Raw genomic sequence first — 72,089 nt, forward strand, 5'->3', positions numbered from 1 at the left:
TGATGATGAACAATAAAAGTATGATCCTAAAGAATCTAGCTTGGCATCTGAAAAGAAAGAGAAGGACAAAAAAAATATGGACAAGAAAAGGGTTTTTTGAAAATCTAAACTACCAAGAGATCTTGGTTTTCAGTTAAGATTTTTGTATAAACATGCCAACATAGTTGGTTTTCATATTTATACCTTTATATATATATGTGTGTGTATATATATATATATATATATATATATATATATATATATATATATATATATATATATAACCAAAAATTACAATGAAGTTGGAGAGTGAGGAGCGAAATCCCCTTCCTTGACCAACTTGAATTCAGAATTATGTTGGAAATATTTGAAAAATTCTTCTCTTCTTAGTAGTTTATGATACAACCTTAATATATGACCATTAACAAGGAAAGTAATTTGTTCATCATCAATAGTTTTGATTTTGACTGCTCCATTATAAAAAATAGTGTCAATCTCATAAGGACCAAGCCAATGAGTTTGAAATTTTACTTGAAAATATTTGAACTTGGAATAAAAAGGAAGAGCCCTATCACCTTGCTTGAACTTTTTAGCTTTTATGAATTTGTCATGCCACTTAGATCTTTTTTTTTGAACTATGTTGGTTCTTTGAATAGAAACCTGTCGGATCTCATCTAGCTCGTTCAAATGTGCCAATATTTCTTTCTGAGCTTTTGATAGATCAGGGCCCAATTTGGTTGTTGTTATCAAGGTCTCCACTTGGAATTAAATTAGAAGGAGTACTTGTTTTCTACGAGGTCCCAATCCTTGAACTTCATGGTAGGTATTCGTCCTAAAGGCGGACCTTCAAACCTTATCCCGTCGGGGAGGAGCGGGGTCTGGAGCGCATTCTTCGTGGCCTCCGGGTCTTTCGGTATCTTGGCTTTCCCTTTCCACAGGGGGGCATATGTAGGTAACTTTATTGCAAAAGGCATTAGTAAGACATTCTCCGCCACATCGTCTTGCGCCTCAATTTGAGCTATTAGAGCTTGCAAGTCTTCCTCCTCTTCGTCTAATTCGATGGTGATAGCTTTTCCCTTTTTTGCCATTGACAATTTGCCAAACTGTGGGTTTCTTGGGGATACCCGAACTAGGCCCGTAGTCTACTTATCTATCTTCGGCCTTGGTGTTCGTGGTGATTTTGGAACTTCTGGTGCAACTGCTACCTCTCCGAGCTCCTCATGGACCATATGGGGCTCCGTGGTATCTTTGGCGAATCACACTCTTGTTCTGGCAGCAGTCATTGTGCTTATAGTCAAGGGTGGTAAGAGTACGTGGCACTCATTGCTCTGTAACTGCTCAATTCTCACACAACCAAGTGTTGCCTCGTGGCTAGCCCTGAGGATTTTATAACATATTTTGAATTTTAATTCGACCATTCCCCCCACTTCTGAGTCATTAATGCCTTTTTGGCAGCAGATTGTCCCAAATCTAGCTCTTAATTCTTGTCTTAATTGCCCGCCACCCGCTCCTCTTTGCCTTAAATTGGACATATTATCATGAACAGTGACACCAACGGTCACTTCCCAGTCTAACAACGTGGCAGCGCAACCCCCTATGCACAGGAGTGACCCCTGTGACATACTGATCCTGCGCGAAACCTCCTTATCACGCAGCTCCCATATAGATTCTTTTATATTCCTACGCTCTCTTTCAACTGCTTGGAGCGCTGAGACTGTGCTTCCTACAGATAGTCAAGTGGTTGCGCCACCTATGTCAGGCTTCAATTCAACTTCCAACCCGGTCCGTGGGTACCCCTCAATTACCATTACAGAAATCATCGCCGCGCGTTCCTCCTTATGCGGTGTGCTTCCCTGGTTACTCTGTTTGGTAAGGTGTGGTCGCAGCCATGGTAGCAGAGCCACAATTTCTCAGCGACTATCTTCTAATGCAGTGGTATGGTTGCCCATATCTTGTCATGTCATTCTATCAACGTGATGTGCTTGCGCGATTTCAGTTTCTAGTTTTTTGATTTCCACGTCCATTAAGATTATTTTCTGCCTCAGTCATACCCGATCTTCTTTGAGTTCGCAAAGCTTAAGGTTCCCTCACCGAATGGATTTCTGTAACTGCATAATTCCTTCGTCCGGGTCCTCATACTGTCCCACTTGTGAGATCTATTACGTGAGAATTCCTTTCTTCCAAAACTATGGTCTCGACTCTGCTCTTTAGCTTCGGAATCCTTTCCATGATCAGGTTTTTGCACATGGCCCTATAGGCCCATCGGACCGCTGGTACGTGCACGTCCCAATCAGTTTGTCTCACCTGGTGAACTGTTTTTAGGATTCCACATACCTTCTTGAATGGTTCTAGGTGGAACTTTTGTGATGTGTGTCGCCTTTCCTACTGCTACGTCATATTGTGATTTTCGATCCTTAGTTTGGGGTATGCTTGTGTGGACCGCATAGCACACGTCTGTACCCATCGACACAGGTGGGTGTGCAAGCTGCTCCATCCTAGGTGCCCGACTATTATTCGAGATTGGGGGCTTCCAAACTGTAGGCGCATCATCCTTCTACATCCGTGCCAATCCTCAAAGTTTTCTTGATGTGTACCCCATCATCGTGTGGGTGTGGCACGCAGTGCCCATTTCAACGCATCAAACCACTGTTGTTCCAGTACTGCACTTTCAAATTTGCTCAATAATTCATCCACCACTGTCAATCCATCATATGTCAGCAGCTCTCATGCCTTTGTTTTCAATCAACACAGTGATCTAATCATAATGTTGCAATTCAGCGTCGTTACTTCGTGCAACCGATTCTGCCATCACTTTACTTCTTCGTCTGAATCCGAAGTGTAGGAGCTTTTGTGCTCCCATGAGATCCTCCCATCTGCAGTCAGATTCATGCAATCTTGGTCTTGCGTAGTTATCTTCTAAATACAATCCAAATCATCGTCGCACATTGGTTCAGTGTAGTGTGCTCCTTCAGTTGGGTCCAATGGGACTACTACGCGTAATGACTTTTTCTTGAAGATCATCTTGCGCTTCTTCAGGTTGATGACTCCATTCATATCGGTGGCCCAGTCTATTCCTAACAATGTGGGATAGGGATTGTTGTCGTCGACAATCTCTATTACTTTGAAATCCGTCTGTGTGCTCGCACCTTCAATATCAACTGTTACCCCTTGCAACCTTCCCATGGGAAAAATCTTCTGTTGGTTCGCCATTTGTAATTGAATAGGGGACCACTGTAATGTGGGCCTGCCCATATGTTCCCATGTTTTCTTTGGTAATACATTCGCGTCTGAACCCAGATCTAGGATTACCTAATCCATTTCATATTCCCCAATCTGTGTAGTCAACCTCATTTCTCTTCCAGTGCACAATGCATGCTTCCCCAATTTCCAAATGATGCACGGTTCCCCTGACCCCGCACACCTGGTGATCAGTTCCTGTAGTCCTTTAATCGCCTTGTTGTCGCACAGCAGTTTCATGCATGTCTCCAGAAAGGTAGTAAGCATTGAAGGATCCATTCCTAGATCTGGTTGATCCTTACTACCTGAAGTGGAGGCCTCTGCGAATCTCTTCTTAGATTCCTTGAATGTCTCCTTTGTGTGTTCTAAGTCAAACATGGGTTCTTTCGCATGAGCCTTGCAAGCCCACGTATCTCCCTCGGGCTGCTTCCCCTTATCCTCCCCTGTGGTCGCACCGCTTTTGAGCATCATGTTCACATTCGGGTCCTCTTCACGCGGTTTAGACCTCATCATTTGTATATTTTGAGTTAGGGGAGGCTGGAATACCCCTTTTTTGCACAGCTTTGTGATCAACGTAGGATAGTCTATTGTTTCATGATCAAACTGAGCACAATACTTATAGGATATCCTCGTCAGGTTGGTACAGTCACGGGCATGATGCCTTGGTCCTCCACAATTGTAAAAAATTAACTGTCTCTGGCCCCTTCCTGGTCCATTCCTCCTCGTCCTCGACCTCGCCCCTGAAATCCAGTGTGCGCCATCCTTGCACCTAGGTTGAGGACTCGCATTTTAGTCTACATTCTATAGGCTGGGCTCTGATCCATCATTAGCTCGTCACTGTGGCAAGTGTGCTCATCGTGGCCTACCGATCTGCGAAATTACAAAACAATTGCTGGAGTGTGTGTGTATATTTTGCAGCAAATGATAATTGTCCATTGTGTGTTTCCCTCCTATCTGACAGATTGTGCACCATAAAGCGGGTGCCACACTCGGCCCTGCCTGCTCCTCTAGTCTCAACGGCATTGGCCCTCCTCCTCCCAAGTAGTTTGGAAACACTGGACAGTGATCCTTGTCATGACCCTGGCCTTTGCATTTTTTGCACCATACTTCCTCACGCCCCTCTTGGCATAGTTTCGTATCCTGCTTCAAGCTTTTCATTTCCAAACATAGATTCTATAGTTGCACATGGATTTGCTAAACTCCAAACCCAGGGTCTTGTATCGGGGTCTCATGTAATCTCATCACCATCTCCAATTCTTTGGCCTGGGTAGAAAGTTTCTACTATGACAGCGTTGTCCTCAAATGTGGTGTCAAAGATGCTACAAACCATGTGTTATGCTGTGCATCTGTTAGCATCATATTTCCCTCGCGGATCGTACTCTTCAGCGTTTGGTCCATGTCCCAGGGATTCTCACGTGGCAGCATCGTGATCTCTTTAAACCTGATGATTGACTATGTCTCTGATTTTGGCCTACTAAATTCTCTATTCAACGCATTCTAGATCTCTGCTATCCCTATGTTTGGGTGGTTGTTAGAGTGATTGATGTACCACGTTAATGCGCGATCCTACAATGCACTCACCAATGTAGCCTTCTTAATATTGCCATCTGTGACACCTTGTGCTTCCCATATTGCTCTTACCACGAACCAGAATTAGTCTGGATCCTCATTCCCTACTCCTCTGAATATTGGTAGTTTGATCGCGCTCACCATACCGAACTATGGAGGTGGTGGAGGTGGAGTGGGCGGAGATGGAGGTGAGGGAGGTGAAGTGGGTGGCGAGGTGGGTGGAGGTAACTGTGGAGTCCACTGCCTTATCAAATTGACTGCGCTTCTCAGAGAAACTTTCGCGATCTTGTCCTCGCTCTCCCGCGAGGGTGAAATTAAGGGACTGTTTTCTAATTCTTCACTACTTTTGCTTCTGTAGATCTTTCCGCTCCGCGTAGTCCCAAACATTAATTTATTTGCATAACCCGCTTTTCACATAACAACATCTTAATCTAGGTGTTCAAAGATTTAATATACTTACCTTGATTCCCTTGAGAAAATGCCACTCTGTCTAACTGTAACTGATGGTCATGTCCACCGCGAACTCAGTAATAAATCCTCCTATTATTCGGTCAAGCCAGTGGTCCACAGCTCGCGCTATCTTATCCTTTGAGGCTTCTAGTCTATGCACTAGCTCCAGAGTCCACACTATTAGTTGGTCGAGCCTACACCTTCCCTGGCTGTCGGCTAACCTCGCGATCCACTCATACAGCTTAGACGGAAAGGATGCAAAGAAAATCTCGTGGATTTCTATATACACATAGCGCTCCAGCCACCTTTCCTCAGATACTTGTGCGGTTCTGTTTCCCTGTGTCGCGAACTTGTGAATTTTCTTATCCAACCACTCTTCAATTTATTTCTTTGTTTGGTTCCAGTGGCACGAGAGCCAACATGCCTTATGCAGATCCCAGTCCCAGCAACAGAACCATTTGTTGGCTTAATGGGGATTGATCCACATTCAGAAGTGATTTAGCCAAGAAAATCCCAGTACTACTGGCCCTTTCGGCAATAGTCCGCGGAGCACAGACTGAGGTCTCACCCGAAGTAGTACGGGAGGGTACTAGAACCAGGTTTCCACACCCTAGGGATGTCTTGATGAAGTTTCTGGATGTTCGAGGTTTGAACCTGCATGCTTGCACTACTCCGCGCAGCTGTCTATCCTTCGCGACCTGTGCCACTACCTCCGCGCACCTTTGTAAGGGCACGAAGAAAGTACTACCCTTATCTTTATTCTTATTGTGTTGTTCTATTAGTTCTTAACTTAACTTGTGAGGGCCCAATATTATTATTACTTCATTCAACATTTAGGTAAATGCACATAATCATAAACAGTATAAATGCATAAAGATAAATAGAAACATAGATGCACACTATTCCGAATCAAACTTATCGTTAGTAGTATTTCTTTTCATGTACAATCCCACTTACAGACCCAACTCCACCCTTGCGCACTCAGCTGTAGGGGTTTGCGCACTCAGCTGCAGACTCTACTAGGCCTCTACACACTTAGCTGCAGAGCCTCTTCCTACTACTATGACCCAATACACTTCAACTTTTCCCCTATGCTCTAACCATGCCTTCGCATTTATCTATTACTTGCTTTTCTCCAAAACTATCTTTACACTTAGAGCCTCGCTCTAGTTATACAATCCCATGGTCCGTAGACCATGGGTAGGCTGACACATTTTTACATTAAATTACAATTATTAGGGTGGACAACCCTATGACTTATCCTTAACTTTCACACTCCGCGCCCGCACTTCGTGGAGTCTTACACTACAATTGACCAAAACTCGGGCTTTAAGCCCTAGAACTTATTGCGAGGGATCCCATGCCCAATATTTACTCTACAAAATGGACGTATTATGTGTTCATTTTGCAGCTGATTAGAGAGGATCACACCTGCAAGGTTGTAGGGCACTTTGATTGTAGGGAAGATAGTGGCCAGCTTGTAGAGGTATGTGTATTTGCCAAATATTTAAGAACGGGTAGCTAGGTTCATAAGAGGATGCATGCTTTGTTGTACCAACAAGCCTAGTAATAGGAAACAAGGTCTATATCATCCCTTACCTATACCTAATCATCCTTGGAAAATAATTTCCATGGACTTTTTGAGAGGTTTACCAACAACCAGGAAGGGACATGACTATCTGTTCCTGGTAGATGGTAGGTTCAATAAGGTGCCTTCTTTGATGCCATATAAAAGGACCATCAGTGGGAAGGAATAAATGAACTTGTTCTTTGCACAAGTTTGGGTGCACTTTAGGATACTGAAGATAATCTATCAGAAACGGACACAATATTTCTTAGTGCATTTTGGACTACATTGTGGGACAAGGTGGACAAGAAGTTGAACAGGTCTACAACATTTTATCCACAAATATAGACTTAAGTGGTCAACATGGCTTTGGTGTAGCTTTTGAGGGGTTACGATTAGAAGAATCTGAAGACCTGGGATGAAAATATGGTATATATACAATGCTCTTATAACAAATCAATACACACTTCTATTGGTAAGTCCCCATTTCAAACCTATTTTAGATATTTTCCACCTTCACCTTTGGATATGGCATATGGGCAGCAAGGAGGAGTGAGGGAGGATATTATAGGGTCCCTAAGGGAAAAAAAATGTGGATAAGAGATACATATATAGTATAGGATAAGTTACAAAATTCACAGGAAAAATACAAGTCGAGGCATGGTCAACATAGAATAGAGAAGTTGTTTAAGGTGGGAGACAAAGTATGGCTACAATTGAACATGGAGAGGCTACATTGTATTGGTAAGAAAATAAAGGCTTTGTGGTATGTTCCCTTTGATATACTAGGTGGGATATAAGGCCTATAGGATTAGTTTACCACCATACACTTGCATTTACTCAGTTGTGAATGTACAGAATAAGAAATTCTTTGAGCCTTCCATGTTGGATTAGGAAGAGGAATATGCCCTACCTTCTATAGAGGATTTGATACTAGATTCTCAAGCATAGTTGATAGAGGATACAAATTGGTAAAATAGGTCTAGAAATACAAGATAAGGGAAGTGTGACCTTTGGCAGATTGGGTTGAAAGGAAAACTTCTAGGCAAGGCTAAATGGTACACCCAAGAGAAGGTGGAGGAAAAAATTCCTCACCTCATTCATTAGAATCGTTTGGTACCAAAATTCTCACAAAATGGTGAGGTGTGATCCAAATAGGATTATTATATTTTTTTCATCCATCTCGATGCTTTTAGAGTGGAAAAAATGGATGAATAAGCTCACATGATCACTTTTGTTGGCAAGAGCTAGTTTGGCAGATTAGGGTCTGAAACCTTTCGGGATAGTTTTGAGGCATCAAATGATGTTTTTTGGGGGTAAAAATTTTCTGCATTAGTTTTGAACATTTTTTCCTTGTTTTGCACACAAAGACCTTTCTGATGGCACAAGAATTTCCTCAACTAGAGTTCATACACAAATTATGCCACTTGGAGTTGACCTTCCTGTTTTGACCATCATAATTCAATAGTATGCCACATTAGCCCCCACTACTCATGGAAAAGGGGTTAGCCACATAACCATGACAAATAATACTTTAGAAGAGTCCATACTGTAACTCTAGAAATGAGTTGAAGGAGTAAAAACTAACCATTTGTAGGCTATCAGGTTGTATTATAATCAAACCGCTAGGAGACAAGGGGCACCATTCTATTTTAGTGCATTTGCTCCACAGATGAACAAAGTAACTGAGAGGGATAGGGAGAGAGCACACATATAGGATTTGTGCATTGTATTAGCCCATAGGCCATAGGCCCTATTTTGTACTTGCAATGATTTTCAATTAAGAGAAAGAGAGCAAAGTGACCTCACCTTCTAGATGGGTTCTCTCCCCAAAGCTTTTCCCAGGATATATCTTGTGTTAAATTTTGTTTGCAAGTTTTTATTTCATTGTTCTCTATTTTTTGCATCACTATAATTTTCACGTAGACGCAATAAACAAATTTTATAAATCCATAAATATAAAGAGAAATAAACCTTCATAGTGTAGATTTTGGATTTTTAAGTATAATTTTATCAGATTTGTTGTGATGAGTTGTCTAGTGTAACATCCACAGTATTTTAAGGATCACGATCATCCATAGTCAACCATATGTTGACCATAGTCAAATGTGGTCCAACAAGCTCAACCATGGTCAAATATGCTTAAACATGGTTAACAAGTTCAACCATGGGAAACCTTGTTTAACCATGGTCAAACAAGTTCAACCATGGTCAACACAAGAAACCATAGAAAACCATGGACATCATGATCAACCATGTTTGAACATGGTCAAACATTTTCATCTATGTAGAATCATAGTCAACATGAATTGCCATGGTCACCTATGATCAACCAAGGTCAAACATGGTCAACCCAAGGTCAACGATGGTCAACCCAAGGTCAACCATGGTATGCATGGTTAAACATTGTTAAGAATGGTGAACAATGGGCAACCATAATTAATCATAATCAATTATACTTAAATAATTATAACCATAACTCGACCATATTTAACCATAGTCAACCAAAGTGAACCACGGGAAAAATGGTCCAACCATGGTCAACATTGCCAACCATAGTTTGCCATGGTCATCATGGCTAAGTATACTTAACCATGGACAACCATGGTCAAAACATGGTCAACTATTTTCATCCATGTTCAACATGGTGAAGCATAGTCAACTATAATCCATGATAGACAACATAATGAACGATGCTCAACCATAGTCAACATAATGAGCCATGCTAAACCATGGTCAACATGGACTAACATAGTCTCTAATGATAAATGAAGGTCAAACATAGTGAAGCTAAGTTCAACCATGGTTTGTATGGTCGAACATTATCAAGCATGGTCAATAATGGATAACTAAGATCAACCACAATCAACCATAATTAATCATGGTCAACTATAATTAAATAATTACAACCATAACCTGACCATATTTAACCATAGTGAACCTGGTCGAACCATGGGAAAGTGGTCAAACCATGGTCAACCTCATCAATATGGACAACCATGGTCAACATGGTCAACCATGGACAATCACAATTAACCATAGGCAACATTGTGAACAATGATCAACCATTTTCATTTTATAACCTATCATAAACAACTTTAATTTAACTTGAACAACCATGGACACCCATAGTCAACTATTTGTTAACCATAATCCACTTTTCTCAACCATAATTTTACCATATTTAATCATAGTCAACCATAGTCTGCTAATCCTCCCCATGTATGTCAATCGTTAACTAGCACAACCAAATTAATTAAGTGGTTGAAATATGTTGATTAATGTCATTTTCTTTTCCATCTTTTAAAACTAATGGTGTTGGCATATGAAAGGTGGAAAACAATGTCGATCAATGTATTTATACCACTTTCTTAATGTGGTTGTGCAAATTCTTCTTAATTCTATTTTAGCTAAGTTGTTAAAACTATAATATCATTAACATAATTCCTCTAGATGTAATCATTTAAATTTTTGTTCAATGGTGAAAAAATCCCCTCTTTTCACAATTAAATCCATCTCCTTTGGGTGTTTTAGATGAAATTTTTAAAATTACTATTTTAAATAATATATCAATGTAATTTCATTTTAAATTTAAATTTATTTGATATCAAGATGAATTAAATATCTTAAAGTGTAACAAAAAAAATACTTATCTAAGAATTACTTCCCTATCAATGTATAAACTATAAAGTAAAAAATAAATAAAAATTATTGCATTGAGAGGTATTCTTGAGCCCAGTATGGTAGAGATGTTGTAATGTCTTGTAATATTTAACATTTTGACTCGATCAAATTATATAACAATAAAAATAAATCAAATCAAATAAAAAACATAAATTAATACTTATAATTATAATGAATAATCAAAGCAACCTATATCCATCTTAACTACTATCTAACAAACATCGAGAAGGATCAAATCTCTTGTGACGCAAACCTCCTTTAGAGTGAAAAGAGATTTGGTGCCTCTCGACATTTGGTAGAATGAATAAATGAATGATATATTAATGTCTACGAGACTAAAATATTTTATGGTGATAGAGTCCTAGGTTATAGTAATCAAAGTTAGGTTTAGTCTTTTCATCATTTTGGTCAATTTGTAAAAGTGTTGCTATGGTCTCATAGAGATCAAGTCCTTATTTTTTGTGAAGAGTGTGAGATGGAGTCTTTAGTGTCAATTTATGACAAGATATATTAAATTTTTTGAGTGGTGAAAGAAAATTCAAAGAAAGAGAAGAAAAATACAAAGTTGGATGAGGGACAACAAACTTTCAATAGGCTAAGGCGGCATTGTAGGAAATGCAGAAGAAAAGAAGAGGAATGCTAGGCCTATTAGCTTAGGTAGATAAAGTTTAATTTTTGAAAGGTAATCAAGATAATTTTTCTTTCTTCCATTTTTGTCCAAGTCCACTTGTTTATATAAGTGATATCCTCTGATTTTTTGGAACCTTTTGCAAAGAAGATAAGTTACACAATAACGCAACAAATTTGTTGTGCTAATGTCAACGGCATTGAGATTTGGTAGAAGATCAGAGTTTGGGCACTCCTTCTTATGTATGTAGGTTCAAAGAAGATACTTGATATTGTCAATATAATCCATCAACCATATTTCCTGGTCAAAGACTTCAACACCTGGTCAAACCCATGCAAGTGAAGTTTCGTTGCTCTCAGTCGCTGCGTTTTTTTCTGTAGGTGATGATTTTCAAGAATGGAGGTTTGTAGTTTGAGCATATGTCTTCTAACAAGTGTATGATGTTTTAGGGGTTGTCTTCCACCTGTATGACACATTCAAAAATCCAAGAGATGATCAAAAGTATGAGAATGGTGAATTTGCCACCTTTTTGCTGCGCTTTTTCTAAAGGAGGAAGTAACTTAACAAATTTATTGTGTTTCTACATAGTCAACAGTTTAACCTTTCAATCTAACTCCATACCTCTTGAAGTCAATTTATATGGTTATGACAAGTGTCCTTATTTGTCTTGGAGATTTGAGCCTCATCCTTATGAAGGCATTTAGTGTATTTTGTTAATGATTCCTTTAGTCAAACGATTTCCTAATTTGTAGAAGGTGGTTCTATATTCGCTGCTATAAGCAGTAAACTAAGTCTTTTTGGGGAATTTTGTTCCCAAAGGGAGGAGCTAATATTTTGATGTATATATGATATAATTTTGATTGAGAAAGGGGTGATTTGGAGTGTGATAGAGAGAATACAGTGTGCATTGTGCAGTTCTAATTAAAAAAAAATCAATGAATGATGAAGGCCGAAGTCTACTTGTTCACGGATTCCTGTGTCAATCATTTATGATGCTTTTTATCTCTCGTTTTTGTTTTTTATCTTTTTTTATGGTCGTGCTTAAATTTTATGTCTTTAGCATTTAGTTAAACAAATTTATTTCAAAATTCACTTTCAAGTGCTCTATTATGAGTAACTCAACATTTTAGCTTTTTTTTTCCTCCACCATAATATCTAATTCATCCTAAGCTATATGCTTTAAATATTATCAATTTCATTATACCTCTACTCACCTCTCTACAGTGAAATTATCGAAAGACACCATAAAGGATTGCTTACATTGGCCCTGTCTAAGGATTCTTCATTTTTCCATCATAGCACTGAAAATATTTAGCTTAATTTGACTCCATTCCCAATGGATTTTCCCTCTTCCCTACCATCAAACTATTAAAATTATTCTATCTTGACCTATAGACCTAGCCTAAGATCCATAAGGTTTCATAAGGGAGAGTCCTCTCTGGGTTTAGAAGGGCTAGCTTCCACCCCTAAAGATTGGTTTGTGGTTACTTTTGGGTTCCTCTCCTCAACTTGGAGGGATTATGAAGTGCTAACATAGTGTCATTTTTGTTGTGGAGTGAAAGGTCCCATTTTCCTCGGGAAATAACCATCAAGTTTCAGATCTGATTATTGATAGTGAACAGTGATTAAACACAAGAAGGTTGTGCATTATTCACTGTGAAACTCTATTGTCAACGAGATCCAGAATTCAACATCAACATTCCACTCATGACTCTACTGGCTCAATATGAGTTCTAAATCTGCAAGGTATGTTCCTTTAAATTGTATGCATATTCCAAGTTTTCTAAATCACATGCCTCATGTATATTGGAAAACTTATTTTCCAAGATTCAGAGATGATAAAGCAGATGACGCCACTCTTCATTTGGTTAACTTTCACATATGTATGTAGATTTAAGGTTTAATTTCATGAGGACTATTTGATGAAGATGTTTATGGAAACTTTAGAAGAAGATGCATGATATTGGTATGAAGGATTACCAACTACTAGTATATATTCCTTATAGAATTTTCACACAATATTCTTTGAACATTTTAAGGGATCCTATCCATCCTTGTTGTTGGTTCAAGATTGTTGTCATCATTTTGAAAGTTTTATTAAACATCTAGAAAGTGTTTATGATGACAAAGAGTTCATGGACAAAGATATACTAGAGGCTTTAAATGATAACCCTTTTCAGCATCATGAACAGAAATTAGAGGTCAATTGTCACACTCATGATGATTTTCAACAGAGTATAATTTCTCCCTTAACTAAAACTGATCAGCATCTTAATGTATACATTCATGTTCCTTCTCCTGATATTGAAGAAGAGATGCAACAAGTTTGTTAGCATTTATGTGATCAAGATAGAGATCAAGACACTCAATCAAATTGTTCTTCATACCATCTATTTTTCGAATCTTTGCTTCAAGAAGAAATTTGCCAAAATCAAATCTCTAAAGTTGCATGTATAAGTGAATCAATGTGTAACATAAAGTTTTTGGAAGACAACAGGCCCATACGTGAAAATTATGAACTAGAATTGTTGAAAAATAGTCACACACCTTTTGAAATTATAAATTCATAAACTCTTGAAAATCAAGATGACATGCTTTTTGTGCCATATAAAGGATCAATTTTTGACATTCTTGTTATAGATGAGATAGTTGTTGCATCTAAACATTTTCAAAAATATTCAAAGTCCTTTTTTTTGTATGATGAGAATAATTCTATCAAACAAATTGTTGATATTTCATTTGAGAATGATCTTAAATCTAACTACATAGAACATGGACAATTAGAAATTATGGATGGAGCTTCCATTTTTCCTTGCATTCATCAGCAAGAAGGACATATTCATGATTTTTGGGATTCTATTGCATTTTTGTTGCCAAAATCATAGAATGAGAAATGTGTAGTATTCTTGGAATTAGTCAATGGATTTGGCCTCTCAAAAAGGAGAAATTTTGAATTTGGGTTCAGATTTCATGTTGTTTGGTCACGTCTTAGATTTTTCTTTTTTGTTTGAGCAAAATGAAAGCATAAAGAAACCAAGTAAATATTGGCTTGATTGGCTACATTGGAAGGAGTTATTCACATAATTTTGCAGCTATCCTCAGTATATTATAAGAGAGTATGGTGTGCAATAAGCTTGTTGGGAAAACATCCTTTAAGTTTGGGTTTGCAACATTGTTTTAGTAGTTTGGTTTCAGTTTTTGAATTGAAATAATAATAATAATTATCAATAGTTCTTAGTTTGGAATTCAGTATGGCACTTCATCAATTTTGAACATCAGTTTGCAGTAGAGCACACTTTTTATTTTCAGTGGGTTTGGTCATAGGTAAGTTTGCAAGTTACAAGTGGTAGCAACATACTGGATCGGGCTACTAATCTACATTGTTCTTTGGTACCTCAGAGGGAGGATGCCATCCCCATTGGAGCCAATGTTAGAGTCCTATGATATAGTAATCAAAGTCAGGTTTAGTATTTTCATCATTTTGGTCAATTTGTAAAAGTGTTGCTATGATCTCATAGAGATCAAGCACTTAGTTTTTGTGAAGAGTGTGAGATCGATTCTTTAGTGTCAATTTAGGACTAGATATATTTAATTTTTTGTGCGGTGAAAGAAAATTCAAAGAAAGAGAATAAAAATATGGATTTGGATGAGGGACAACAAACTTTTAATAGGCTAAGGGGGCATTGCAGGAAATGCATAAGAAAAGAAGAGTAATGTTGGACCTGTTAGCTCAGGCAACTAAGGTTTGATTTTTGACAGGTAATCAAGATAATTTTTATCCAAGTGCACTAGTTTATATCAGTCATATCCTGTTATTACTTGGAACCTTTTGAAAAGAAGATAAGTTACATAGTAACACAACAAATTTGTTGCGCTACTGTCAAAGGCATTGAGATTTGGTAGAAGACCAGAGTTTGGGCTCTCCTTCTTATGTATGGAAGTTCAAAGAAGATATTTGAGATTGTCAACATCATCCGCCAACCATCTAGCTCTGTCAGAGACTTGAACCCCTAGTCAAACCCATACAAGTGAAGTTTCACTATGCTCAATCACTGCGTTCTTTTTTTTTTTTTTTTTTTTTTTTTTTTGTAGGTGATAATTTTCAAGAATGGAGGCTTCTAGTTTGAACATATGTCTTCTAATAGGTGTTTGATATATTAAGGGTTGCATTCCACATGTCTAACACATTCAAAAATCTAGGAGATGATCAGAAGTATGAGAATGGTGACTTCACTGCATTTTTGTTGCACTTCTTCTAAAGGAGGAAGTAACGCAACATATTTGTTTCATTTCTAGACAAGCAACAATTTAACCTTTCAATCCTACTCCAGACCTCTTGAATTCAGTTTATATGGTTATGAAAAGTGTCCTTAATTTTCTTGGAGATTTGAGCCTCATCCTTATGAAGGCATTGAATATATTTTGTTAAAGATTCCTCTAGTCAAACGATTTGCTAATTTGTAGAAGGTGGTTTTGTATTTGCTGCTACAACCAATAAACTGTCTTTTTGGGGAATCTGGTCCCTAAAGGGAGGAAATAATATTTTGATGTATATATGATGTAGTTTTGAGTGAGAAAGGGGCGAGAAGGCGTGTTATAGAGAGAAGGCATTGTGCATTGTGCAGTTCTATTTAAAAAAAAATCAATGAATGATGAAGGTCAAAGTCTACTTGTTTAAGGATTCCTGCATCAATCATTTATAGTGGTGTTTATCTCCCATTTTTTTTTTTTATCTTCTGTTATGTTCGTGATTAAATGTTATGTTTTTAGTGTTTAGTTAAACAAATTTATTTCAAAATTCACTTTCAAGTGCTTTGTTATGAGTAAATAAACATTTTAGTGTTTTTTCCTCCACCATAATATCTAAAATTCATCCTTAGCTAGATGATTTAGATATTATCAATTTCATTATACCTCTACTTGCCTCTCTACAACGAAATTTGACAAAGACACCATAAAGTATTGCCTACCTTGCAGCTATTTAAGGATTCTTCATTTCCCCATCATAGCACTGAAAATATTTAGCTTAATTTGACTCCATATCCAATGGATTGTCCCTCTCCCTTGCCATCAAACTATTAAAATTATTCTTACTTGACCTATAGACCTAGCCTAAGATTTAGAAGATTTCACAAGAGAGAGCCCTCTCTGAGTTTGGAACGACTAGCTTCTAGCCCTAAAGATTGGTTTGTGGTTACCTTTGGGTTCCTCTCCTCAACCTGGAGGAATTGCAAAGTGCTAACCTATGAGATCCCCATTGCCCAACCTTCCAATTTTTTGTCTTTTGCAATTCAGTTCTTTTCTTATTCAAATTGATGATGAGCTGGCCCAGCCTTATAATAGTCCCCTAGCTGAAAATACAATGACAAGGGAGCGATGCTAACATATTGCCATAAATGTCCTTGATGTCTTTGAAAGCATCACATTCCAAAATGAAATGTTTTTTTGGTTCCACTACCCCATAAGTGCAAAAGTTACACACCCGTTCTTACCAAGATCCTTTAGGTCCTTTCCACTGTCCTATTTCACAACGAAGTTGATGCGAGTTAGTTCTTAATTGAGGAATAAGAATCTTTTCTCTCCACGAAATGCTAGCTCCAATGTACTATTTTTGTTGAAGATCACAAGTAGGGACACAGTATTCCTTCTTTCTGCCCAACCCTTTCCCCCATATACGCTTATGAAACCTCTCCATAACAAAATGCTTTAACTACTTGCTATTTGAGGGACATGCCTTGAGGTAGATATTCCATTTTTGCATCCATTTGTTGTTTTGTCTCATCCATGTTTTTTTCCTTTCACTCTTGCCTTCATTGAAGATCTAAAGTTAAAATGAATATAGACTAGTTAAACTAACACATATAACTACAATAAAAATATATCTTAATGAAATAAAATATAAAATTATAAAATAATACTCTAAATCTTTTATATTTTATTTTTATACCTAAATCACAATATATATGATTTTTTATTTTGGTAAAAAATAACCTTAACTTGTAATTAATTTTGAAAATTTTAAATAAATTTTAAAGTTTATTAAAGTTTTGAAAAAAATAAATATTAAAGTGAATATTTTGAAAATTAAAAAATATTTTTTAATTTTTTAAAATACACATTTATTTTTTTTAATTGGTTGATGACTATTTTTTTATGTAGTTTTAAATTGAATATAAAATATAAAAATTATATTAAAAAATACAAAAAAAACATCTAAAAAAATATTAATCATAACTTTGCACAAAAAATATCATGTGATAGCTCCTGCCAATTTTTATGAAAAAATATTAATGAGATTAGAAATCTCTGAAATTATGACTTATATAATCAACAACTTCTATTTTCAATTACTTTTTACTTTATACATAAAAAACGAGTACTAAATAACAACCTTACATATTAAGCATTTTTTAAAAGACAATTGTTTTCAAAATTCAACAACACAATTTTGTAATTTTTACTACATAAACTAATTTAAAAACAATTAATTTATTCTTTCTTTCCATTCTCAGAAATTGAAAACACTTTAATGATACCATTGCAAAAAAAATTAAAATTAAAAATACATAAAATATATAAACTATAAATATATAAGAATCACATTAATAATAATAATAAACAAAATTACTCATATATTAATAGTAAACGCATTGAAAAACGCTACCTATTTTCCGTACTAAACGCCACAAACTCACATTCGCCAAAAGTCCGGGAAAGCACTAGACGGCATCTCTTTATAAAATTAAATGCCGTGATAGGGATACGTATATTCCCCCCAAAACCGGCGAGAAGTACCAAACGGAACAGCACGTGGGAATATAGACTTACGTATTTAAGTTCCCTTCGTGTAGTGTATTTTTTAATATTTTATTACTAGGATAGGAAGGTAGAAAAATATTTTTATATCACTACAGTTTTGTTGAGTTAACACGTAAAGGTTGGTAATGTGGTAAAGATTTTGAAAATAAAAAGAGATGTGAGTAAGAGTTGGGTAATCCAAGAGAACGTGTTTTTCATCTTCAACCTTTTTAGTATCACAAATGTGACAAACTCTTTCTTCTCAAGATGTTTTGGACCAATCTCTGGTTTCACTTTGGAGCTCATGAGAATTAGTTCTTATCTTAACAATGTTCATTTTCTTCTTAGCACTAGTAGAGATACAAAGATACTTTTGGTTATCAAGATTAGGGTTGATCACCTCCTTATAATACCTTCACTTTCTTTTCACTTCTAACTCCTTATCATCCCACAACTTATCCTTAAATTTGGAAGTAATAATATTTTTAATATTATCCTTATTCTCCAAGATGATCACCTCCTTTGCCCCAAATGGTCTAGCCAAGACTGGGCATCCTTATGCCAACCTCACTTGAGTTGAAGGTGGGAGCTTTGGTTAGAGTTAGAAGCAGTTATGGCGAATCTATTGGCTTCCATATTGTATAGATTATTCTTATACATGAGATACCTAATCATAGTCATGCGTTCAATGGGGGAAAGGCTAGCTTCAATCAAGAGGATAGGGTTGGGAGTATTTCCTTTAAATTTGAGGTTGTAGGATATAAATTGTTTTTGTATCAACCCAATCTTCCTCCACGATTCTCTAGATATATTACAGCCCCAAAGCTCACATCCATATAATATAACAGGGATGACGAGAGTCTTGAAGAGAAAAATTTTTTTACTCAATACCTGAAGATTTGTCAACTTACAATAGTTTTCAAGGACATAATAAGCTTTCAAGTCTCTAATTATATTTTTTCAATGTGATTATATAAATTAGTGTATAGTAATAAATAATAAGTTATAATTATTAAAATATTGAAAATATATATGGGGCTTAGAATATATGTGTGTGTTTTTTTGGGTGCAAATCAAACCACACCAAAAAAGACTATAAAAATATAAATGACTCAAATTTACATATTACTATTTGTATAAAAAGAGAAACAAATTTGGTAAGAGCTCAAGTAATGTGAAAAGTAATCATTGTGTGAGAACTTCATAAACATTATAATAATAATAAAAATGGACAGTTTAACATATGCTCAAATTTGTGTATATAAGATTTATCTAGGTTTACGTGATTATATTTTAATTTAATTGAGGCATGTTTTAATGATTTTATAGTTACCATTATTACATAGGTATACAAGGAAATGAGGGATCAAATTATCTTAGGAGTTGATTACAAAAAAGAGATGTAAGGGAATATTCATCACAATTTACCGACCACAAGTTTATCTAGGTAATGGACTACAAAGTGAGAATCAATTACACACAAGGATTAGTGAGTGGTTTTGTATTAGGACGGGAGGAGATTATGAGATAAGAGGAGTCTATGAAGAAGGGTTTTAGTCTATTCCACACACACCATTTGATCATCATTTTGATGAAATATATTCACACTAAAATTTGGTGGCATGATATTCAAATACTCACTGTAACAACAAGAAAGTTTAAATGCATGAAGCACAAATGGATTTTTTAAGTGGGATGAAACTACTCATCAATAGGAGAAATCTAGATTGCAAAAAACATCATAGTGTCCATGCTAGCTCCACTTGGCTTAGGACAATTATAACCTCATCAGCTTGTATCACTTATTTTTGAGGGTTATTTTTCCTTTCAAATGAATGGAAATAAATAAAAAATCAATGAACAAACAATGAATGGTTCTTTTGTTAATTAATTCTTAATGAACAAAAAAAGAATGATTCTTTTGTTAATTAGTTCTTTGCAATTTTTATTAGTAAATTATTGAATAGTTTATATCAAGAGAATGGTAGTATCAACTACTGGATTAAGTACCAAAAATTGCAAGGAAGAACACGACAAAAAGAGATTTGGAAGACCAACACCAAAAATTGTTTAGTCATAGAATAGACCAAAATCTATGAAACATTCACCTTTATAATTATTGAGTTTTTACATAATAATAGCAATTCTAGATTAAGAGAATTCTTAGGCTTAAATCACATGATAGTATATTTGTTGACGCGTTTCGAACCAACAAGTCTGGTTCATGGTCAGGACAAGTTGAAGAGCCAGACCATGGCTATATATTAAATAGGGTGAGTAGATCATTCAATGGCTAGGTTTGAATAAAAAACGGCTCCCTCACCTCCTAGTTGTTTCGTCCCCCTCTCTCTTTTAGTAGCTTGTTCTAGATTTTTTCCCCTTGTTTTCCTTTAACCTTCTTTCTTTAAGCCTTCTTCCTTGGTTTATTTTAATCCTTCTCATTCCTTCAGGGTTAAATTATATAGTATAAGATATTTAAATAGCTAATTTATGTTCTAGTAAATCTATGTTTTTTTTTTTGTAAGTAAGCATTTGTATTAAAAGGAAAATATGGTACAAAACTTCTGCAACTGCAGATAACGGGCCGCTAAACAGCAGGCCAAGCTTCAGGAGACTAAAAAGAATAGACGGCCCACCACGCAGGGCGGCATAGAACCAAAAGACTGAAAGGGCAGCCGGAAAGGATAAAATATCCACCTCGGCTCCCAAGAGAAGAAAAGGCAAGAGCAGAGCTGAACTAACAGAAACCAGAAGAAGAAGGAAACATGGTCAAAACCAAAGGATTTACACAACAAGGGTGGAATCATTTGGTCGACCTTTGTTCCCTTTCTTTTTACCTACTTTGACCCAACCACTTGGACTCTATTGGTCTGGCATGATCTGTAGACTGCGTTGGGCTGAGGGCGAAAGCTCCTTGTCTGAATCCGAAGGAGAAGACTCATGAGTTCGTTTCTGAGATATAGGAGGGACTGTGGCTTCCTCATGACAAACCGAGGTTGAAACCTGTGCTGGCATTTCGTCCCTGACTTCCTCATCTTCCTCCTCGTCCTCTTCATCTGAGCTGGAAAAGACATCCATTGGGGGAGGATCATGAGGTTTCCAGCTTTTGGATTTTGGCTTAGAATTGGCCTTCTTTTTTTGGGTAGGCATTGAAGGACACGAACTTTGAAGGTGCCCTGTGAGATGACAATTTCGGCATCGAAAGGCTGTATTCTCGAAATCCAGGGATTGAGTCCAGTGGAAGTCTCCTATTTTTAGAATGATTTGATCAGGTAGTCCTTTGCTTATGTCTATTTCTGCGCAGATTCTGGCGTAGGTGTAAATTCCTTTTTGCCCTCTTGAGGCGTCTGTGTTGAGGAAACGTCCTAAGGAATTACCGATTCCTTCAAAAACAGCAAAGTGCCATAAATGCGCTGGAAGGTTAGGAAGTCTGACCCAGATTGGAAGTTTGGTGATGACTGCTGTGGATGGATCGAACTCTTGGAACCATGGAGTGAGGAACAAACCCGCAGAATTCCAAAACCATGGGCCTTCAGTTAGGACTCTTTGGTAGTCCTCACTGTCAACAAACAAGGTAATGAAGAAGCCTTTTGAACAGAGAATAACCTTGCAATTGTTGGTCCAATTTGAGTGAATCCATTGATACAGATCTGCTGTGCGAGGCCAAAGACCATTGAACCTGCAAATGATGCCTAACTCTGCAAACACCTGGTGATTCCTTTCCAACGTAGGATGACTTATTTCAATGGATGGGGATTCCTCCAGCTTGTCTACTAAGAATGGTTTAGGAGCTTGAGCTGGTGAAACTTTTTCCTTGGGCTTCTGAGCATGGACGGCATCCTTATAAGAAAATGCTGCAGCAGAGGAGGACTGTCCAACAGCTCCCCCTCTCAATCGAAGGGAAAATGTGATGGAAGCATTTCTCTGAATGTTATAACAGGAAAGGGGACATGAGTCCTCCAATTGTTTGCCTTCGAAAAGGAGACGCTGAGAGGCTAAGGGAATCCCCTCCTTATCTTCCATTATCTGCTTAAGGTCCTGCACTAGATCTGAAGGTCTCACCCACTGCAACAAAGTTTTGCCGGAGAGGAGCACAATCAGAATCTGAAAAGGTGCTGAGTCATCTGTTTTCTGCTTGCTGCTATGATCCTGATTCCAGACAAAACTGGTGCATGCATAGCCATCTGAGGGCGCAAACTGTGCTGGTTCTGTTAATTCATGTTCAAAAGAGCAAGCATAACTCCTCTCTATATTCTTCTTGCTTAGGGATGCAACACCCCTGAAACTCATGGCTTTTACATCTGCAAGACCATGCTCAGGCCCATCTCCTGCTGAAACTTGTGAATCATGCCGGATTCCTAAGACCCTTCCAGCACATTCAATCTGAGCTGAGATTGAGAACAGGGCCCTTTTTGGGACCAAATCTCGGTTGGGCTTTTCGTCAAACACTTGCCCCGCACACTTCTTGGATCTAAAATGAAATATCTTATTTTGCTGGTTCTAGAACTTCACGCTTCTAAATTTCCCCACTCTCCAAATTCTCTCCCTTTGGACCCTATTGGCCGCTGCATTGGGGGCACCGACATCCGATTCTAAACATTTCCACATATCCAACCCTGCACTGCTGCACGAGTTGGGCTTTCCCGTGGAGCCACCTGCTCCTCCTACCTCCTTTCCCCACGCTGATGGAGCCATCTTTGGCTTCCCGCTAATTTCAGATTCGGCAATCTCCATTAACTCCTTCGAACCCGCGAGAGCCTTCGGGCCATGAGCCTCGGCGTACCCAGTGGAGAAGACCTGAGACCACCAGGCTGCTCCGTGGCCACTGCACCGCAGGCTGTTCAAACAAACAAAAGATCTTCGTTGGCGGGGAAGGGGGCCTTCTGGCCAAGAAAAGACGGATTCCTGGATCATTTCCATGTCTCCTCTGCAACTGGATATTTCCGCGCTTCGCAATTCCTTTCTCATTAGTAAATCTATGTTAATTAGTTACCCATCCCTTAATTTAATTCTATTATTATAAAACTATAATAAATTCCTTACTATTACTAATTCCCTAAACCAAGTAACTGGGTTCCTATTAGATTACTAAGTAATTGATACCCTATCCACTGATAGGGAGATACCATTATCATATTGAATTTTACTTTTAATACCAATAGTAATAATATTAATATAATAATAATTGTGATAGTAATACTAATCTGAATGATCTATTATAAGAACATATTAACAATATCCTTAAATTTAGTTTAATTAGTTACACAATTCATTAACAATAAGGTTAACACAGTAAATTCATTAGAATAATAGTATATTAATTATTATTAGTTATTATTAAATCCTTTCAATTATTGTCCCTAGATATATTATTTCGAGCATTTTCTCTGATTCTATTATTATCTTTTCACATAAATTACATATGATAAGTATTATAATAATATTTTAGCATAATAATATTATATAATTAAATAATTTGAATGTCAAATCTAGCTCTTTATCTAAAACTGACTTAATATAGCCATTTTTTAGTTAAACCTAGTTGTTGGATGATTTTCTCGCCCTATTTAACATACAGCCATGGTCTAGCCCTTCCACACTTGTTGCTTCGAAATGCGTCGACAAATATACTATCATGTGATTTAAGCCAAAGAATTCTCTTAATCTTCACATGGATCACAGAAGCCTCAATTCAACAATAGAAATTCTAATTAAACCTTTTGTAAATTTTTCATTAAAATTAATATAAATTCAAACAAGTCCTTTTCAATTGAATTTTTACCGAATCAAATTTATCTTAAATAATTTTCTAAATCTAATTATAGATTTTTATTTCAATACCATTCTTTACTTTTAAATATATAATCAAGTTATTTGTACATAAAAATAAAATATAAGAAATATGAACTAATTCATTATCATATGAGTTGCGTTAATAAATCAAATCAACCATATATTAATTTAATTAATATAAATTATTAAAGCAAAATAATAAAATTAATTAGAGAAACTCAATTTCACATAAAATTGAATAATATTATTAATTAAATAATTAAAATACTTACTTAATCTTTACACAAAATTGAATAATATTATCCATAAAAAAAAGTTGTAGCATCAATATTATGCTTGGTTTTGGAGTTATTCTTACATTATAATAAAATAATTGAGCAAAATATAGAGTATGTAATGCCCTGTCCTTAATTAAACTTGACTTAAGACTTCCGACTTCTAATTACTTATTATCAAATTAAGTCAGCTGCGTTTAACTCTGAGTTGATGGCAGTCATCAAAGGATATGATTCACGTGTATGGAATATGTCTTGACTAATTGCGGTTAATATTGTTTTGGGATTTCCTTGTCTTGTTATTCTCTTCTTTTGGTTTATCGGACTTAAAGAAATGAATTATTTAGTTTGATTTAAGATTTTATTCCTATGCTCAAAAAGCTTGGAGAGAAGCTTCCCGAGCTCACTGTAGTTTTGACAACGTAAAAGGCTAGGAAAGTTAGTATTGCAACAAAGATTCTGAAACTAAATAGGTTTAAATATTACATAAAACTAGCAATTGTCCCAAAAGGTACAAAGAGAGGCCGATAGGATTATTAAATTGGAATTGTTGAATTTTTCTAGAAGAGTTAATTGATTTGTGGAAAACCTTGTCTTCTTGGACTGGATCATTGTGCAATTACTTTTCTTTAGATGTTTTGTTTATATCTATGTTACAAGGAACACATTGAATGTCTTATTTCATTTTAGAGTAAGTTAATTACCCAAAATCAAGAAGTTAAGTTGATTACCCAAAATGAAGAAACCTCTATAGATGGCCAAGCATATACAAAGAATATATCTCATTCATATGCAATACCAAATCCATCTTTTCTTTTCTCTGAGTAAAATTTCAAAAGCATGAACACATGCCATTTCATATGCACAATAAACCCAACTTCTGAAATTTCAATGCTTGGATGCATCCCACTCATATGCTACAGTGAACCCATATTTTTTTAAAATTTCAATCCATAAACACATCCATTCATGAGCCATAACAGAACCACAAAAAACAAAACCCAGCCCTACAATGCCAAAGCATTATCCCCATTCAAAAGCAAAGAAGTAGCAAATATAAACGCCAGTGTTCCACCTTGTTGACTGCGCAAACCAATCATTGCCATCTGAAAAATCAAGAAAATAAAGACGATGACCAGTTAAGGAGATGATAGTGACCCTTTTTTTGGCCTTCTTTGGCCGCCTTTCGCCTGGAAGGCTTCATGCTCGCACACATAAAGAAGAATGTTGACTTCAAAAGCTACAACGTTGCCCTGCGGCAGAACAAAGTTGGACAACCCAGTTCCGGAAATAGGATCTGCCTAAGATTTCCCCAATGGCAATTTGATTAGAGTTTTTGCATAAGAGGGCCAGGTACTTTATGCGTCATGGCATTTCTCTGGAATTTCCAATACACTGCTCCTCCATTTCACAGGACACACCAGCTTGCATTGTTGTCCATTCAGGCTGGTGAAATTGTGGATATACCACAGCAGTATCAGAAGTAAATGCCATATCTGATGGTTGAAGCATCTAGAAAAACAACCAACAAAAGCTCACAGATCAAGCTCTATCCCAGTTATTCTCTTAATGACAAGTATAGAGATCCAAATTGTACAACAGGTTTATAACAACATGTTAATTGAACTTACATCTTTGGTGAGAAATCCTTCCATGTTAAAGTCCAATCTGGGATTAACAGCTTCAAGCTTCATAGATAGAAACTGTGGGAAATGATTGCAACTGAGTTATGATCATAATACAACAAATAATCTATAAGATTAATCTTTTGTGGAACGTTTAAAGATCTTACCTCAACTTGGCGCTGAAGTGATTTTACATTGTTAATTATCTCAAAAGCATCACTGCTTTACCAGTTATCTACATACAAATAGCTCGTTCTTTAGTTCAACATGTCAAACACAAAACCAATGGAATTCTGCCAAGCAGAAGACATGACCTGAAAGATAAAAAAAAGCTCCGGCTTAGAGTCTACACTACCTTATTACATCCAGGAACAAGATCTTGCAAAAGCTTCATAGTTTGCTGATCTTTTCTCTTCGCGCCTATCATTCAGAGGACAAACTTATAGCCCCTCTAATTTTCAGGTTTTCATCAACATATTGTGTGACTCTGATAAAGTTTACAGAGGCATACTCATCCCCCAAAAACTGACATGCTTAATGTTTTTTGCATCAGCCAATAACTAATGTTCTTTTCCCTTTCTCTGTAAGAACATGACTCTTAAGCAGTAAAATTAGAACAATTTTGTTTTACCATTTTGTAATCATCTATCCTTGTTTGATATTTGAAAGGATTTCGATCCCTTTAACTATAGTTAGGAGCTGAGTTTTGAAGCAGCCATTCAACCCTGGACTCAGCTAATTCTGTGCTCAAGGACTTGAATTGTATCTATGTTTTGAAAAAATATAAATACAATTCTTCCTCATGATGAAATATGAAGGGAATTTACCCTCTCTGCAAGACTATGGCTATCAGTAGCTTGGCCTCTCCTTGTTCTCACATGGATGTAGTCTTTGGGTGGCTCTGAAGGCTTGGCACTTTGTGCAGATTGTTTTGAATTCACTTCAGGCTTCCCACTGTGGATTCCTTGTTCTGCATCAGACTTTGAATCATCCTTTTCCTTTTTAGCATCTGCACTTTTGGGACGTTTTCTTTTGCTGAAAAATCAAGAAAATAAAGACGATGACCAGTTAAGAAGATGATAGTGACCCTTTTTATGGCCTTCTTTGGCCGCCTTTTGCCTGGAAGGCTTCATGCTCGCACACATAAAGAAGAATGTTGACTTCAAAAGCTACAACGTTGTCTTGCGGCAGAACAAAATTGGACAACCCAATTCCGGAAATAGGATCTGCCTAAGATTTCCCCAATGGCAATCTGATCAGAGTTTTTGCATAAGAGGGCCAGGTACTTTATGCGTCATGGCATTTCTCCGAAATTTCCCATACACTGCTCCTCCATTTCATAGGACACACCAGCTTGCATTGCTGTCCATTCAGGCTCGTGAAATTGTGGATATACCATAGCAGTATCAGAAGTAAATGCCATATCTGATGGTTGAAGCATCTAGAAAAACAACCAACAAAAGCTCACAGATCAAGATCTATCCCAGTTATTCTCTTAATGAAAAATATAGAGATCCAAATTGTACAACAGGTTTATAACAACATGTTAATTGAACTTACATCTTTGGTGAGAAATCCTTCCATGTTAAAGTCCAATCTGGGATTAACAGCTTCAAGCTTCATAGATAGAAACTGTGGGAAATGATTGCAACTGAGTTATGATCATAATACAGCAAATAATCTATAAGATTAATCTTTTGTGGAATGTTTAAAGATCTTACCTCAACTTGGCGCTGAAGTGATTGTACATTGTTAATTATCTCAAAAGCATCACTGCTTTACCAGTTATCTACATACAAAATAGCCCGTTCTTTAGTTCAACATGTCAAACAAAAAACCAATGGAATTCTGCCAAGCAGAAGACATGACCTGAAAGATAAAAGAAGCTCTGGCTTAGAGTCTACACTACCTTATTACATCCAGGAACAAGATCTTGTAAAAGCTTCATAGTTCGCTGATCTTTTCTCTTCGCAACGGTCATTCAGAGGACAAACTTATAGCCCCTCTAATTTTCAGGTTTTCATAAACATATTGTGTGACTCTGACAAAGTTTACAGAGGCATACTCATCCCCCAAAAACTGACATGCTTAATCTTTTTTGCATCAACCTATAACTAATGTTCTTTTGCCTTTCTCTGTAAGAACATGACTCTTAAGCAGTAAAATTAGAACAATGTTGTTTTACCATTTTGTAATCATCTATCCTTGTATGATATTTGAAAGGATTTCGATCCCTTTAACTATAGTTAGGAGTTGAGTTTTGAAACAGCCATTCAACCTTGGACTCAGCTAATTCTGTGCTCAAGGACTTGAATTGTATCTATGTTTTGAAAAAATATAAATACAATTCTTCCTCATGATGAAATATGAAGGGAATTTACCCTCTCTGCAAGACTATGGCTATCAGTAGCTTGGCCTCTCCTTGCTCTCACATGGATGTAGTCTTTGGGTGGCTCTCAAGGCTTGGCACTTTGTGCAGATTGTTTTGAATTAACTTCAGGCTTCCCACTGTGGATTCCTTGTTCTGCATCAGACTTTGAATCATCCTTTTCCTTTTTAGCATCTGCACTTTTGGGACGTTTTCTTTTGGATACATTCTGTAGGAGGAAAACAACAGATCTGTTAAGAGTGTTCTGCCATGAAAGCAGGCTAAAATACCTACAAAACTGCATGTCATACAAACCCATTTCACTTAATTTGACTCGAAAAAAATGAGTTAATAAGGAAGTTGGGTTACTTTGACAGAAATTATCACCTTTACTGTTATGTTATTTACGAATGTACTTATACGCGCAGGTGCAAAAACAGAGTGATTAGTCCCACTTGAATATAATATTTAGGGTTACAGATATAGAATTAGGGAAGCTAAATGAAATTGGGCTCAAGATAAATAAAATGTCATCAAATACTAGGATTCGCAGGGAAAGGCTAATTGGCTTTAGCATTCGGCGAATTCTCTGTATTTCATCTTACAAACAAAAGGTCTTGTAAACCAATTTGGTATGTGGTTTAGCCGTGATTTTAGAAACAGATTATTATTATTAATTATTACAAACTTCTAACTAAAAAGCCAAAAAAAATTGGGTTCAAGATGAGAACATGACATCAGATACCAATGCATGCAGAGGCATGCTAATTAGATTTAATCTCCACCTCGCACCCTCCTCCTGTCAGCAGAAGCTATCTAATTGGCTTTACCATGCAACCAACACCACCACTCCCCTGCTCTCTACTTTCTTGGATCCTTTTCAGGAACTTGGTTCAGAGAGTGCCAGAGTCATTGGAACTACTTTGAGCAGAACAGTAAATTGACAGACAATGATAATTGAAAATTTCATAAGCAGCTCGGAAGGACCTCCCAAGCCATGGTAGGCAATCTCAAAATCAAAATCAGAAGTTATATTCTACAACAGAGGCAGGTCAAACGAGACAATTCAAAAGACGAATTTCTTGGGTCTTCTCGGAGGGGAAAAAACATATAAAGAAGCTGATAAATTCCAAGTCCTAGACATGAGCCTTAAAGGAAAAATAGAACACACCTCAGTATTCTTTTCACCAGGAGAAGCAATTATCAATGCTTCAGACCTTGCTTTATCAGTTGGTTGGATTCTCCTTTTCCTTTCGCATGTACTCTGGTCAGAACTCGAGGACTCTTCACCGGAGGAATTGCATTTTTTTTCAATTTGAGGGTGTTGCACCCTGGCTGAACTGAAGAAGTTACGCTGAGAATGCTTAGATACCAACTTCACATCTCGCAGATGGATTCCTCTGCTGATACTGTCTAGTCCATGGACTGAAAATGGCAAGAGATCATCAAAGCTGTAAGAGGAGTTTGGTGACCTTAATGAGCCCTCTGCTACTGGTGGCAGAGATGGATGGCGATTCATGTCCAGAGCACAGCTTGCAATGCTAGAATGCCAACTAGTGGACGATGTTTGGTAATTCTGGTAATTCAGAGACGCCAAGGAAGAAGAATAGCAACAACAACTCGCAAACTAAAGAAATTATTAACTCGGAGGCCAAGAGTGACATAAAAGAAAGGGGAAAAGCAGTAAAAATATTCAAGAGTGACATCAAAAATAAAAAAAAGCAGTAAAAATATCTTGCCATGCCACGGAAGTGAAAAGAAAGCAACTCAACTAATATTTGGAAAAAACAGTCACACTTCAAATCAATGGTTGAAAGTGTCTCACCTTATCCAATGGAGCAGGGTAGAAGTGTTGACGATTGTTGATGCATAGGAAGGCCTATCGGCCTAATTATTTTTGAAATTCGATTTTTAATTGAGAAATTATGACATCCTTCTCAATTTAATTTTTAATTAAAAAATTATTAGATATATTTATATTAGTTTGTTTATACGGATAAATATTGAATTATTTTTACAAAATATTGATATTAAAAAATAAGTAAAATAAAAAATCATATATATATATATATATATATAGTTATTTTAAATAAACCGTGTTAGATGGTTTGAAATGTCAACCAATGTAATTAATACGAAAAAATTTATAAAAATCAAAATGAGTATAATTAGAATAATATAATGTGGTAAATATATAAATCTCTTCCATATTTCGTTGGAATTTAATTGAGGTGTTCAAATATTGTTAAAGCATTCTTGTAAAGATTACTATATCATAGTGAAACTTTTGGTAGGAGCGGTATATCATACGTAGTGATTTTTTCCCTTTTATCATCTATGATTTATTTTATGAATAACTTCTTTATTTCTACTCTAATTGTAGAATCAACTTCTATTTTTTATTTTATGAATGACTTCTTTATTTCTACTCTAATTGTAGAATCAACTTTTATTTTTTAATAATTTTTTTTAATAATATGGATTTTAGGATTATTTTAATTTTTAATTTATTAAATATTTCAAAATTATATTTATTGAATGGTAATTTTTTTATTTAAATTATTTAAATTTAAATATAAAAAATAAAATATTTAGTTTATAATATTTAACATTGCAAAAATAAATATTTTAGTATGGATAACTATCTCATATATTTTATGTTATTATTTTTAGATATTGTTGCTATATTAGTGAATGACTTTTAAATAAGAATTGTGATTTTTTATTCTTAAGCTTTGCAAAAAAATCATTCAAAATTAAAATCTTTTAAAATATTTGATACTTAGGTAAATAATATATTTTCTATTAGTTACTTGTCATCATAATTTAAGCCTTTGCATAAGGAACAAACAAGAATAAGAGGTAAATAAGGATGTTGTCAGGTCTCAATCCTGATACCTATGTAGAAAAGTAATAGCGTGAATCATTAACACAAGCATAATCATCATAAAGGGGAAAAAACCAGAAGTTCAGTGTCCATGGATAGTCGACACAGTACTAGACTTGTGAAATCTGTAGATGGATGTCAAAGTAGGGAAGCGAAGGTGAAGGAATAGCCACAAGAGGACTGAGTCAGCATGGCTTATGATGTCAGATTACGGAAGCCAACATGAAGGACGATGATGGTACTCATACTGTTCGTTTAATGGGGGGGCACTAACATTGGTGAAACCTTGCAATTGGCTTACAATGTGAGATTGTGGAATCCAACATGAAGGACGATGATGGTACTCATATTGTTCATTTAATGGGGGGCACTAACATTGGTGAATCCTTGCAATTGGCTTACGATGTGAGAGTGGGGAAGCGAACGTGAAGGACATTATGCATTTTTAGTGATTAAACATTTTATAAGTATGTTGTTTAATAAATTATATATGCACCTAGGTAGTGAATATTTAATAAACATGGTTCGTTAACGGAACGAATTAAATGCATATGTATATATTTAGTCATTTAGATAATATTATGAAAAATCACATTATTTTTAAATATTTACATGCAAGAGTTATTATGCGAGTGACATACATGACCGTAGGTTATATAGAGATGATAAGGAGAATTTTAAGTTTATATATTTATATCTTAGTTTGAGAGGCATTAAGACATTATGAGTAGAACTGGATAAAGATGAACAATTAATTAAATCTTTTAAATTTCAAATGGATGAATAAAAAATTTAGTGAAAAATTTGATATAGTGTTAATCATTCTAAACATTCAATTTAAATAAGCATTTTTTAGATGTTCATGCAAATAGTTTGTATTGTTTAACTTTGTTTTTGTTCAATTTTATGTAATAAAAGTTATAAATTATTGTTATTAGTTAATCGAAAGTAGCATTTGAAGTGGTTTTCACAAAGAGTGTCTTAACAGTATACCCATTCATCATCACTTCATATATATATATATATATATAGATATATATAATAAACAAACATAAAAAATTTAATTAGTTTAAGTTTTTTATTTTTATTTTTTAGAGGATTAAGTAGTGGGAATACTTACAAAGTTTCCATGGAGTGTTTTAACCTTACACCTATTATTATAGCCCCATGAACTTATTAATTAAAATAATTAATAAGCTTCACCTAAGGAAAAGGTATCATAGAGCAATCTGAATTAAGGACTTATTATCCAAATCTACAATATCTAAGTCAAAGTCATGGATCAAAGGTATTTAGACTTTGCAATTGGGATTGGAAACTATTAAATTGATAGTCTTATTGATTATAATATTTTTTTTGATATGTGTAATAATTTTTTATAATTTTCTACTTTTTCCTCTTTTCATATTAGAAATTTATAAATTCAATATATATCTCAGCATATGTATAAGTATAAAGATACACAGAAATAGAGATATAGTTCTTGAAGATAGAGCATGCCTCAAAGACGTAGTGGTGTGCTTGTTGAAAGATAAACAATAACAATGGGCTCAAGGAGATTTTTTACTTCAAACATGATAAGCTCTTGAAACTCTTAAAATAACATTGTGCAAGTGAACAAAACATGGTACAACTACAAACTTCAAGTGATATATTAATTCAAACAAATTCTATGACCATTACTAGAAAACACTACCACCATGCTACAAATTCATTGGCACAAAATATTTTGAATTTTCATTAATTAAGATGGTCAATTAACATTGTTCTTGACTTTTGTAGCAAGTTTAGAAGTGACTTCTTCTTGAGACAATGATAGGTAATAAATACAAAGGCTATAAATGTTGAGACACTCTTGCTGCTAAGATAATGTATCATTTTAAGATCACTTAATAAATTTGGCTGTTAAAATCCAACTCTAACACCTTGCTTGACACATAAAGGATTCTACACATGTCAAAACTATTTGAATGACATGGACCCATCCCATTCATTGTTTGTAGTAAAACATCCTTACCAACCAAGTGACATTGAATTGCGTATTACATAAATAGAATGTGGAAGCAATAATTACTCATATAACAACATTAGTTAGATATGAAATCCCTTTGATTTTTTGTTTCACCTCTCCTAAATTAACATTTAGAGACCTTTTAATTTTTCATTTCATCTCTCGTTAATCTCCATTTAGAAACTTATAAAAATTATATAATTTAGAATAAGTGACAACTGCATCCTCTATATAAAAAATACTTAATATTCGATATTTTTAAATTCATGAAATCCTCTAAATCTTGAAAAAAAACTCAAAAACCATGATACAAATGAAAAACACCCAAAAAAACATCCCATAATATAGTGTGTTTGGATGTAATCCAAACAAAAACTTGTAATAACTTTTGTTGGTGTTCATAGCTTTATTTATTTTTATTTTTTTGGTAAGAAACAGGTAAGGGTTTTGCATTAAAAATGACTAGAATATGAGTTAGAACCCTTACAATAAAATTCTAATATTTGACCATAGAGATGTACATTTTCCCATGCGAACAATATACCAAATCTAGAGCTGCAATTCACAATTATACAAAAGAAGCTTATACTGAGAGAATGACAAAAATACTCGAGAATAAAACAATATTTACAAGATAGCTTGAAACATTTTGGAGACTAGCAAGCCAACTTAAATCCCATCCTTCAACTATGGCCATTGTGAGGGCGGTGAGACCCCGCAGATGACGAGTCTCCTTTTTCTTTAGGATAAAGTTGGAGCCAATTCTACCTGTGTCGAGCTAAGCATTACCAGAGATGATATTTTCCAAAGCTAAAACTCGCGCATTAAGAGTGAAAAGATCCTCACGCAAACCATTAATGGATTGTTCCATATTACTTAGATGGAGGGGCAACTTAGCTTCTAATGAAGCTAGAAATACTGATGAAAATTTTTCGCCATCTCATCCTACCTCTGCCTAGCTTCCAACAAGGTTTTGGATGACTTCAGTATCCTGTCAAGCAATAAACCATCATTTTCCTTGTTTGGGAAAAACAGGGGTTCCTCCATGTCCAAAAGAAGTCGTTGAATGTAAACAATTATCACACCAACAAAGATGAGCCAATATCTGGAATTGATTAAGAAAATTGACCCATAAATACCCAAGGGAGCCCAAAAAGCTATTAAGTAATCAACATTAAAAATCTGCCATGACTTGGGCTAAAATATAAGATCCAAATCCAAACCTAAAATCCTTAGAAGAACTTTGGGAAGGCTAATGATGGGAGATGTAGAGTGTTGGCATATTAAATCCAACCCATTGCATAAGGAGTAGCTCATCATTTCTACAGTAAACTCTACGAACTCCATCCACTGCCAAAATAAATATAAGTACCACCCAGTGCATAAAAGAATTATAGATACTAGATACTTACACAAAGTTTGCCACTAGTGAGAAATTTTCAAAATTTGTGGCTGGAAAATGATGTATTGTTGGACCACATCACACTTCCATCTCTTAAATCGTGTTGAGAGTAGGGGAGAATTCCTTGATCTGAGTTGAATTAAATTTCTCACGATGACATACTTTTGAATATCATTCAACCACCTTGAAATTCTAAGCATAATCAAGGAATTGGTGCATAGTTGATTATACCTTGATTTGTTGTCCAAAGGAGGATCCTTTTTTTGTTAACTCATCCACCATAGGGTTAAGGTTCTCGAACATGGAAAAATTCAAATCGCTCAAATTGAGAAAGGATTGGAGAGATCCTTTGAAGAGTGGGAGGGGGTTCTAATCATTGGGCTCTTTTTGCCGTATGGACTTGTCAAATGACGAACATGGAATCACCAAAATTATCAGACTATAAATTTTCTTTGCAAGAGCTAATTCCAAGCCTTTGTAGAAGGCGGGGAACTCAGCCCGATTATTGGTCGCAGTGCCAAGGCCCCAAGCAAACTGAAACACTATTTTTCCATCGGAGCTAAATATAACCCCTCTAGCTCCTACCTCCCCATAGTGAATTTAGCTATTCTATTAGACATTATTTACCACATTATTTTTATGGCACATATAAGTATGAAGACTTTGTTTGACATTTATAAGATTTTAGTATAATTCATATTCAGATTTATATTAAAAAGTCAATTGAATAACAAAATAAAAGATTAAGATAGAATACAAATTTAAAACTGTATATAATGGTATGTATATTTTATTTTAAATATGATGTTAAACTATAATAAGGTAAAGTTTGATTTTACTTATAAGATTAAAATTTATATGTGATTAAAAAGTATATGAATACATTGGAAGTAGCTTCCATCGCAAAGGCTATGGTTTAAGTTGAAACAAGTTTTAATCTTAGAATTAAATCTACAACTATTTATAATGAGTTAAGAGTTTATTTTATTAAAAATAAATATGTTAAAGCATCAAAATAAAAAATTATTTAATAAAAATAAAAACAATTTTAATGGCCCAAACTTACATAACTGAATCATATTACATATTTATAACTAAGTAATATATCTATCATAGAAACGGAATATATTTCAAATCCCAAAAATTATACCAAAATAATATTGGCTTAACTAATTATAAAAATCCCTAAAATAACCTATTCACTCTTAAAACACAATATCATATCATAGTGAATATTTTAAAAAATAACAACCAACCTGTCTATCTATGTATTATAAAAGAAGTCAATGAAACCTCGAAGCACTGCCCAAAACCAAAATCAGCCATTACTAAATGAAGATTGGAAACTCATAAATTGCAACATACCAACACGCAACTCTTTCTGACCGTGGCCATCACTGTCATTCATTGAATATTATCCAGAGAGCAGGCTTACAACACTTCCAGGTAAACCTTTTCTCGACTCAGAAAGAAATAGTGAAACATAATCCCATCAAGGTCAAGTGAAACTTGTTATTTATAGTCACACTGATTCAATGAAACTTGAATACCTCCCCATGGGCTGTACTCACAATCCACCATTACTATTTGGTCTTTGGAAACATCTTAATATTGGTCTTTGGATACATCTTAAAAAATTATATTTGAGGTTTGATGGATAATCATTATTATTGGTTTTTTAATGGGTCTTAATGTTGGATGGAAAAAAATTTATTCAATTATTGTAATTAAAATTATTGGAAACATCCGTCTATTTGGAGTAGCGGAGTAGCTCATGTGACAGTGGATGTGGAAATAAAGTCTCACCGAACCAGAAATCTTGGATTCAAATTTTGTAATACCCTTCCCTTGTAAAAAAATCTGAAAGTCCTACCAATCTTACAAAAAAAATATCATTCAAAACAATTATACAACAATTAAATTTGAAAATTTACAATAAAAACTACACAGGAATATACTAGCAATTATGTAAGCTTTACTGCATCTGCCCTTCTATATTACTTTACAAAGATCAAGCAATCCAGCTTCTTAAAGTGACATACATCACTCAACAAATAAACAAAAAATAATCATATTTTAAATAAATCTACACTGATTAATTTAAATCCAACTTTAAATTACAAAACTGATACAAATGTTTAATGATATACTAAATCTATATACCATCTAATTCAGATGTATATATTCCTATTGATCCCATTGATCATTTCAACTCGTTAATACACCTTCAAATTTAGACTGAGAGTCAGAAAATTTGTTTTATATTGAACGCAACTGAACAAAGGTAGAAGCTATATTTGATAAATTTTTATCAAATATTCAAGGTGATACACATCGCTATATTCAATGATTTAGAATTTAAATGTCAATTGATGTAATCAAGAAAAAATGAATGAAATTTTATTTTAATGATTTAAAATTAATGAAATTTTATTTTAATGATTTAAAATTAATGAAATTTTATTTTAATGATTTAAAATTTAAAAGTTAATTGATGTTTTGATATAATCAATAAAAATTGAATTATTTTTTTATTTTTATTTTTATTTTTTATGATAAAATTATATTTATATTTATTGTAAATTTTAAATTATATATATATATATATATATATATATATATATATATTTAAATATTTTATATATAAAAATATTTAATTTAATTATTTTAATAATATTTAATTTAAAAATTCAAAAATATTAATTAATTATTCTATCATTTTTTATAAATTTAATTTAATTTTTTATTAATATTTAATTAAAAATGCTTAAATATTATTTAGTTATTTTATGAGTTTTCTATAACCATGAAGTTAAAGTTAAAACTATGAGTAGTGTTCAAATTAAGATTAAAATTTTCGATATATATTATGTTTTATTTTTTATAATAATAATAATAATAATAATAATAATAATAAATTTTACAGAAGAAAGATCAAACCATAATATTATTTTCGTAATGTTATTCATTTTGATTGGGAATGATAAAAATAATAAAATAACTATTTACTTAAAATAATTAAGTTATTAGAGATAAAATAATATAACAAAGTGTAAAAGCTATTTAAGAATAGTTGCAGGCAAGTTTGTGTCTATAAGTAGATATTTAGAAGATAGGCTAAAATATAAAAGTTAAATGTATTCATACAATATAATTAAAATAAATGCCTATTGAGTTGAGTTTATCTTATGTAGTAGGGAAGAATGATTGTTATAGTCTTCACTGTAGTGTTGAAAATAATACTGGGGGGGGGGGGGGGGGGGCGCGGCGGTGAATCAGTATTATCAAATTCTTTTTCAACTTTTATAAAGATTAGTAGATCTGACTAATGAAACTTGTGTATACCTTCCTAACTTATAATTTAATTTATTGTTCAGATATTGATCATTAATCTGTGTGTCAGAACCATATAACAATAAGCAGGAACAGAAAAGGAGAGTAGACAATGACACAAAGGAACACAAGATATAAGGTGGAAACCACCTGCTGCAATATGTCTCTATCTTCTTTCAATTAGAAACTTCTTTTTACAATGATTTTGTACTGGTGCAGTCTTATACCAGCATGCAGGCTTCAACCTGTAGAAGGCTACAACCTTCTCTCGTTCTCCAAACTCTTCTGGAAGGGAGCTTTAACCCCCTTAACTCTTGCACTAGCTGAGGTACTTGTACGTAGATGCTGACCTACAGAGGACTTCTTTTTCCTTCCAGGGACCACGTTTCATAAATTTTCAAACTGGATCCATGAATATCAATCAAACATCAAATAGATCTGCAATCAACCAACTTCCTTGTACAAATACTGAATCAATAACTTCTCAGAACACAGTACCAGTAACGAGACACCAAGTCAGACCCCTGAACACTGCAGAAATAGATAAAAGCAGCTAAAATATATTTCAAGGAAAAAGTCTGCAACTTCACCAATAGAAACTCGCGTACGTCCACAATATTCCCTTCTTTACCCTGCAGGTATTCACACCTCCTCTCTATCGAACCTGCGGTATCTGCACGTGCGATCTGCCGGGGCTGTGGGTATCCGCACCTCTTCTGTGTTGAACCATAGAGTGCCTGTTATCCGGCAGGCTCTATCACTGTAGTGTTGAACCATAGAGTGCATGTTATCGAGCCTGCAGGTATCCGCACCTGCGATGTATCGAGCCTACAGGTATCCATAGTGTGGGTATCCGCACTGGGTATCCAACTGATAATACCACGCCCTTGGTGCCTGTTTAAGGCCATAGAGTGCCCTTTTGAGCCTGCATACAAGTTTTGGATCATTTCCAAGAATAAACCCATCCGGTTGTTCAATATATACTTCTTCATTTAAGTCTCCATTCAGAAAGGCAGATTTTACGTCCATCTGAAATACTTTGAACTTCTGAAAGCTAGAGAGAAAGGAACATTCTTATGGCCTCAAGTCTGGCAACTAGAGCAAAAGTTTCTTGAAAGTATATTCCTTCTTGTTGCACATATCCTTTACAAACAAGTCTTGCCTTGTTTCTAACCACATCCCCATTTTCATTTAGCTTATTTTCAAAAATCCACTTTGTCCCTATGACATTCTTATCTTTTGGTCTAGGAACCAACTCCCAAGTGTTATTCTTTTCAATCTGCTCAAGTTCTTCTTCCATGGCCTTGACCCAGAATTCATCTTTGCAAGCCTCTCTTATGTTCTGCGGTTCAGTGGAGGAGAGTAATGCTAGATAGCTTGAAGCTTCTGAAATGGTTCTTCTTGTTTGTACACCTGCCTCTTTCTGCCCCAAAATTTGAGATTCTGGATGATTCTTCTGAACATATCTGGATGGAGTCTTTTCTTCTATCCTTATCTGTTCTTCTGGTGCCTCATGGGTTTCTTCTTCATCATGAATCTGATTTGATGTTGACGGATAGTCTTCTTCAAAATCTTCATATTTTACCTGCCTAGGAGTGTTTCCTTCTTCATCAACCACTACATCAATGCTTTTAACAATTTTACCAAGTCTTTTGTTGTAACATTTCTAAGCTTTGCTGTGGGGAGAGTAGCCAAGTAAAATGCCTTCATCTACTTTAGGTTCAAACTTGCCAAGATTTTCATCAGTCCTTCTAATGTAGCATTTGCTTCCAAAAATTTTGAAGTATTTTACCGTGGGAGTCTTACCATACCAAAGTTCATGAGGAGTCCGAGTGCTATTTACCCGTACATTTGTCTTATTGAGAATAGTAACAGCGGCAAATGCAGCTTCACCCCAGAAGGTTGTGGGAGTTCTAGACTCATCAAGCATAGCACAAGCCATTTTTTAAACCGTTCTGTTCATCCTTTCCACAACTCCATTTTGCTGAGGAGTCCTTGCAACAAAAAATCCCCTTCTTATTCCATGTTCTTCACAAAAATCGAAAAATTCATCTGAGGTAAATTCCCCTCCTCGATCAGATCTGAGGAATTTGATTTTGCAATCTGATTCATTTTCAACCAAGGCTTTGAATGACTTGAACTTTTTGAAAGCTTCATCTTTATACTTCATGAGTCCTATCCAACACATCCTTGAAAAGTCATCGATGAATAATATGAAATACTCTTCTCCTCGAGGTGATCTCTTCCTAGTTGGACCACATATATCTATGTGAACAAGTTCAAGTGGCCTACAAGCTGATCCTTCCTTCTCAAAGAAATTAGTTCTGGTTTGCTTACCAAATTGACATGATTTTCATATTGTATTGTCTGGCATTCTCATGTTACGAAGATCACGAACTGCCTGATATTTGCATGCTTTCCTTATCTGAGAGAAGCTAAGATGCCCCAGTATTCTTTGCCATATTCAGTGTTCATCATTCTTGCTTAAACAACATTGTTGTTGTTCTCCCTTGAGTACGTATAAGTTATTTGGAGTTCTTGTGCCTCTGATCACTGTCTTTCCTGTATCCAGCTCACGAACAATACATCCATTTGATCGAAATATTACCTCAGTTCCTTGATCGCACATCTGACTGAAACTTAATAGATTGTGCTTTAAGCCATCAACATACATAACATTACCAGCATTGACCTTTTCTTTCAAACAAACAGAGCCTTTACCTTTTATGAATGCAGGGGTGTCATTTCCAAATGAGACCTTCATTTCCTTGTCTAAGGCACTATATGGCTGAAGTTTCTCCTTACTACCTGTCATGTGTTTTGAGCACCCACTGTCGATGTACCATTGATTTTCCTGTCCCTCCGCATATAGGGCTATCCCACATCTTTCCGGTTGCGTTTCTTTCTTTTTCCATGTTTTGGAATTCAATGACGCTTGCTCCTTCTGAGTTGTTTGCCGAAACCTACTTCTACATTCAGAATCTTCATGACCGAAGTTGTTACAGATAGAACATTCTATTTCATTTTCAAGAGCAGAGAAATTATTGTAGGTTCTTTTCATGATTCCTGTCACACTCCTTTGTTTTTGAGCTTCCCTAGTCATGATGGTCTTGTAGGCAACACATTGAGTAGCTTTATGACCAAAGTTATGACAAGAGAAACATTGGCCATTGAAGAAATTCCTGCGATTATCATATCTACCAACCATATGATTGTAGTTTCCATCCATTCTTGAGCCAATATGAGAATGATTTACCTGTGGTCGGTTGAGGCTTCTGTTCATCCTTGACGTAGATTGCCCCTAATAATCTAATCTTGAAGCAAATTGTCCCTGATTTACCTAGTGATCTGCATTATGCTTTTGTTGTCAATTGTCAACTTGTTCACTTCTCCTTGCTGCATCAAGATAACTTTTGGAGGTGGATGGCTTCTGCACTTGCTTCTGAGCTTGAGATGCTTCTTTAGAATATATGAGACCAGTCTTGATTAGAGGAGAACGCTGCACTTTGATAATCTCATCTAGAGTTTCAGATCCTTTAGAAAATCTGAGATTAAGGACTTTTGTTTTCTCAATTTCTTTTCTAAGTCCCACAATTTCACATTCTAACTCTTCATTGTGTTTATCCTTTTCAGCAAGTTGGAATGTTAGAGTACCTATAATCATATTCTTTTCCTCTAAACAAACTTTAAGTTTAGAAACTTCTTCATAAAGACCTTCTTCATTTATAGCATCCAAGAAATCATCATCTTCCAAAGCCATCAAAAGTCTATCATCATTACCTTGTTCATCTTCATCACTATTTGACAATCCATCACTGTCTTCATGCGTGTAATAGCTCTTCTTATTATGTTTTCTATTCCATCTAACAGGTTCCTTACCTTTGTCTAGTTTATCCTTATGAGGACATTTTGCAGCATAATGACCGACTCTCCCACAAGCAAAGCATTTGAAAGGAAGCTTACCTCCGAATCTTCCAGTTCCTTGTTGAAGGTTCTTGACGAAATTTGATTCTTCATCTTCTTTTGACACATGTCTTGCCTCATAGTAATCTCCTTTTCCTGAAGCCTTGAATGCAACTTCTCTCCTGTATGATGGTCCTCCTTTTCTCATCTCGTAAGCAATTAGAATTCCGTGTAGCTGTGACATGGTAAGGCTCTGTAGATTCTGCTTTTCTTCTATGGCAGAAACTTTTGAATCAAACTTAGGAGACAAATATCTTAGAACTTTTTCAACCAAAACAACTTCTTTTATTTCTTCACCCAAGTTTTTCATACAATTTACGATCTCATCTATACTTAGGAAATAGCTAGCCACACTTTCATCATTATGCATTCTGAGAATTTCATATTGAATTCTAAGAGTTTGTAACTTTCCCCGTTCTACCTGTTCATCTCCTTCATAGCTCAGAACGATCTTGTCCCATATTTCTTTTGCGCTTTTGAGCTTCATAACCTTGACGAATTCTGATTGAGATAGACTTCCTAATAGAGTATTAACAGCTTTTGCATTTGTTTCATACTACTTCTTACCAGTTACATCTGTAGGAGTTGCTGATGGAAATGTGTATCCAGTTTCCACAATATCCCAAACTTCTGTACCAAGAGATTGAAGATAAGCAGTGATTCTTACCTTCCAATAGATGAAGTTGCTTCCATAAAAAATCGGTGGCCTGATAGATGATTCTTTTTCGTAGTTGCTCATGATGATAGATCTTCCTTCAAGCGATCAAGCTTTTCCTGAAGAACCTGCTTTGATACCAATTGTTGAAAATAATACTGAGAGGGGGGGGGGTGAATCAATATTATCAAATTCTTTTTCAACTTATATAAAGATTAGCAGATCTGACTAATGAAACTTGTGTATACCTTCCTGACTTATAATTTAATTTATTCTTCAGATATTGATCATTAATCTGTGTGTCAGAACCATTTAGCAGTAAGCAGGAACAGAAAAGGAGAGCAGACAATCACACAAAGGAACACAAGATATAAGGTAGAAACCCAATGTGCGTGAAAACCACCTGCTGCAATATGTCTTTATCTTCTTTCAATTAGAAACTTCCTTTTACAATGACTCTGTACTGTTGCAGTCTTATACCAGCACGTAGGCTTCAACCTACAGAAGGCTGCAACCTTCTCTCGTTCTCCAGACTCTTCTGGAAGGGAGCTACAACCCCCTTAGCTCTTGCACTAGCTGAGGTCCTTGTACATAGGTGTTGACCTACAGATGAATTCTCTTTTCTTCTAGGGACCACATTTCATAAATTTTCAAACTGGATCCATAAATATCAATCAAACATCAAATAGATCTGCAATCAACCAACTTCCTTGTACAAATACTGAATCAATAACTTCGCAGAACATAGTACTATAGAAATTTTGAATAATATGACACATATTCACAGAGATTATCCTGATTATACACTTATAAGCGGAACATGCATAATACATAACCTCCTCCACGTTGATCATCAATTTACAGAAGCAGAAACATTCACAGGGGTACATAGAAGCATCAATCACACATATCAACACAATATTTTCCCGGGGAAAGCATCTCGCTAAAAACCCCAACTATCTGTATATTATATTGATTGAATCATGTAACAATACATAGTACAATACTCCTCACAAGTACTTAGTACTATCTCCACATGCTACACACAATACAGCTCAGATCTGATCTCCAAATCTATTCCACTGCTTGCCTGCCTCCACAGCTCAATACCTGCTCAAGAACTTATGAGAATGGCTCACCAAATTCGTTTTTCACCTCAAAATAATCACTCACACTTTGTTGGACGTAAGCAAAGGCTACAATACTGGGCAAATACGTGAGCAAACTCATTGGCATACTCAATCCCTTGATTGTGCAAGATCTGGTGCACAACTATAGTCACAACTGATAGCAATCTGATTCTCTAACACTTGTCCCTGCTGAACTGAACATGCACTGACATGCAACTGAGTTAACTGATGTATTCTATAGTTGCATTATGAGTTAATAACTTGTGAATTAATTAATAACTAACTCACCCAACTCATCTCTAGTCTATTGATCAGTTAGACTAAATACAACTAGTTTAACAAGGCTAAACTGAACACAACTCCATCAACTGTACCTCCAGTCCATGAAACTCAACTCACTTGAGTTCTAACTGAAGTCATGCATGCAACAACTCAACTGACTCACAAGAAAAGTGTATTTCCTTCTGACAACTGCATGTGCCACCTCTGTAGCTCAAACTGAAGTGCTCCAAGAGAATAAGATCAAGTTTATAGTCCAAACATTATTATGAGACAATAATATTTGACTTTTCTACTTTTGACAGCCAGTCTAAAAATAGACTTTGATCACTCACACTGTGATCACTCACACTTTGATAAAAAAATAGAAGTCCATCTATTTTTCCCAACTTGACTAATCATCCATAAACAGCAACCTGCAATCCATAGACATGATCCATATGTCTAAAAATAGACTTGCGCCAAAAATAGCCTATGGGCCAACTTAGTGAAGGCGACTCTTTTCACTAAGCTCCATCATCTTGTTGCAATCTCAACAAGCATTTCTTGTTGCACACTTTTCAACACTCCCTCTCAACAAGAAATGCTTCCTCTCAAACCCGATCCTGTAACTCTGGAATGTTCTCCATGCAACACATCTGGCCGGTCCACTTGCTCTGTCATCAAAGTCTCTGACTTCTATTGCCTCTGTCGACTGAAACTCTGCATCCCTGTGCTCTTCAGTATCTGACTGCTCTAGCCTCTGTCACTTTGATCTCTGACTGCATCCATGCTACTGCTGGTTCTATCTCCCAGCATTGCATCTGCACTGCACCTCCCAACTGACCTCCCTGTTGGGATAGAAACACCCTCTGATGCTGAAGCTCTACCTGCTGCTGACAAGTGCTCCCTCTCTAACATCTATGCTACTGCAACATCTCCATGCATCTCGCACCATTGCACACCTCTCTGTGCCACCTAGCACTGTACAAAACACTTGTGCCTCTCGCATTGCTACAGCCTGCTAGCTATGCACTGTCCTAGAATTCCCTGCACTGTCGCTCTCTCTGCCGCTCCATCCGCATCTGTCTCTACCCAATCACTCAGTTCCTGCTACTACACATCTGGGGCTCCTGTAGCAAGGTCTCATCCAAGAGGTTTGGTACCTTAAGGATCTTGCCCTTCCTCCTTGGGAAGATCAATCCACATCACCCCACCTCCTACCTGGAGGTATGGCTGCATGCGATTCCTCAGCCCACCTAGCTCGAAGTTTCCCACTACTGGAGGTCTCTGGATGAGTAGATGTCTCTACTCGATCTCCTCTCAGCTTCCCTTGTTGTGGATGCTCCACAACCTCCTGAAGTTGCTGCACCAATCGTGGCTCCTCCACAATCGTCTGAGACTTCTTCTGGCTCTGCATGTTGAGAGGTAATATACGCTCCCTCTCAACCACCAAGTCTCCATCAGTTACCTCGCTACTCAAGGCTTTGCATGCATCTTGAACCTCAAGAGCATACAGGTTCCTGACCCATGAACCAATCTCATGACAACGAAAGCATCTCACCTTCGACTTGTCAACCTTCTTCCCATCATTGAAAGAATTGGATTCAGAAAGAGAAACCTTCCCCCTCTCCTTCTTCGCCTTACTCGCTAAGGCACAGTTCTCCTCATCCTGCATGGATGAAGAACCGTCTCTGGTGCTCCGTCTAATCTCCTCCTGCACAAGATCCGACCAAAGTCTCTCCCATCCCGGCAGTTTCTCCCTTCCATTCATCGAGTTTTGGTAGCTATGCCAACTCTTAGGAAGGTCAAGGAGTCCTAGACTCACCATCCTCATCCGACAGTCACCCCCACATTTCCCAGCTCATCCCGGCATTGGATGAACTTCGTGAGATACCTGGGCATACTGTCTCCATTCTCACACTGAATGTTTCTGAGTTTTATCTCTTGCTTTGGAATTAAATTTGAATTCCACCAGCTCAAAAACTCAACCACTTCCGATCTAGAATTCGTGAGAATAAAGTATTTCTTGTACAGAGATCGACTGTATGGGCATTCACCGGATATCTCACCTTCCAAAAGAAGGATGAATCCAGAGGCTACCTGGCCCAATTACAGACTCTGCTTGAAGAAATAAAATGTAAACACTTCCTGAATAGTAGACCCGAGGATCAATCCTCGCTTGATATCCTGTAAAAATATCTTCTACAAATCAAGCAGCTCCGATACCATGTAGAAATTTTGAATAATATGACACATATTCACAGAGATTATCCTGATTATACACTTATAAGCGGAACATGCATAATACATAACCTCCTCCACGTTGATCATCAATTTACAGAAGCAGAAACATTCACAGGCGTACATAGAAGCATCAATCACACATATCAACACAATATTTTCCCGGGGAAAGCATCTCGCTAAAAACCCCAACTATCTGTATATTATATTGATTGAATCATGTAACAATACATAGTACAATACTCCTCACAAGTACTCAGTACTATCTCCACATGCTACACACAATGCAGCTCAGATCTGATCTCCAAATCTATTCCACTGCTTGCCTGCCTCCACAGCTCAATACCTGCTCAAGAACTTATGAGAATGGCTCACCAAATTCGTTTTTCACCTCAAAATAATCACTCACACTTTGTTGGACGTGAGCAAAGGCTACAATACTGGGCAAATACGTGAGCATACTCATTGGCATACTCAATCCCTTGATTGTGCAAAATCTGGTGCACAACTATAGTCACAACTAATAGCAATCTGATTCTCTAACACCTGTCCCTGCTGAACTGAACATCCACTGACATGCAACTGAGTTAAATGATGTATTCTATAGTTTCATTATGAGTTAATAACTTGTGAATTAATTAATAACTAATTCACCCAACTCATCTCTAGTCTACTGATCAGTTAGACTAAATACAACTAGTTTAACAAGGCTAAACTCAACACAACTCCATCAACTGTACCTCCAGTCCACTAAACTCAACTCACTTGAGTTCTAACTGAAGTCATGCATGCAACAACTCAACTGACTCATAAGAAAAGCGTATTTCCTTCTGACAGCTGCATGTGCCACCTCTGTAGCTCAAACTGAAGTGCTCCAAGAGAATAAGATCAAGTTTATAGTCCAAATATTATTATGAGACAATAATATTTGACTATTCTATTTTTGACAGCCAGTCTAAAAATAGACTTTGATCACTCACACTGTGATCACTCACACTTTGATAAAAAAATAGAAGTCCATCTATTTTTCCCAACTTGACCAATCATCCATAAACAGCAACCTGCAATCCATAGACATGATCCATATGTCTAAAAATAGACATAGTCTAAAAATAGACTTGTGCCAAAAATAGCCTGCGGGCCCACTTAGTGAAGGCGACTCTTTTCACTAAGCTCCATCATCTTGTTGCAATCTCAACAAGCATTTCTTGTTGCACACTTTTCAACAAGTACCAGTAACCAGACACCATGTCAAACCCCTGAACACTGTAAAAATAGATAAAAGCAGCTAAAATATATTTCAAGGAAAATGTTTGCAACTTCACCAATAGAAACCTTCTTACATCCACAGTATTCCCTTCTCTACCCTGTGGGTATCCACACCTCCTCTGTGTGAAACCTATGGTATCTACACTTGCGCTCTGCCGGGGCTGCGGGTATCCGCACCTCTTCTGTGTTGAACCTGCGGGTATCCGCACCTGCGCTATGCCAAGCCTGCGGGTATCCACGCCTGCGATGTGTCGAGCCTGCGGGTATCTGCACCTGCGCTGAGTTGGGCCTGCAGGTATAGAAATTTATCAGACTTCGATTATACCCCAGATTATCAGATTTACAGATCTAATCACGCGCCAAAGAGATCTCAACCCCTCAGTAGATTCGTCTTGTAATGCTCAGGTTTCTCCTTGATTCAGGTCCAGCTCACCAACCGATCACAAATATTTCAGATCTTGCTCATCTCAAGATATTCAATACCTTAATTGCCGAAGCCAAATGATCTCCTTTCCTTTTTATAGTCTAGGCCTTACTCAAAAGCATGGTCCAAAACCATAGAGATCTAATACTAGGGACCCAAAACCTGGGTTCAATACTTTAGATGCAAAACCACGGACCAAAACCATAGGATCAAAAATATCGGACTAAATACCATGGACCAACCATAAGATTTCCACGTGCGCACTTTTCTATGCATGAAAGTGCGTGTACTTTACGTCCGCACTTTTGATCGGAGAACCTGTGTACATGTCCACAACTTTTGTTTGACGCACCTGTGTACATCCGCGGCTTCGTGAGTAGGAACCTACAGGTATCTCATTTTCTACTATTTTGAGAGCTTGAACTTATGATCTACTATTTGAGCGAGTTGCCATTAAGGACAACACTTATGCCATCGAGCCAAACCTGTGTCATAATGCCAACATCTAGTTCAACTCCTACAATAATATAATGAATGTTCATATATGAAAATCTTATTGAAAATAAATGAAACTGAAAAATATAATTATAAAACATGCGTTATCGTTATTAATTTGTGTATGTGAAAATGAAAATTGTGAGTTTGAAATGGTTTTGAATATATAATTTTCATTATTATAAATTTGATATAAGAAAAAGATGGATCATAACATCAAATTAATAGGTCTTTAATATTCATTCATGCCATATAGGTTTATCTAGATATATCTATTCTAAGGGATCACTTCTAAAGAGTGTTGAGGAGAATTGACCAAGTGCCCTCTCACAAATGACTTCTCAGTAAAATGCTTTAATAACAAGAATTCTACCAATTAAAGCAACCTTTGAAACTGGGTAATATGTTAATTATTTATCTATTGAAATTTATATAAATACCATATATCTAGAATATATTAGAATTAGATTTATGATATAGGAACTATTTTATAATAAATAATAATAATCTTTAATTAGAAAGTAGCTTCATCCATAATTACAAGGAATATTATTTAGATTAAAACCAATTTTAATCTTAAAATTAAATCTAAAACTAGTCTTAATTAATTAAGAATTAATCTCTTTAAAATATAAAAATATTAAAACATCCCAATCAAAAAATATTTGAAAGAATAAAAAAAAAATCATTTTCATTATGTAAATTTAGCTCATAATTAAATCATAATAAATTTTAAAATTTTTAAAAAATTATATTTTTCAAATAAATATTATGTTTTACCTTAAAAAAAAATTATTTCCAATCCACAAAAATACACATGAGTGAATAGCTAACCCATTAACTAATTATAAAAATCCCAAAAATAACCTATTCACTCTTTAAAAAACAATGTAATAGTGAATGTTTAAAAAAATGACAGCCAACCTGTCCCTTTTATTATCAAAGAAGCCTTCAGGCGTTGCCACAGACCAAAATAAGCAATTACTACTCAATCATGCTATTTGATTGAACGCTATATTCCATTTAGAAGTCAAGATTGGAAATTCATAAATGGCAACATACCAACTCTTTCTGACCATGGTCATCAGTGTCATTCATGGAATCTTATCTGGACATAAAAGGTTTATTTGCAACACATTCGGGTAAACCTTTTCTTGCCCTAGAAAGAAATAGACATGGTAAAACATAATCCAAACAGTTAAACAACCATTAAATGTAAATTAATGCAGATGCTGCCCTCGAATATGTTAGTAACTGTCTATCTTTTGTTAGTAACTATCTCTTCTACTTGATTGACTATATCTTCCTCTTTGTCCAATGTTAGAGCCTTTGCGCCTTTGCATTCACTCGTGTACATGGTCGTAGCTCTACATACTAGGACCTTAGATCTATTATATGTTCTGACATGATGATATGCCACTAGCTATTGGAGTTGGTTCTTCCTTTTTCTGACCATGTGCTATGACCACTCCCTAAGCATATCAAACATAAGAATACTTAGTTTGTAGCTCTTTCCACAATTTACCAGTATGGCAATAAGTATATACCCCTAAGGATTGGGATCAATGCTTCCGAACTAATGGCTTAAGTTTCTCGAGATATCAAGAGACTTAAGTTTGATTATTTTCTTATTTTTCCAATATGCCAAGGCCTGAAGCCCTTAGGTGCTACATCTTTAACTCCATATGACTTGGTGCCATGACCTCTGGCTATTCTCTATTGGATATTGTTAGATGAGGTTTTCTCCTTTATTTTCAAACATCGATATGGTGATGTACTGAGATCTAAACCTCTTAGGTGTTTTCACTTAGCACCTCACAATTGGGGATTATGACCTAGAGCCAAACCTTATTGAATATCAGTGGAACCCGTAGACTAAAGACAAACATGTTTAGGCACTTTGGTAGCCTACAACCTAATATGGCCCACCTTTCCACCTCACCTTCCTTATACTTTCCATGTCATCTATTGGATCCAATCAAGACTTGCCACATGTCACTTTCAATTGGTCTAGTCAACATTCCAAATATGTCAGAAAACTTGCAATGTGTCATTCACCATTGTGGCCATGTCACGGTCTTCGCCACCTATGACCACTTGGTACCCTACATCATTACTGCCACTTGGCATACCATGTCATTTATCAGATGTCAAATTATTGGAGGTTCATAGAGTTTTAGCGTTGAGAAATGACTGATAGGTTGAGGATTGATGTGGGCAATAAACTAAATTACCTGTACCCGATAGAGTATGCACTTGATCTGTTCTAGAATCCATAGGGTGAAGGACGACATGGTTGATAGGCCAAGGCTCAACAACCCAAGGCTTGATATTTCAGAACGTCGATTCTTGATATGACAGGTCGTTAATTTATGACATCGCTTATAGGATTTTACATCATCTAACAAATATTAGATGTTAAATATTTGTGTGCAAGCACAAATTAGATGAGCCAAATGTGATGCAAGCTAAAGCCTATGATGCTGAAAGATGATAACCTGAGGTCTGATATGATGGAATCTCAAGGCTTGATATGATGGAACATCAAGTAACGACAACGATTTTCATCAGTTATAGCCCGTTTCCTTTGCTCTGCTGCCTTTGTTATGTTTCCATGGTTGTTTCCCTTTGTTATTTTATCTTAGCATGGATCCTCCTAAGCGTACCCTCTACGTCCTGATCTTAGAGTCAATCTCCCTGAGTTGTTGTTTATAGTTTTTAACCCTACACAATTAATTGTGTCGAATAATTTCTTAAAAAAAATTAGAAAAAGATACAATGGAAAACACATACATCTACATAGAGATTTTATCTTGGAAACCCAAAACCGAGAAAAATAGCAAGCTTTCTTTTTCATTATATTTTTTGTACAATATTACAATACAATATAAATCATGTGGCATACCTGAATCACCAATCAAACCCTAGTCCTTTAACCAAAACTACAAAACCACCATGTGCCACCAATTTTTTTATAGAAAAATTATGGGCCAAAAACAACCAAAATTTTGATGCAAAAAAATGCCCAAACAAATTTTCTTGGGGTGTTTCTCCAAACCCCATATAGAGGAGCTCTCACCCCATTACATACCCCCTAACCAAGGGGCGTTAGAAAACCCCCCTTTGTTCATGGTGCATATAATTCATGTAAAAAATACAACACATACCCAAGATTCTCCCACCCATTGCTTTGTTTGCATATAGGGGGCAACATAAGTATTCAATAAAAAATTCAGGGCAGTTATACCCATTTTTCTCTACACCAAGATAAATTTTCAATTCTCATACATTTTATTAATGCATCCATATTATTATTTAAAATGTCCACCTTCACCGACAACACCTTCTTGTCTTCAATCATATCCCTCACAAAGTAATTCTAAACATCAATATGCTTTGCCCTCAAATGATAACTATGGTCCCTTGCAAAGGAAATTGCATTTTGGCTATCGTAATTTATCCTTTAGATTGTTGTGCCAACCCCATACTTGAAATGGAATCTTTGTAACCAAACTACTTCTTCGCTTGCATGAGTGATTTTCATGTGTTAAACTTTTGTAGTTGAAAGTACCACTATAGACTATCTCTTGTTCATCCAATTGATAGCTCCTCCAAATAGTTTAAAGACATATCCACTCATAGATATTTTCCTATATGTATCTCCAACCTATTCTGAATCAAGAAAACCATGTATTTCCAATCATTTATTTTATCTTAGTCTTCCTTGGTATCACAATCCATAATCAATAGTGCCACACAGATACTTGAAATCGCTCTTTACTATTGTCCAATGCTCCTTGCCTAGTTTTGACATATACCTACTTAGTACTCTCACTACATCAGTCTAGTACAAACCATTGGTCACACCAAACATCCAACCACCGAGACATATGGAACATGAGCCATGTACTCTTCCTCTTCATGTGTCTTGGGATATTGATGTGTAGATAACTTTACACCTCGAGGAATAGGGACCTTCACCAGTTTACTTACATATATATTAAACCTCTGCACATTATCCTGATATACTTCCTCTGATTTAATCAATGTTTCCTCTTTTCCTGATCTCTTTTAATTTCCATGCCTAAAATGAAATTTGTAGCACCAAGATCCTTCATGTCAACTTTAAAATACAATTTGGTTTTCATTTCTTAGATGATTTTCCTATCATTTCCAATTAACAATAATTCATCTACATAGAAGACCAAATAAATAAGACGATTACCAAATAATTTAAAATAGACACAATGATTCACGTTGATCCTTCTGAGGCCAAGTCACTGTATATATGTATCAAATTCTTGATACCATGTCCTTGGTGATTGCTTCAACCCATACAAGGACTTTTTATGCCTACATACCAACTCTTTATTAACCTTGATAATGAAGCTTTTTGGATGCTTCATGTAGATCTCTACTTCTAGATGCAAATGTAAGCACATTTTCTTCACATCAATATACTTTGCTTCAAAATCAAAAGCAAGAACAATAGATAAAAGAAATCCAATAGAAGTTAACTTAGAAATAGGAGAAGAAATATCGCCAAACTAAATTCCCTTCACCTGCAAATAACCTTTTGCTACTAATTGAGCTTTGCATTTTGCAACATTTCCTTCTACATTCAACTTCTTATTAAACATGCATTTGTTGCTAATGTGTTTTCTTAAAGTCGATAACTCTACTAGATCTCAAGCTTCATTCTTGTCTAGGGCCTCCATTTCTTCAACCATGGCCTTTTTCTAGAGTTTTCCATCCTCTAAATCCACTTCCTTCTTAATAGTTCTAGGATCATTATTAGTAATAGGTAAATCAAAATTTGAACTGAAATTTGGTGGAATATACCTTTTTGGCTTCCTTCTTTCCTAAACTAATCTCCTCAATGCCAGAGTATATGGTTCTTCTTCTTTTGATTCATTTTCTTCTGAAGAGTTTGAATCATCATCCTCTAGTTCAAACTCTATCTTCTCTCATTCTTTCTCCCTTGGAAATACTTCCTATTTGATAACATCTTTCACTTCTTTAAATACCACATCTCGACTGTACACATACCTCTTTTTTTCCAGGTTCCAAAGTTTATAACCTTTTAACCATCTTTATAACCAATAAAGATGCACCTTTTATATTTTTCAATCCAACTTATTTTTATTTTCCTTTGAAACATGTACATATGCATCATAGGTAACACCTTGTGATGTGTGAGAAATGGTTTCTTACCAGTCCATACCTCATGTGGAGTCTCATCATCCAACGTTGATGAGGGTGATCTCTTTACCAAGTAACATGTACTATCCACTACGTCTACCAAGAATTCTTGTCCTAACCCAACACCATTGAGCATGTTCCTTGCTTTTTCCATCAACATCATGTTCATCCTTTATGCAACTCTATTTTTTTGAGGTGTGTATGGTCCATTCTTATACCGTTCTATACCACACATTTTACATAACTCTTCAAATTCCTTCCTCCAAAACTCTCCACCATTATCAATCCTCAACACCTTTATTTTCTTCTTTCTCTAATTCTCCACCAAAACATTAAATTCTTTAAATCTCTCAAAGACTTCATATTTCTTACTAAGGAAATATATCCATGTATTCCTTGAGAATTCATTTATAAATGAGACATATTACATAAATTGACCCAATGATGGAAATAACACAAGTCCAAACACGTCACTATGCACTAGTTGTAGTTTTCCCTCTTCCTTTTAATAATAAATAAGAATATCACCTGATTCTGCTTCCCATCTAAAAAACATTCACAGAAATCAAAATCCAAAGAGAAATTAGACATACCTTCTACCATACCATTACAATCCAGTACTTGAAGGTCCTTGTCTTTGATATATCCCGATATTTGATGCCACAACATAGTCTTGCTCATCTTATTGATAACTCCTCCAAATATGTTAAACACATACCCACTTGTATATCTTCTATTATACATATCTCCAATCCAGTATACATCAACAAAATCATGTATGTCCAATAATCTATCCAGTCTTGGTCTTCCTTGGTATCATAATCCATCATCAATAGTGCCATACAAATACTTGAAATCCCTCTGTTATGCAACCAACTCACAAAAAGATAGATCAATGACTTAAAAATTATCCTCTTTGAGGGGGAAACCTCCTTTACATTACATAAATGAATAATTATTTGATCATACAAATGAAAAGACCTCATTTGTATATACAGGATTCTAAGGGGTCACAATATAATCAGAGCCTACATAACAATAATAATGTAAGGGCACATCAATAACAATAGTGGGCTTCTATGGGGCACACCAATAACAATATGGTGGCCATATGGTTACAATAATAATAATAAGGGGGATACACTAGTATTATAGGGACCTAACATGCACCTCTCCTTCAAAAAAGTGTTGTCCTAAACGCTTGAGTAGTTATGAGATACTCTGAAATTGATAGATTACATAGTTGTCGAGTTCTTATTTTCATGACTGCTTCAGGATCAAATATGATTTTTCCTTCTTCGTCAAGTTCTGGCAACACTGTTTGAACTGAAATATTGTCACCAATAACCTTCTTTAAGCACAAAACATGGAAAATTAGGTGTACTCGGGAAGATGAAGGAAACTCCAATTTATATGCCATAGTACCAATATTTTGCTACACCTTGTAAGGATCATAGTACTTGGGTGATAATTTATTATCCCTCTTAGCTTTATTCAAAGACATTTGTTAATATCGTTTTAGCCGTAAAAATTCCTAGTCATCTACATCGAAACTTATTTCACTACGATGCTAATATGCTTGTTGTTTCATTCGATTTTACGCCAAATTGAGGTTATCCTTTAAGAGTTCGATAACATGTTATTGATGCTCGATGTGATATTACCTGCTTAAACCTTAGAATTTTCTCCTAAAGATAATGTGATGGATGGTGGATGATATCCATAAAGTGGCATAAATGGGGTCATTTTTGTTGCAATATGGAAGGAAGTGTTATACTACCATTCAACTAGAGGTAACCACTTGAGCCATTGTGTTTATTTATTAGATACAAGGAAATAAAATATATGCTTCCAAAAATTTGTTCACTATCTCAGTTTTCCCTTCAAATTGAGGACAAGAAGATGAGCTATGAGCTAATTGAGTACCAAGAAAAGAACTGTCCAAAAATTGCCAGTGAAAATAGGATCTCTATCACTTACTATAATATTTGGATTTCCATGAAAATTTTGAATTGTTTCCATAAGTGCATTAGAAACTATAGTGGCTTTAAAAGGATGAGAGAATGCACAAAAGTGTGCATACTTGGTAAGTATATCAACTTCCACTATGATGACACTCTTTCCTTTAGACTTGGGTAAACCTGTGATAAAATCTATTGAGACTTCCTCCGAAAGCTGACTTGGAATGGTTAAAGGTTGTAACAGACAAGGGGTCTTAATTGTCTCAACATTATTTCGTTGGCAAACCAAACATTCTGCCACAAACTTCTAAATATCAGATTTAAGGCCATCCCAAAAAAAATCCTTCTTGACCCTATGGTAAGTTTTTAAAAATCTTGAGTGCCCTCCTAAGGAAAAGGTGTGAAATTCCAAAAGAATCTTTTGTTTGAGTTGATAATTCTTACAAAGATACAAGCGAAATTTGTGCCAAAATGAATCATTTTTCCAGCTAAATGTATCAGATGTACTGGGATCTTGTTGTAACTTTTGAATGAGTGGCCAAACATCTTCATCATTCTTTCATTCATCCCTTGCTTCAGTTATCCACTTAGGTTAGATAATAGAAATGACACAAAGAAATGCTTCCACATCCTCATCCTTTCTTGAGAGCGCATCTGTAACAACATTTTTCTTCCCTTTTTTGTAGATGATTTCAAGGTCATAACCCAACATATTTGTCAGCTATTTTTGCTACTCTTCTAAAGATAATATTTGTTCCAAGAAGTATATAAGAATATCGTGATTTTTCTTAACCTTAAAGTGCCTTCCCATTAAGTAAGGTCGTCATTACTTTAATTCATGTAGTATTGCCAACATTTCCTTCTCATAAATAGGTTTGTGTAAATACTTTCCTTTGATTGGATGGATTTCAAAAGCAATGTGTATTCCTTCTTGCATTAAAACAACACCAATTCCATTTCCTGAAGCATCACATTCCACAATAAAATTTGTTTTGAAGTCTGGCATAGCTAAGACCGGTGTTTGGCACATTGCCTCTTTAATATGTTCAAAGGTCTTCATCTCTTCTGAAGTCCATGAAAATTCATATTTCTTCAGTAATGATGTTAGAGGTACCACTATTCTCCCATAATTCTTAACAAACTTGTGATAATACACTGTCCACCCGAGAAATCCTCGAAGATGCTTTATGGTTGTGGGTATTTTCCATTCCTTAAAGGATTTAACTTTTTTAGGGTCTACCTTAACACCCTCATGAGATACAATATGACCCAAATATTTCACATCCTATAGTCCAAAGAAATTTGGAGGTTTTTGCATATAATTGTTTCTCCTCCAATTATTTGAGAACCCTGTTAATATGTTGAATATGATCCTTCCAAGACTTGTTGTACATTAGTATATGATCAAAAAATACTAAAACATATTTTCTAAGGAATATTTTGAAAAAGGAATATTTTGAAAATGGAAGGTTCATTAGTAAGGCCAAAAGGCATGAAAAAAAATCATAATGACCATCATGTGTTTTGAATGTTGTTTTCAGAATGTCTTCAGTCTACATTCTAATTTGATGATATCCTAAATGAAGATCCAACTTGGTGAAATAAATTTCTCCATGTAATTCATCCAGCACTTCATCAATGATAGGAATGAGAAATTTATCTTTAATAATGAGCTTGTTGAGCTCCCTATAATCTGGACACATACACCATGATCCATCCTTCTTGTGCACCAATACTACTGGAGCATAGAAATAACTTTGACTAGGTTGAATTATACCATCCTCTAGCATTTCTGCAACCATACATTTAGTTTCACTCTTTTGGGCATAAGGATATCTGTAAGCCCTGATGTTTGGAGGAACATTTCCTGGAATCAATTGAATCACATGATCATGATCATGAATAGGTGGGAGGCATTTGGGACTCTAAAACACCTTGGAATGATTGTCCAAGACTTTTTGGAGATATGGAGAAATAGATGATTTCGATGTTTGAACCCTTAGTGAGCATAATTGTGTAAATACGCCCCATTGTTATTTTTTTAGAATCATTGTCATGCCATTAAATATGATTATATTTCTTTGTTTCCATGCGATACCCCTTAATTCAACATCCTTTCCTTCCAAAAAAAATTTCAAGAAAAGTTCTTGAAAATTGAAAGCTATCATCCCCAAATGGACTCCTTGTACAACCTCAGCACCACCCATTGGAATGGAAATCATTGGATTATTCAATGAATATTCCCCTATGCGTAGCTTGATATTATGGCACTATCCAGAGAAATTTATAGTTCCTCCATTTGAAACCATCACTTGAAACTTTCTTGCTGGATATAGGAAGCAATTTAATTCCTTCTCTATCTTACAATGAATAAAATTATGGGCACTGCTCAAATCAATCAACACTATTACCTTTTTCTTCTTGATATATACTTCTATCTTGAGAGTTTGAGTGGTAATTCCCGCTAATGCATTACAAGATATGGTCAGATTCATTTCTTCTTTTTTTGGGGTTGGTTCTTTATGTCTATACTCTTCTTTTGATTTTTCTTGTTTCTTTTCTTCCTCCTCTTCACAATCTATGTGGAATAATTTCTTCTTAGCACAATTATGACCTTTAATGTATTTGCTATCACAACTGTAACAAAGCCATTTTCTCTTTCTTCCTCCAATTTTTGTGGTGTAAACCTTGTAGGTTGTGGAAGGCTAGGAGAAATAACACTTCCATCTTTATAGTTATGAGTGGTAGACTTCCTTGTTGCCATAATTTTTCTTTCAACTTTACTTTCCACCCTGAATACCTTCTCCAATGAATTAGGCTCCCAAAGGTGAACCTGATGTTGGATGTTATCCTTTATGGTACCTACGAAGATATCCATCCTATGCTCCTTCGGAATATCATTTACCCTCATATTCAATTTTTGGAAGTCCTCAATGTGCTCCACCATTGAACCCTTTTGTTTGACCTTTATCATTTCGCTAAAGAAGGTGTTTCTTTTTGTATCCTCATAATGTGCTATCATTTCCTCCATAAAAATTAACCAAGTGGTAAGTGGTTTACGAGAACAAATCCATCATTACCATACAAACTAACTGGGCTCTAAATAAGTTTCAATGCGTACCTTTTGTTCATGTTTCAGATTATGGAGATCAAAATACTGCTCCATATATAGTATCCATGTTACTAAATTTTTGGCATCAAACTTCATCATATTGATATTTGTAATATGGTGTGTCTTCAATCAAAAGTTAGAGCCTATGGAATCATGATTAAAATTCCTTCTATTCTCATAATGAGATTCATCTAATACCTTTTTGCCAGTAAGAAGCATTTCTTGTAGTAACTTTGTCAAACCTTCCATCTCTGTTTTAAAACCATTCTTCAAATCTTCCATGCTGCCTTTCATTTTTTATTCTATACCATAAATCTTAGCTTCCATACCATTCTTCAAACCATCTATATTATATTCCATTTCATTTTGGTTACTCTTGTAGAAATTTTGAATAATATGACACTTATTCACAGAGATTATCCTGATTATACACTATTGAGGAATGCATGCATAATACATAACCTCCTCTACATTGATCATCAATTTGCAGAATCAAAACATTTGCATGCACACATTGAAACACATCAATAACACATATCAACACAGTATGTAACCCGGGGAAAGCATACAGCTGAAAACCCCACACTATCTGTATATTATAATGATTGAGAACATGTAACAATACATAGTACAATACTCCTCACAAGTATTGAGTACTATCTCCACATGTTACACACAAACTAGCTCAGATCTGAATCAATCACAGGTTCAAATCTACTCCAGTGCTTGCCTACCTCCACTATGCAATCCTGCATGAGAATAGATGAGAATGGCTGATCCAAACTCTTATTTCCCTTGGCTGAACCACGCAATCCTCATTGGCAATACTCAATCCATTGGTTGTGCAAATCTCATGCACAACTATAGTCACAACTGATAGTAATCTCAACCTCTAACACCTATCTCCACTGAACTGTCCATGCACTGAGTTAACTAATGTATTCTTTAGTTGCTTTATGAGTTAATAATTAGTGAATTAATTAACAATTGATTCACATCACTCATCACTAGTGTATTCTGCAATTAGACTAAATACAACTAGTTCAACTAAGTCAAATTGAACACAACTCCATCAACTCCTCAGTCAACTCCACCAAACACAATCACTTGAGTTCTAACTGAAGTTGATCATGCAATAGCTCAACTGACTCATAAGAAAAGCGTATTTCCTTCTGAAAGATGCATGTGTCACATCTGTAGCTCGAACTGAAGTGCTCCAAGAGGATAAGATGATATTTATAGTCCAAATATTATTAAGAGCTAATAATATTCGACTGTTCTATTTTTAGCCTGGCAGTCTAAAAATAGACTCCGTCCATATGTCTAAAAATAGAAGTCCATCTATTTTTACCAACATGACCAATCATCCACAAATAGCATCTTGCAACTCGTAGACCATGATCCATATGTCTAAAAATAGACATAGTCTAAAAATAGACTTTGCGCCAAAAATAGCCTGCGGGCCCACTTAGTGAAGGCGACTCCTTTCCACTAAGCTCCATCATCTTGTTGCATTCTCAACAACTCTTTGCGAGAGTGCAACCTTTTGTACTTGGTCTCGTAATTTTGATATATCATGTTGCATTTCTTCCTCTTCTTTATGCATCGTAATAGATCTTTCTAGTTTCTTACTAGGTGTTTCCATTTTCTTGCTTTGAGTAATTTTGGAATCAAACAATGATATTGATGCTTTACCATTCCCCTTGAATCACTTCAAACTAAATTTTCAAACAAAACTTATGCCAATTTTTACAAAAATACATACCTTTTACTTGCTTTGTAGGAGCATGATATTGAAATTATTGTATCTCTATAAATTTGAATCTTCAAGGTATGAAATTCGGTCTTGTGGTAGGCCTTTGCGTATTATTTACAATACTAGAAGTTAGAAAAAATTTGTATTATTCAAGATGAAGTTATGTCTAATCTCCCACGATGGGATGATTATGGACAGGTTCAGTAAAACAAACTTGTATGGAGTGCTACATGTCATTGTTTTGACCTTCGGCTCTGAAAACAATACAAAAGATACTAATGTTTGTTTACTTTTGGTCCTTTTTTACGAAATTCAAATCCAATGCTCGTAGAGGAATATATGATGATTTTCCCAATGTCCCCTAGTTGAGATGAAATTCTGGAGCATGCAAAAACCCTAACTTACATGGATTATATCTAAGAAACTATAGGGAACCAAGATCTGAAATTCATATATGAGGTTTGCAAATATTTTGGATCCCTGTGATTTCAATTTCATTTTCTAAAGCTTCGTAGAAAAAAAAAAATTATAGTGAAAATTCCAAGATGACCTGTTTGAAGAAGTGAAACCCTAGAATCCAAAGCTCTCATACCAAATGTTATGCAACCTATTATCACTCCAAGAAACTCTCCTAGGTTGTAGCTCAGAGATCCCTGGTAACATATAATCTTCAATATTGTTCTCTGATCTATTGGAATAAATGATGGTTTGGATCAAGTTAGATAACCATTTTAGCTCTATTCTCACTCAAGGCATGCATGAACACTCTCACCAATACAAGGCTTTAGACCACTAATGCTCAATAATTTATAAATTCAATGGATAGATGGAGAAAACTGACTGTCCCAACAAATTGCATACATAAACATAAATGAATGGCTAGCTACAAGCAGCAAAAGAGAATACTGACTGTACCGACAAATGCATATATGACCACATATGAATGGCTAGCTACAGGCAATAAAGAAGCTTGCAAATCTAATTCATCAAAGCAGAGATAAGATGAGAGTTATATGGCCTTAAACATAAAAGAAAACATGAACAAACTGTTCAAGTGCAAGCATAGAACAACAAAGAGAATGGACATTAAACATATAATGGCAAAAGAAGCTTATATTTCTAGAATGAAGATGAGAAGCTTGAAGGAATAGAGGAGGAATAATATCCAAAAGTTGAACCTCTATTACGTATTACTTTCATCTATTTATAGCCTGTTTACAATGCTCTTGAGCTCTCTAGAAGGCTCGAAGTCTTCATCTATCCACTCTGTCCCTTAACTGTTTGATTCCCTGAAGGCAAGCATGGCTTGGAGGTTTTTCCCTTTCTGATAGAAGAATAACCGCATTTAGATATTTTTGGTAGCTTAATGCGCTATCTGGGAGCTCTCTCGTGCAAGAAATGCCCCATGATGCTTTTTTTGATGAGCTGCGCTATGGCTTTTGATCTTTCTATTTTTTTTGGATAGTTGTGTTGTCTACTCCATGATCTCTGTTGATTTGGTTTTGTTGCGCTGTTGATGCACCCTGATCTTTCTATTTCGGTTGAAGTGTGTTGTGGCCCTTCTCTTTCCCTTTCAGGGCTCCTATTTCCCGGCAATATGTCTCTCGGGCTCTCTTATATGGTGGAATGGGTCTTCAAGCCCTTATAATCCCTTTAAATGGCCCCTTTCTGTTAATACATGACTGTTTTATGTTTTAAACAGAAAACGTAGCGACACTGTGAAAATCCCGCCCATCTCTGTCCTTTTTAGACTTAAGAAATCCTTAGATACAACTTATTCTCCTCTTGGGTCTGCCCTTGCAGTGATGACACATCTCCACCGTTTTCATGGAGTCTTAGATCCAATGGTGATGATCCATTTTGGGCGCCTCTTTTGTACTGGAGTTAACTGCCCGATGAGGGCGATTTTCTCTCTCCTCATCTTGGACACGTGGTAGCCGCTGTATGGCATCGGGTGGAACTCGGCCTAAACCACTTACCACCCATGGCCCACCTGAAATCCTGCCTGTTTCGCGATTTCTTTGTGTTTTTTTTTAAATGCGCCAAAACATTGAAAATCATTAAAAAAAGACTTTGGTGGACTTGAAAAATTATGTATTTCACTTCCCAGAACCCATCGGGTCCGGGTTCCATCGCTATCACTACCGGCCAATGCTCCCTTTGTATTTTCATTATACAATGAAAATACATGAAATACATTAAAATTTGGGCTTTCGCGGTCTTCAATATATATATATATATATATATATATATATATATATATATATATATATATATATATATATATATATATATATTTATTTATTTATTCATTTATTCTGAAACCCTTTCGTGTCCAGCTTTTATCACATCGGCGTTGTCCCCTGTTCCCTTTGTATTTCGTTAAAATAACGAAAAACACGGAAAATTATTTAAAAATGGCTTTTGTGTGGACTTCAAACTTTATGAATTCTCATATATACTGTTGTCGGGTCTGACTATTGGGTCGCCTATATGTATGTGCATAGGCTCCGCCCCTTGGTATAGTGCCGATGCAATGTCAGTAATGTGATAAATCGCAATCGTTGCTGGCCAATGCTCGGGTCCTTTATATAACATAACCTACTCCCCGCCAATGTGACCTGCTGATTCGACCATCGACGATCACTGATCGGTGGTGTCATGTGCCTGCCTTTATATTGTCCCCTCTACTTGGACAATTGCGATTAGTTGCCTAGATCTGGGCCGTTGATCAGCTAGATCTAATAGTGGCTGTTCATTCCTCTGTTTAAGCCCGCGTTTGTGTGTTTTACATGGTTTTTATTTATCATTTTAGCCTCTTGATAGTGCATTTCTGCCCTTCCAAGGGCTTTCCTCTTGCATTTATTTTGATCATTAGATGATCTTTGAGCAAAAATTGAAGATTTCAAGGGCATTAATGGATCCACTGGCATGTTTCTCAGAAAATTTGGAGACTTCAAGAGCCTATATCGATTCATTTGTGGGCCTTTTGCCAGCAAGGCTAACACTGGCTCCTTCTAGGGATGAAATCCTCCCTGTGAGGTTTCGAGGATCGCAGATCAATGCCTTTCCTATAAAAAAACAAGATCAAATCTTCCTCCTAGTGTTGCATTGGGCATGGAATCTATTTAGCATGAAATAAAAACTCGAAAACAACATATTTACAATACCAAGGCTTGAAAGCCTTAACTGAAATAAAGTTTGAAGAACAAACCATTGAATGGGCCATCAAAAACATCTCCTCCTTCCTTTGATGCATTCCTTTTGAGAAAATAGTCACCAAACTAAAAATTGACCCTTTTTACCTTTCTATGAAAGGTTTCTTTCTCTTGGTCAATGTGCATATCAGCCAATTCATCAAAGACTTGCAAAATCTTGTTAATTTGATCCTCTACTTCAAAAAACATCCAACATTTGGTATTATTAGGCAGAGATAGTCTATATTTCACCTCATCTTTGTGTGCTTTCAGCCTTGGATGTTTTGCTTGGAAGGTTTAGCACACTTGCTGAATAATAAAGTTTGCTTTATACTCTGCTATGTCATTTGTGACCTGAAAAGTTAATATAAAAGATGAATCAATGTATTCCTCTGTGGGGGACACAAGGACTTCACCTATTCCTGCAGCTTCCTTAGAGCAAGCCCCATCAAGGATCATGTCCCAAATATGTGGGCCTTCTTCCTCTGTGATCTGGCAAACTGGTTTTTTAAGTTGTGTAAAGGCAAACTAATTAGGCTTGGTAATGTCAGGACCGAGATTATCCATGACAACCTTGGGCATTGGATTATTGCTGGCTCCAGTGTCTAGAAGACAATTATGAAGGATTTCATCATGAATAGACAGATAAACATAGAATGATGGGGAGATGTCTTCACAATTTTCAATCATTGGGCTGACAATAACAACTGGTTGGTCATCTTGCAGATTTACATAGTCAGTGGAGGCTTGGACGGTTTTAGGCTCAAGAGCCTCAAGGATATATTTCTTGAAGGACTCATTCTTCACTGGTTCAATTAGAGGCATAGGTATTCTTGGCTTCTGAATTTTTTTATTGAAAACTGAAAGATGAAGGGGGCTTGTCAAGGCCTCTTACCTCTATGGCTGGAGCTTTGAGGATGATAGGATCAACTGCTAGTTGCTTCTGCTTATTATCTTGTTGTTCTACAGGGACGACAGCTTTATGAATAGGAGTTTCTTTGACATTATTCATCCTAGACCTCAGATTATATTGGTGCTGATATTCAGTTTGTAGAACAGCTTCACCATCCCATTCTTGGTTGATATGGTCATTGAATATTGACTTCTTATAGGCAGCTTTGGTTGAAAAAGTGGCATTGACTTTGTCTTCCATACAATGGATCTCATTATCCTCTTCAAAGTGCTTTTCCTCCATGACTACATTTTGAAGAGGGGCCTTCACCCTTTGGTCTTCATTGGCATCTTTGTTTCTTTGTAAAATTTGCAACTACTCATTTTCTCTTCTATATGGATTTGGATCTGGAGGAGCAGAGGTATTAGGAAGCCTTCCTTTCCCAGAATACTACTCAACCTTTAATTTGGAAACTTCAGAGGCTAATGACTCTATCATCTTGGCCATTTTATCGATCTTGGGATCTGAAGATGATGAAGGATCGCCCCTCTATCTCCTTCTATCAGCATTACCTTTGAGCTTTTCTGCAGCCATAATGTTTGATTCTACTCCGAGGGTTGCATCTTGCATATCATCCAAAGAAGCACATCCCCTCTCCCTCAACAGTAAACAGAAGTCAGAATCAAAGGTATTGGCATAGATGAGTCTAGCAGAGGTAGTGGTGGGTTTCACTTCAGTTGGTATCTTGTTGTACGTACGGTTAAATCTCTAATTAAAATCAAACAATAGCTCACCATTTTCCCTCTGTAAGTTCTCAAACTCAGTGTGGTAGTAAAGGAGATCCTTCTCATCCCCCCAATGCTTTAGGAATGCATCATCTAAGGCCTTAATATCTGCTATAGATGCTGGGGCTAGTTCCCTAAACCATTTTCTAGCCTCTCCATCTAGGCTTTGGACAAAGACTCTCATCCAGACATCATGTTCACTAATATCCAGTTTATCAGCATAGCTATAGAATGACTCGAGATGTTCTTCAACTGAAACACCTTTAGTCCCAGTGAACTTAGGCATATACTTCTAATACTCCCCAGTAGGCATAGCATTCAAAGGAGTGGGCAGTATTAGAGGTCCATACCTAGCAGCTATGATTCTTTCCATTTTGGTAGGTGCTTGTGGACTTGCCATAGCTGTGGTGGCTAAAAGAGTACTAGCAGTTTGAATGATAGAGGGCTCAGGAGTGACTGGAAAGACTAAAGGAGTATGATGGATAGAAGGTGAGGTTTCCTTTGGGCTTACAACAAAAGGAGAACCTAAAGAAGAAGGAGCTGCATGAATCTCTGAGAGTTTTTCTTCACTTCTAGTATTAGATGCTATACTCTCAACATGTATTTGTTCTATAAGCCTTTCTTGAAGAGATATAGAAGATTGTTTAGGTTTACTTGAACCTGATGCTCCTTTCTGCAATACCTTTCTCTCTTTGATGATTTTTTCAGGGTCAGGTACTGGGTCAGCTTGTAGCTTCTGACGATTTCTCTGAGTATGCCTCACAAACTATGCCAGAACTATGAAGTGGAGTCTCCAAGAGGTTCAGACTCCATTAGAGTCACCAGATAGATGATTACAACCAAGAAAGTGCCCAAACTTTATCTATCATCAAAGCTAGATCTATGTCGTTTCCTAGGGAAGCCGAGCTTTAGTTTCCTCTCCTCGGCAGTGGTGCCAATTATGTTATCACTCCGGGAAACTCTCCTAGGTTGTAGCTCGGAGATGCCTGGTAACATATAATCTTCAATATTGTTCTCTGAACTATTGGAATAAATGATGGTTTGGATCAAGTTAGATAACCGTTTCAGCTCTATTCTCACTCAAGGCATGCATGAACACTCTCACCAATACAAGGCTTTAGACCACTAATGCTCAATAATTTATAAATTCAATCGATATATGGAGAATACTGACTGTACCAATAGATATCATACATAAACATAAATGAATGGCTAGCTACATGCAGCAAAAGAGAATACTAACTATACTGGCAAATGCATATATGACCACATATGAATGACTAGCTACAGGCAGTAAAGAAGCTTGCAAATCTAATTCATCAAAGCAGAGATAAGATGAAATTTATCTAGCCTTAGACATAAAAGAAAACATGAACAAAATATTCAAGTGAAAGCATAGAATAGCAAAGAGAATGGACATTGAACATATAATTGCAAAAGAAGCTTATATTGCTAGAATGAAGATGAGAAGCTTGAAGGAACAGAGGAGGAATAATCTCCAGAAGTTGAACCTCTATTACATCTTACTTTCAGTTATTTATAGCATGTTTACAATGCTCCTGAGCTCTCTAGAAGGCTCGAAGTCTTAATCTATCCACACTGTCCCTTAACTGTTTGATTCCCTGAAGGCAAGCATGGCTTGGAGCTTTTTCTCCTTCTAACAGAAGAATAACCGCATTCAGATATTTTGGGTAGCTTAATGCGTTGTCTGGGAGCTCTCTCATGCCAGAAATGCCCCATGATTCTTGTTTTGATGAGCTATGATGTGGCTTTGATCTTTCTATTTGTTTTGGATAGCTGTGCTGTCTACTCCATGATCTCTGTTGATTTGGTTGTGTTGCACTGTTGATGCTCCCTGATCTTTCTGTTTCAGGCTACAGCATGTTGTGGCCCTTCTCTTTCCCTTTTTGGGCTCCTATTTCTCGGTAATATGTCTCCCGGGCTCTATTATATGGTGGAATGGGTCTTTGGGCCCTTATAATCCCTTTAAATGGCCCCTTTCTGTTAATACATGATTGTTTTCTATTTTAAACAGAAAAAGTAGTGACACTCTAAAAATCCCGCCCATCTCTATCCTTTTTGGACTTAATAAATCCTTATATACGGCTTATTCTCCTCTTGGGTCCACCCTTGCAATGATAACACATCTCCATCGTTGATTTGGGGGCCCTAGATCCAACGGTGATGATCCATTTCAGGCGTCTCTTTTGTACTGGAGTTAACTGCCTGATGAGGGCGATTTTCTCTCTCCTCATCTTGGACACGTGGCAGCCGCTGTATGGCATTGGGCGGAACTCGGCCTAAACCACTTACCGCCCATGTCTCGCCCGAAATCCTGCCTGTTTCGCGATTTCTTTGTGTTTCTTTTTAACACACCAAAACATTGAAAATCATTAAAAAAAGACTTTTGTGGACTTGAAAAATTATGTACTTCACTTCCTGGAACCCATCGGGTCCGAGTTCCATTGCTATCGCTGCCATCCAATGCTCCCTTCGTATTTTCATTATACAACGAAAATACATGAAATACATTAAATTTGGGCTTTCGCAGACTTCAATATATGTATATTTTTATTCTGAAACCCTTTCGTGTCTGGGTTTTATCAGATTAGTGTTGTCCCCCGTTCCCTTTGTATTTCATTAAAATAACGAAAAACACGGAAAATGCTTTAAAAATGGCTTTGGTGCAGACTTCAAACTTTATGAATTCTCATATATACTGCTGTCGAGTCTGGCTATCAGGTTGCCCATATGTGCATAGGCCTCGCCCCTTGGTATAGTGCTGATGCGATGTCAGCGATGCGATAAATCACAATCACTGCTGGCCAATGCTTAGGTCCTTTATATAACATAACCTACTCCCCGCCGATCCGATCATCGATGATCGTTGATCGGCGGTGTCATGCACCCGCGTTTATACTGTCCCCTCTGCTCGGTTGATTGCGATTAGCTCCCTGGATTTGGGCTATTGATCGGCCAGATCTAATGGCGACTATTCATTCCTCTGTTTAAGCCTGCGTTTGTGGGTTTTTCATGGTTTTCTAAGCATTTTAGCCTCCTGGTAGTGCATTTCTACCCTTCCAAGGGGTTTCCTCTTGCGCTGATTTTGATCATTAGATGATCTTTGAGAAAAAAATGAAGATTTCAAGGGCATTAATGGATCCATTGGCATGTTTCTAAGCCAATTTGAAGACTTCAAGAGCATATATGGATCCATTTGTGGGCCTTTTGCCAGTAAGGCTAACACTACCAATGCACAAAAAGATAGATCAACCACTTAAAAATTATCCTCTTCAAGGGGGAAACCTCCTTTACATTACATAAATGAACAATTTTTGGATGATGCAAATGACAAGACCTCCTTTGTATATCTATGAGTCTAAAGGGTCACAATTTAATCAGAGCCTACATAACAATAATAATGTAAGGGCACAACAATAACAATAGTGGTCTTCTATGGGGCACAACAATAACAATATGGGGTATACATGGGCACAAGAAAAAATAATAAGGAGGATACACTAGTATTATATGTACCTAACACCCCCTTTACTATTGTCCAATGCTCCTTTCCTAGTTTTGACGTATACCTACTTAGTACTCCCATTACATCAGTCTAGTACAAACCATTTCTTACATAAAACTTCAATACACCCTGGGATATGGAACACGAGTCATGTCCTCTTCCTCCTCATGTGTCTTGGGAGATTAATGTGTAGATAAATTTACACTTGCAGGAATAGAAACCTTCACTAACTTACTTTCATCCATATTAAACCTCTTCATATTATCTCGATATACTTCATTTTAATCAACCATTTTTTCCTATTTTCCTTATCTATTTTAATTTCCATGCCTAAAATTAAATTTGTAGCACCAAGAATTTGAATCATGATCCTCTAGTTCAAACTCTATCTTCTCTGGTTCTTTCTCCCTTGGAAATAATTCCTATTTGATAACATATTTCACTTCTTTAAATACCACATCTTGATTATACACATACTTCTTTGTTTATGGGTTCCAAATTTTGTAACCTTTTAAACCATCTTTATAAGCAATATAAATGCACCTTTTAGATTTTCTATCCTACTTAGTTTTATTTTCCTTTGAAACATGTACATATGCATCATAGAAAAATACCTTGAGTTGTGTGAGAGATGGTTTCTAACCAGTCCATACCTTATGTGGAGTCTCATGATCCAGCCTTGACAAGGATGATCTCTTTACCAAGTAACATGTAGTACCCACTACCTATGACCATTATGAATTTGTTGTGTTGTCATTTGGGCTTACTGATGCTTTAGCAACATTTATGAGTATGATGAATGGTATTTTCCATCTTTACTTAGACAAATTCTTTTTTATTTTTATTGATAATATTCTGATTTACTCAAAAAACTTTGAGGAGCATAAAGAGAGTTTGAGGATAGTGTTGCAAACTTTATGGGAAAACAAGCTTTATGTTAAATATAATAAATGTGATTTTTACAGGGATCAAATCCAATACTTGGGACATATCATTTCATTTGAAGGTATAGCTATAAAACCTACGAAAATTAACCATCATGGAATGGCATGTCCCTAAAAGTGTTGCAAATATTCAGTATTTTATGGGGTTAGCTAGATATTACTGTTGTTATATAGAAAAAATTTCTAGGATCACTTACCTTACAACTTCTTTGCAAAAAAGGGAGAGCACTCAAGTGGATAATAAACATTAGCACAATTTTGAGCGATCGAAACATTTATTGACTACAACCCATGTGTTGAAAGTGGTAGACCCAGAGAAAGATTTTATAGTTTGTACATTTGCATATCAAGAAGGTGTTAGAGGAGTTTTGATGCAAGAAGGCGGAGTAATAACTTACGAATCACGGAAATTGAAAGATCATGAACAACGATATTTTTCTTATGACTTGGAAGTAACTGCAATAGTTCACTCCTTGAAGGTATGTCGATATTATTTGTTGAGGAAGAGATTCCTTTTACTGACTGATCATAGCATTTTAATGAGTTTCTTCAAACAACCTAATTTAAATTCAGGCCAAGCTAGGTGGACCACTTTCCTAAGCGAATTTGACTTTGACATAGGGCATATCAAAGGGAAAAGAAATCGTTTTTCTAGTGCACTAAGTAGAAAACTGCATTGTGCGTATGAGATTTCCTAGAACGAAGTAGAAATAAATTTTTTTGAGCAGATCAAAGAAGTTTCCCATAGATACCTAGAATACATATTCTTATGGTAGCAAACCAAATAGGCATAAATTTCTAGAAAACAATCCAAATATGGTATATACTAATTCCTAACCGTGTCCTAACCAAACCATTGCTAAACAATTAGGGAGTTGTTTTGTTGTGCTATTCTAATTGTGGTTTGGATGTAATCCAAACAAAAACTAGTAATAATTTTTGTTGGTGTTCATATTGAATTTAGTTTTTTTATTAGACATTATTTACCACATTATTTTTACTATAAATAAAATATGAAGACTTACAATTGATATTTATAAGGTTTTAGTATAATTCATTTTCAGATTTATATTAAAAATCCAATTCATTAATAAAATAAAAGAATAAGATAAAATCGAAATTAAAAATTGTATGTAAGTGCCTATATTTTCTTTTAAATATAAAATTAAGTTTATACCTAATTAAAAAACATATGATGTCACTTAAAATAGCTTCAGCCATGATCATAAAAAGTATTAGAGATATTATTTAGGTTAAAACCAGTTTTAATCTTAAAATTAGATATAAAACTATTTGTAATTAATTAAGAGTTAATTTCTTTAAAATATAAAATATTAGAACACCTGAATCAAGAATTATTTGAAAGAATAAAAATCATTTTATTCATATAAACTTAACTTATAATTAAATCCTAATAAATTTACAAAATTAAAAATAATTACATATTTTCAAAATCCAAAAAATTACAACAGTGAATTCATTAACTAATTATAAAAATCCCAAAAATAACCTATTCACTCTTTAAAAAAGAATATAATATAATGCTCCATGTTTTAAAAAATGACAGCCAACCTGTCTCATCTTTTGCCATTAACCAAGATAAGCAATTACTACTTAATCATGCTATTTGATTCAACGCTATATTCAATTCATAAATTCAAAATAGGAAATCCATAAATTGCAACATACCAACACGCAACTCTTTCTGACCATGGCCATCACTCATGTCATTCATGGCTTATTTCCAATACATCCCATCGGTTGCTAGTCATTTATACTCAGACTGATTCAATGAAACTTGAATACCTCCCTATCGGTTGGTCTCATCACAAGAGGAATCTACCCACCACTAAGATCTGGTCTTTGGATGGTTTTCAACCGGATGGGATGGAAAAAGATTTATTATTATTATTATTTTGGTTTTAGATCAATTTTAATGTTGGATGGAAAAATAATTTATCTATAGTAATTATTTGGGTTTTAAATCAATTTTTAATATTAGTTTCCAAATTACTATGAAAAAAATAAATTTATTTACCAGATATCTTAATAGGAATTAGGTTTTCAAAGAAAAAAATATATTTACAAAATATCTTAATCTGAATTATCCAAATCCTGTACATCTTTGTCCATCAAACATAACTTTATCAATCAAAACAGTTAAACAACAATTAAATTTATTTATAGCAGAAGCTTTACAGAGTTCATGCAGTGCAGCCTCCTGACATGGCATACATCACTTAGCATATGAACCAACCTCGTATTGCTGGACAACTCCTCTGAGTACGTCCATAGGACACCCATGCTAATACCTACCCCACAAGCCTTCGTCAGAGAAAAAGAAATCAACAAATTTTCAGTAATAAATTTTTACAAATATTGTATCGATTGGGAATGCACAATATGCGGGAAGTACCCAATAAAGTCTTTGCCACTTCTTATAATAATGCAGTGACGTGCAGTAAGGTTCGATGCTTCTTGTGTTTATATATATGTTTATTTATACAAAATATCTTATTCCGCTTTGAGTGGTGAATCTTGGAGTCGGGCAGCAAGGTCCTGTGCACGTTTAAATTAATGGTCATTATTCTGGGGATGAATTGCCCTACAACTATTCATCTCTATCCACACAAGGAAAACCTGCAGAAATTGCAGAATACATGGAAAAAT

General features: G+C 35.7%; 1 pseudogene; it reads right to left on the reverse strand.

Moving 5' to 3' along the window:
* Positions 1–25,345: 25,345 nt before the first annotated feature.
* On the reverse strand, positions 25,346–38,392 carry LOC149244294 (transcription factor bHLH79-like; annotated as a pseudogene).
* Positions 38,393–72,089: the final 33,697 nt, after the last annotated feature.

Source organism: Pinus tabuliformis, chromosome 8 (genome assembly GCF_031772625.1).
Source record: "Pinus tabuliformis cultivar Carrire ecotype Pingquan chromosome 8, CPIR1, whole genome shotgun sequence".
NCBI lineage: Eukaryota > Viridiplantae > Streptophyta > Pinopsida > Pinales > Pinaceae > Pinus > Pinus tabuliformis.